The sequence below is a fragment of the Meriones unguiculatus genome, chromosome 3 (assembly GCF_030254825.1).
Source record: "Meriones unguiculatus strain TT.TT164.6M chromosome 3, Bangor_MerUng_6.1, whole genome shotgun sequence".
NCBI classification, from domain to species: Eukaryota; Metazoa; Chordata; class Mammalia; order Rodentia; family Muridae; genus Meriones; species Meriones unguiculatus.
The window spans coordinates 7,969,078-8,030,025 of record NC_083351.1 but is presented as its reverse complement, the minus strand read 5'-3'; the positions used below and the strand labels follow the sequence as shown (position 1 = coordinate 8,030,025).

At 50.8% G+C, this 60,948-nt stretch overlaps 2 protein-coding genes across 8 annotated transcripts; both read right to left on the bottom strand.

Annotated features, from left to right (window-relative positions):
- Window positions 1-967: 967 nt before the first annotated feature.
- On the bottom strand, window positions 968-31,160 carry Mfn2 (mitofusin 2). Of its 7 annotated transcripts, none has more exons than XM_060379105.1 (20): window positions 31,007-31,160; window positions 29,712-29,858; window positions 29,277-29,361; window positions 25,146-25,324; window positions 21,379-21,514; window positions 17,373-17,535; window positions 16,257-16,381; window positions 14,925-15,033; window positions 14,732-14,839; window positions 13,317-13,470; window positions 12,725-12,792; window positions 12,477-12,598; window positions 10,600-10,726; window positions 9,457-9,561; window positions 9,171-9,273; window positions 8,404-8,624; window positions 6,996-7,151; window positions 5,683-5,879; window positions 4,311-4,445; window positions 968-3,041 (listed from the first exon to the last, which is right to left on the bottom strand). In XM_060379105.1, exons 3-20 carry the CDS (start codon window positions 29,330-29,332, stop codon window positions 2,972-2,974), a joined length of 2,334 nt encoding a protein of 777 aa, XP_060235088.1. In that variant the 5' UTR covers window positions 29,333-29,361; window positions 29,712-29,858; window positions 31,007-31,160; the 3' UTR covers window positions 968-2,971. The 7 variants fall into 7 exon arrangements, with proteins under 7 accessions (XP_060235088.1, XP_060235089.1, XP_060235090.1 ...); XM_060379106.1 differs by having other exon boundaries at window positions 29,712-29,855; window positions 31,007-31,151; XM_060379107.1 differs by lacking the exon at window positions 31,007-31,160 and adding an exon at window positions 30,859-30,988.
- A 4,369-nt stretch (window positions 31,161-35,529) lies between these two features.
- Plod1 (procollagen-lysine,2-oxoglutarate 5-dioxygenase 1) lies at window positions 35,530-59,991 on the bottom strand. The gene is made up of 19 exons (XM_060379104.1): window positions 59,817-59,991; window positions 55,873-55,964; window positions 54,870-55,003; window positions 54,327-54,490; window positions 52,758-52,870; window positions 51,623-51,686; window positions 50,360-50,457; window positions 49,301-49,402; window positions 48,619-48,750; window positions 46,348-46,469; window positions 44,622-44,726; window positions 44,221-44,346; window positions 43,383-43,524; window positions 42,013-42,126; window positions 41,354-41,419; window positions 40,670-40,774; window positions 39,386-39,532; window positions 37,376-37,501; window positions 35,530-36,361 (listed from the first exon to the last, which is right to left on the bottom strand). The coding sequence occupies exons 1-19, from the start codon at window positions 59,890-59,892 to the stop codon at window positions 36,206-36,208; spliced, it is 2,184 nt and encodes a 727-aa protein (XP_060235087.1). The 5' UTR covers window positions 59,893-59,991; the 3' UTR covers window positions 35,530-36,205.
- Window positions 59,992-60,948: the final 957 nt, after the last annotated feature.

Sequence of the window (60,948 nt, the reverse complement as noted above, 5' to 3'; positions counted from 1 at the left end):
CAAATAACAACTCCCTGCACTTGCTAAACTTTCTGTTTTACGTACACATACTAGATCGTGTTTCTACTGGATGGGAGAGTAAAGGGCACATCTGAGAGCTGATAGGCTTGGGAAATAAAGATTTCAGTGCATAGGCAGCCTCTCCCCTCCGCTATCAGCCCAAGATGCTAGGACACCGGCTAGTCTTATTTCTCTGAACTTCAGTTTCCACAAAGGGGCTGAACGAGCCGAATTCTCCGCACACACACTTGAATGTCCTAGAACTGGGTCCACCCACAGGCTTCCAGGAACATTTGGGTTCCCCTGGTGATAATGCGTGAACTGAATTGCTCTTCTCAAAGAGACCAGAACAGCCCTGACAGAGCTGGTGCTAGCAGGAGAAACACGCACCATCTCCTGTGAGATGAGTGTTCGTTCAGAGTGAGGGAGGGCAGAGGCACTTGTAGACAAGCAGAGGGAGCAGGGAAGGTGAGGGGCGAGGGTGGAGAGGGAACAGGTGGGAGGCAATAACCCGCTCGGCCCAGGGTAGCGGTGAATGGAGGAGTAAGAGGTCATGGTATTCAGATAGAAAGTGGCAGATCAGGTCCACTATGTGTTGACTGTGGACTTGATGAACCTGTCAAGTCTGGGGCTTGGGAATCTGAGGATGCAGTTACCGACAGCTGAGCTCAGGGTTTGTGAGAGAAATTGGTGGGTGAGGATGGAACCTCAGTCAAGAGGACATATGCAGAAGGGCAAGGAGAACCCAGCGGCCTTTTCCACTCCCAAGGGCCCTTCAAACAAGAAAGGTCGCAGGCAAGTTCTCAGAAGGCACAGGGGGGTGGCTGCTGACTCACTTGTGTTTTACACGAAGAGTGAGTGTGTGCAGTTACAGAGAACTCTGTACAGGAGTCACTCTGGATCTCCTGGCCCTGGAGGCTGGCCACGCTCTTTCTTCTCAGACCAGACGCCAGGCAGAGAGCTCACACAGGGTCACACGGGGGCTTTATTTTAGTTTCCAATATGATCAGCAGAGATACAGGTAACTTGGACAGATACATCACCTTAAATATACCAGAAGCAAAGGCACTGGGTCAGGTGCCTTTGGCGGCCCAGCAAAAGATCACACAACAGTTATCAGCAAGAAACTAAAGTGCTTTGCTAAACAGCTCGGGCACAGCTCTTCCTGGTGGTATAAATGGAATTTTTACTTATATAAGCTCAAATTTTCATTCATTACTCGGGGGCTATTCTGAAAAAGATTTCATGTTTATTCTATTTTCCCCCCAAAGAACACAACATTCATTGGGATTATGTGACACTGATTTGTCTTGACCCGCTCTGAGGTGACCCCATCTGTCCAGCATGGCAATACACTCACAACTTCTTTACATTACATGCTGACCTTGGCCAAGACCATCACTGTCCCAGCAAACAGGGTAGACTGAGGGGCAAGTGAGCAGGCAGACACGGGCAGGAGAGGACATAGTCCCTGGGCACCCAACCAGCAGGACAGTGCCCTGCAGGAAGCTCCTGGCTGTGGACTTCTGGGAAGGGCTGGAGCCCAATGCTTTGTCTCCAAGACACTCTCTACCTGTTCTACAAAGGCTTTGTCACCCTAAAACTGCTTTTCCAAGGCAATCAACCTTAGTGACTGGAATCTTCCCTACTTTGACCATTAATAGTTTCAACACTCAACAATGAGTTCAGAGTCAATACGAGGCTAAGCAAGCAGCGGGGGGCTTCAGGATCGGAGGAGGCAGGCTTGAGAGGGTCAGGGCAGTAGGGAAAGGCGGACAGGCTTCTCTTGGGAGGGTCAAGGCAGCAGGGAAAGGCAGACAGGCTTCTCTTGAGGGGGTCAGGGCAGTAGGGAAAAGGCCAGGCTTCTCTTGAGGGGTCAGGGCAGTAGGGAAAAGGCCAGGCTTCTCTTGAGGGGGTCAGGGCAGTAGGGAAAAGGCCAGGCTTCTCATGCTGTTTTGTGGCCAGCTGCAGTCACTAGCACAGGGTACAGTCCAGAGAATGGTGGCCACAGGGGGCTTGCAGCAAGGCAGGGACAAGCTGAGGTTAGCGAGCTGAGCCTCCCAGGCTTGTGAGCCCCTCAGTACTAAGACAGATAGAGGAACCGCTTCTGTACCAACCTTCTCCAGCCATCCCCAGAAGCCCCATCTTCCACCATTCCCCCTGCTACATCCTTAAACCACCTGGAGCAAACTAGCTCTCACTAATACACCAGGACTAACAGGCCAAGAGCTGAAATAAGAACAAGGGCCTCAATGGCAAGAAGGGAGGCAAGTCCCATGTCACCATGATGCCAGACACCAACAGCACTACATCGGACACCCTGATTCCTCTCCTGAGCCCTCCCCTCTGCTCTGGCTGGCAGATATCCCCAGCTTCCCACAAGAGTGCCCTGAGTCTAAAGCCCAGGGTATGTTGAGCCTGGCCACCAAGCACAACTCACTCTGCAAGTGGGAAAAAGTGCTAAGGCTAAGGGCCAAACATAAGATACAAGTCCTTCTGGGACAAACTTGGCCATTCCAGAACTATCCTGAATTCTTCTGGAGAGTCCAGTCACCCCCAACATTGTCCTTCTCAGTAGGTGTGTCGGAGAAAGTGGGAGTGTCTGCCTGATGCCTGTGTTGCTCCCATCATTCTGCAGGGTGTCACCCTTTGGAAGACCCTATCGAGCATGATGGGCAGACACAGGCATGCAGGACTCCTTGGTGCCGAGCTGCCCAATCCTTGTTGGTCTCCTTTAGGGTATGAGCCAGGGTCTTCCTGCACAGGTAGGGAGTGACTGGTGCTGAAGGGCTGAGAATGGTACAAGACAGTGGGTGCTTTCCTTCTCTCCGAAGCGGCCAAGGACGAGAGCTGGCGGCGGCGCGGCCGGCCCCTGCTCAGTGCAGGCCTGCCCTGGCTGCCGGCCCCTGCTCAGTGCAGGCCTGCCCTGGCTGCCGGCCCCTGCTCAGTGCAGGCCTGCCCTGGCTGCCCACTATCTGCTGGGCTGCAGGTACTGGTGTGTGAACATGCCGAGTTCGCTGTCCAACCAGCCAGCTTTATTCCTGCAAACATAAGATCGCTTTGTCAGGTGGTTGCCATGACGCGTCCCACTAGCCCGTCTGAATGTTCAGTTAATCCTTCAACAGCACAGTTTCCCATTTTGCAGATAAGGAAAAGGAGGTCACAAGCTGATTTGACAAGAGCCAGGCTTTAAAAAAAAAAAAAGAGGTAGGCTGAGATAAGATTCTCAGGCTGGCCATCCTCCTGCCTAGCCTCCTATGTGCTCAGATTACAGAAGTGAACCACCATAGCTGGTTTTAGGTTTTTCTAGTTTGGCTGCAGCCGGGGGCAAGTCCCAATCCCTGGAAGCCAGCTTTCTTCATTGGCAGGTAAAGGTTTGGGCACTAGCTCAGCTGTCTTTGTGGCTATAAGCAGCAGCAGACACTCTGTCCCAAGAGCCCCAGTGGGTGAGGAGTATGTCCTTGATGATGGGCAGGAGGGACACAGATGCAAAGGCCAGAAAAAGAAGGGAAAGTCCACTGACCTATCCAGACTAGAGCTAGGACCCTCTGAGCACCTCTTCTCCAGCTCTGTCCCCATGGGTCCCTGACATCAGAGGTTGGGGAGGGAAGTGCAGGTCCTATGTGCTGATGTGATCACAGCCTGAGCAGGCTGAGGACTTAGCAGGCAGAGTCCTTTGGCTTCAGCTGTGGCTGTCATAACATTAATCTCATCTCACAGATGAAAGCCACAGGACAGGGGAGAGCTGAGGGAGTGCAGGCCTGGAAGCCAGATCCTGGCTCCTCCACTGACACTCCTCCCAGCAAACTTCCCTGTTCTACAGAGACCACACTCCTGCTCCTGCGGAGAGACCTGGTGCTTTGCACCCCTGACTCTGGGCTCAGAGTGGAATTGAGTAAGACTTTTGAGACTAGCCTCATTCACATGGCAAGTCCCAGGCCAGCCAGGGCTACAAACAGATCCTGCCTCAAACAAAACAAAACAGTGAAGAGCTGATGACTCTCTCCCAGGAGTGATAAAAATTGGGTGGGCCAGAAGTGCCAAGTGCTGAAGCCCTGCCCTTCAGAGGAGGGCCACTCATTAGCTGCAACATCACACCGCTGTCTTGCTTGTTTCCTGGGTGCCATCACAGCCTAGCTAAGCACCTGGAGGACAGTGACACTGTCTGTTAAGCCTCCAGCACTATCCCGCACCCTGCAGTGCCTGGCCAACATCTCACAGGGCGCCAACTCCACAAAGAGCGCCTGGTGTCCACACTAAAGAAAACCAGATGGCAGACAAGCCCCAACTCCCCCAGCTAGGCAACTCACCTGAGTAATTTGGCTTTGCTCTGAAGTGAATCCAGAGCCTCAACTTTCTTGTTCATGGCGGCAATTTCCTGCTCCAGATTATCTCGGGTGATGTCGACTTGCTGGCACAGATGAGCAAATGTCCCAGACAATTCCCTGAGGGGACAGAGGTAAGATCAATTTGGCACATGGTGTGTAGGCAGGATTCTATTGGTGACTAAATCCACCCAGAACAGAGTAGCAGCTGAGCCCATGACACGTCCTCTGGCCTGCAATCCCACTTTTGGGGATCTTTCCCACCTCTACTGAAACCACGAACAGCTCCAATGCTCACATCAAAAACACTGGGCATCGCCACAGGAGGCACGGAAGTCCAGCGGTTAACCTGACCTGGACACAAGAGGCTAGGATTCGGACGCTGCTGCTCATCAGCTAAGTGGCAAGGAAATGGACTCATCTCACTAATCTCCAAGCCCAAGTCTCAGTATCTTCAGTGTGTGTGTGTTTGTGTGTGTGTGATGCTGGGGATTAACCCAGACTTTCATGCATGTAAGACAAGCTACCTATCAACAGAGGAATTGAGAAAGTACGCACCAACAAAACATCTAGCTCACAGCTACAAGAGTAAAGGGGACACTAGTGCAAAAAGGGTCTGCCATGCCATAGTTAGAGGGACAACCAAACAGACTAAGCATGGTATCTCATGTCTGCTATCCCTGGACTCAAGAGGCTGAAGCCAGAAGATTGACCTGAATTTGAGATTAGGCTGGACTATAGTCTGAGGCCTGGGAGACAAAGACAGAGAGAGGCAGTGCAGAGTACAACTTTCTACCTTCTCCATGCTCCAAGATGGCGTGATTATAGGTAACCCTGATCCATGAGGCACCATAACCAGGCTGATGTAGGATCCCACAGCTGCACCCATGGCTCATGCCCTTCAAGCCTACCTTCAATATTTATTTATTTACTTAGAGACAAAATGTCATGTATCCCAGCTGGCCCCAAACTCTCTTTATAGCCAAGGATGATTTTCCTGAGTCCTGGGATTATAGGTGTTAAGACATAATGCTGATCTATAAGATGCTGGGGATGAAGCCCTGGGAAAGCACTCTGCCAACTGAGCTACATTTCCAGTCCCAAAGCAACCTTTAAAATCTATGAAGCATGTCCTGGTTCCTTTGTTTCCCCAGTATCTTCCCCTCCATGGGAGGGGAGCACAGGAGGCCTACCTAACCTCAGCCGTGGACCCCTCCTGTCATCCCTGGATGCAAAGCTGGCACTACCCAGCCGAAGTCCTGACACCAGCATCATGGGGCTCTCAGATCAGGCTGAAAGGGAGGTGGGGAGAGCCCACGTAAGAGGGTGTCCTCCCTCAGATCCCGGGGCCACTCACTGCTGGACTTGGTGGCTGCAGTTAGAGCCAGTGTAACTGATAATGAGCTGCAGCTTTTCACTGGCATATTCCACAAACTGGCGCTTGAAGGCCCTCTCCTTGGCCTTGGTGGTCCAGGTCAGCCGCTCATAGACATACAGGAGGCCATACAGTCCAAAGGAGAGGGCGATGAGTCTCCAGCCCACCGCCTTCCACACCTACAAAGATGCACGGTCAGTTTAGAGCAGGGTCTCTCTCCTTGACTCCACTGAGGCTAAGAGGGCAGGGCCTATACAGGATTCCAGCCAGAAGGGAGGAAAACTGTATGTTGGCCATAGGACATAAGTTAGGGTTAGGATCACTGTCCTGATCTAGGTGAGGTTTTTTTGTTTGTTTGCTTGTTTGTTTGTTTTGTTTTTCTAAATGATGGGGATGGAACACAGGGTCTGGCACATGTTGGGCAAGCTCTTTCCTGCTGAGCTTCAGCCCCAACCTGAGAAACAGGTTTCTTAAAGAGAAACACAAATGATCCAAAGCAATAGCTTATCCTGATGGTAACAAGAGGCAGAATTCAGCATCATTCCTCACAGCTGTAGCTTAGTCACAGAATAGGGCTTGGAGCTCAACATCAAGGCTTTCATCTCATCCATCATTCTGACTGTATGAACTTGGGCTAGTTTACTTATAAGTTTCTTCGCTCACAAAGAAGGCACGAGCTATAAGCTTAATGCATAGGTTCTATAGCTAGGTAAGCAGATGCTATAAAAGGGTCTGTCAAGAGTCAGTGCTGCAGACCATGCCCTCTTATCGGCCAATACCTGTGGAAGGAGCTACAGAGTGCAACGCTCAGTCTGGGGAGAGGGGTCTCGGCTGATCCATCTTGTACTACATGCTGAAAAAGCAAGTCTTGACAGTGTTTGTGAGTCACCCTCTGCCACCACTCTTTGCCTCTCCACAGTCTACAAAACAGCATGAGAGCTTGCCATCACCACTAGGGGGCTCAGAAGTGAGGGACTATGGCTGAAAAGTATAAGCCTCACTGAAACCAGAAGACAGCCAGCTGCTCCTCAGAGCTTGGGTCAGAGCCATCCAGAGGCAGGAGACCTTTAGTTGTTCCCTGTTCCCTATTTGCTGTGGAGGAAGAGGCCTCAGGTGCCAGATGGGGAGAGTTCAAACCAGCTCTGGGCTTCTGCAAGCCATATCTAGACTTTGGGAGTATCCTATTAGTTGAGTGATGCAGCAACTGTAGGTGAAAGGGCTCTGGCCACACAGGCCCCCAGGGGAGAAAACACTCACTGAGCCACAGCACCCCTCCCCAAGCAGCTATCACTGACCACTCCTCCAACCACGAGAATGCCCATGGAGGTCCTGGATGTCAGAGAGGCCAGGCCGGTAACCATGGAGACCATGAGCTCCTCCTGGGTGAGGGATCCCTGCGGCAAGGGGGGCATGCTGGGGTTGGCAGGTGTCAGAGGGATAGGACGCTGAACCTAAAGAGGGAGACAACAAAGGGATGAGAAGAATGTTGCAAGGCTGTCCATTCAAGCACACACCCAGTGATCCTCAAGACTAGACAAGGTAGGACAGAGACTGAGCTACTCTTCCACTCCCAAAGGGCAGAAGAGGGTAAATGAGCTTTGTATGTACCACAGCTGGATGTCTGCTTCCTAAAACCTGCCAGCCCGAGGTGAGCACTGGGGCATGCCACAAGATGTAAGCCTGGCCATTGGGCTTGTGCCGGCACAGGGCCAGTACTAAAAGCAGTAATTCAAGCAGTGTGTCTGTGGGCACAAGTGTGTGCAGTGAGTGTGTGTGCCTGTAACTTATGCATCTCCGTCACACAGAAACTAGAGCAAATGTCAGGTGTCGTCCTCTCCTGCTCTCTGCTCTAAAACAGGGTCTCTGACTGCACTGGAAGCTCGCTATTTCAGCAAGACTGACAAGCCAACTTTGGAGTAAGAATAAGTGTGTGTACCCACTGGACCAGCTCCTCAGTCCCTAACACACTTTTCATTCCGAACTTTAAAGTAGTGATATGTATTTTATTTTACTTTATGATTTATTTAAGTTTATGTGTACGAATGTTTTGTCTGTGTGCCAGGTGTGCCTAGCGCGCCGGAACTAGAGGTGAGGACAGCCGTGAGCCATCAAATGGCTGCTGGGAATGCTCCAGACTGTTGAGCCATCTCTCAGCTCCTGGTGTATTTTTATTCTAAAATCCTTTAAAATCATTTGTTATTCAAATTTCCAAGTGGTGGTTTGTGGAAAAGTACTTCTCAGTTCCCTTTCCCCCCTACAGTGCTAAGGATCAAACCCAAAGCTCCTGTACACCAGGCACTGTACACTCCTCCCTGAGCTACCCTCCCAAGTGGGCTGTTCTGAAGAGCACATAAAAACAAGCACTAAGAAAACACGCAGAATTTTAATTTTCGGTTTTTCGAGATAGGGTTTCTCTGTGTAGCTTTGGCTGTCCTAGACTCACTCTGTAGAACAGGCTGGCCTCGAACTCACAGAGATCGGCCTGCCTCAGCCTCCTGAATGCTGGGATTAAAGGTGTGTGCTACCACTGTCTAGCCAACCCTCAGCATTTGTAATTAGGACAGACCATGTTGATAAAGACAACAGTGCCGACCAGTGACCTGATGGCACACTGCATGGCTCAGGGACCCCCACTGTAGACTGACTGACATATCTGGTGCAGGGTGATCTCCCATGATGCCCTAGGGAAAAGGAGCTTCTTGCCTGATCACTGTAGCCCATCAAGGCCCGGCGGCTGTTCTTGGGGCCCAGGAACCTGTTCACCAGCATAGTCCATCCAAGGGAGAAGTGGAACTCGATGTCCTCCTGAAAGTCAGCGCACAGCTTGTCACAGTTGAGGTCATAGCTGAGGGAGAAGCACTGGCGAGGGACCAGCATGTCTATCTGATTCCGCACAGACACAGGAAGAAGGGGCTTCAAGCCGTCTGTCAGGGGCACAAGCAGGGAGAGAGCGCATCACTCAAGCCTGTGCCACACCAGGGCCCAACCTCAGGCACGAAGTCCACACCAGCTGCTAGGGCTGCTGTAGCTTTGGGCAGAAACTACACCGAGGTAGTCGGCTAGTAGGACTGGTTGACAGGTCACCTTCCCAAACCTGCCAGCAGTCATGCCAAAGTCTCAGCTGTCCCACTTGCCCAAGCAGGGGTTCTCCAAGTCCATACAGAATGAATTCAGGACACACTGCTAAAGGTCACAGGTAAGGAAAAGTCAAAATAGTGGACTTATGGTTTTTGACTGTGTGTGTGTCCACGGGTGAAGGAGAACATGGAGGTTAGGAGCATAGGCTCTCCTGGATGGATCTGAAGTTTAGGCACTTGGGAGCCTTCTGACATGGGTTCTAGAAACCAAAGCAGGCCCTTTGGGAGAGCTCTTAATGCACGGAGCCATCTCTCCAGCCCTGCCTTACTTCAGATTGGCCTTAGCTTGCATTTGGCAGCCCCACAGATCCCAAGATCCCTTGAGACACTGACCTATCATGTCCTGCTGCATGCTCTGCAGGGAACTGGTGATGGCTGTGGAGCAGCGGTCAGACATGTTCCGACCTAGGCCTTCCTCTATATGTCGGTGCAGTTCCTGCCTCCAGAAAAGATAGGTTAAGAGAAGGGGCACCATCAGCAGGAGTTGCCGGGGGTGTTCAACCTGTCCTGCCCCGCCAGCTGACCAAAGAGGCAGAGTAAGCTTGGGCCTCATGCCCCTGGCTGTCACTTCTACTCGGGACCATGAGACAGAGCAGCTAAGACTTGCTGCTTCACTTACATTCTTATAAACCTTGAGGACAACTGGGGATGGGTGGAAGTCCATCTGGTACTCGTCAACCAGCACAGAGAGGCGTCTAATCTCTTCGGCCATGGCTGTGGACACCTGCAGCCGAGAGAGAGCAGTTAGCATCAGAGGACTGAGCTTTGGCAGGGGAGGCTGCAGTGAACTGCACACCTGTCCTGCACCCCGCAGTCTCCCAGCTCCTCTTGATTTGAAGTCATAGAGATGGAAGAAAATGGGCGATCAAAATGGAGCTGATGCTGGACCCACAGCCAAACATTAGGCAGAGCTAGGGGAATCCTGTGGAGGAGTGTGAGGAAGGATAGAAGGTCCCAGAAAAGAACCACTCAATGCCAAGTGCAGTGGTGAACAGCTGTGATCCCAGCACTCAGGGAGGCAGAGGCAGGTGGATCTCTGTGAGTTTGAGGCCAGCCTGGTCTACAGAGCAAGTCCAGTATAGCCAAGGCTACACAGAGAAACCCTTGTCTCGAGAAAACAAAACAAAACAAAACAAACAAAAAACTTCAAGAAGACCAATAATGTCAACTAACCTAGGCCCATAGGGGCTTACAGAGACTGAAGTACCAAACAAAGAGCATGTATGGACTGGACCTAGGCCCGTAACACGTATGTAACTGATGGGCAGCTTGGTCTTTATGTGGGTCCCCTAGCAAGAAGGCAAGTGTGTGTTGTATCTGACATGGCCTTGGTTGCCTGCTTTTGGATCCCCCTAGCTGGGCTGCCTTGTCTGGCCTCAACAGAAGAGGATATACTAAGTTCTGATGGGCTGGAACAGGTTTGTAAGTGGGGGTGGGAAGGCTCACCTTTTTTGAGAAGGGGAGGGGGAAAAGGGGTAAGAAGATGGGAGGGTAGGACCGGGAGGAGAGGAAGTAGGGGGCTGTGATCAGGATCTAAAGTGAATAAATTAATAAATTTATTTAAAAACAAAACAAAACGAAATGGCCCTGGAAGGAGCCCCAGGGGAAATGGTATCCTTGAACCTGGGCCACAGACAGCTTCCAGAAAGCTGAGGAAGTCCCTTACTTGGATGAGTGGTCTTGCTCGTGACTTTTGCTGCCACTGAACTTGACACTGCCTCTGAGTCCAAGTCTCCACACAGAGCTTTCTCTTCATTCTCACCTGCCTTTCCACCTCCTCTGTAATCTGCTTAATTCGGAGTTTATAGTCTTGAGCCAGGAGCTCCAGCTGCTTGTCAATAAACCTCAGCCGGTCTTGCCGCTCCTCCCGCATTTCTAGACAATAAACCCTGAGAGAAGAAAAACACCTCTCAGAAACCCATGTCCCACGTGACTGTGCAGAGGAGCTAAGGGAAGCTGGGAGGCTCACCCAGGCCACAGCTATCCTGCCTAGACAGGGTGTCAGAGACAGGCAGGACACAGTCATGCATCCCCTCAGGCTTCCATTAGGAGGAGGGGTGGTGCCTAAAGGAGGGTTAGATACAGTGCTGCTAACTAATATGGAAAAGAATGCTTGACAAGCCAGCAAGATGGCTCAGCAGGTCAAACGCTTGCTCTGCAAGCCCGATGACTTGAATTCAGTCCCTAGTCAGGTAAAGGTGGAAGGAGATCTGATTCCACAAAGTTGACCCCTGACCTCCACAGGTATACCCTGCCATAGACACACAATCAAAAACAACACTGTAAAACCTCTTTAAATAAAATAACAACAACAAAAGAATGCTCCCTTATCCAGCAATTGGGTAATGAAAAAGAGATACTACCAGACACCTGGGGGAAATGGCCATGTCTCAAGCGTGGCGAGAGCTAAGGAAATGGGAGATCCTCCAGGCAGGAGCAGCAGATGCTCTGGAGAGCATGAGAGACTGGGTACCTGAGTAAGGGCGCTTGTTCAGTTCCCAGCACCCATGCCAAGTGTCCCAACAAGAATTAGGGGAGAAGGAAGACCAGGCCGAGTGGCAAGAACAGCAGGTGCAGTGCCAACCCTGGTAATAGCGAGCCTGAACATGTGCGGCACGCGTCCAGAAGCCTACAGTCTTTTCACAAGTTCCTCAAGAAGCATTTTAATTTTAAACTCACCGTCACCCCTGAGGAACGGGTGGGACCACACACTCAAGGTTACTTAACAACTTCTCTGTTCTGTTGTAACTTAGGGCCAGCACTGCCGAATCTCTCCAGTAGAACTGAATTGTTATATATGATTCCCTATGGTTTTCTATATTTTAAATTTCTCAATTTTTTTTCTTTTCTTTCTTTCCTTTTTTTTTTTTTTTTGACCCAGGATCCCATGTATCCTAGGCTGGCCTCAAATTGACTATATAACCAAGAATGACACTGAACTTCTGATCCTCCTGCCTTCACCTACAGAGTGCTGGATTACAGGTTGTCACTGCCATACTACCACATGCCAGGGATTGAGCTCAAGGGTTCTTACATACGAGGTAAGCACAATGGAACACATCTCTTAAACCCTACCATGTTTAAAAAGTGGCACACACCTTTATTCTCAGAAGAAAAAAAAAGGAGAAGAAAAAGAAATTAATAAATAAAAAAGTAAAAATAAAAAATTTTAAAAAGGTAGGTTCAGGCTGGATGTGATATGTTACAGGGCGGGGGAAGCCTGAGGCAGTAAGATCTTAAATTCAAGACTAATCTGGACTACACAGCAAGAATCTGTTGCGGGGCGGGGGGGGGGGGGCGCAAAACCTGGGCTAGGGCTGCAGCTCAGTAGGCAAGTGCTTTTCTAGCTGACGTGAGGCCTCAGTTCTGAACCCTGTACTACTGAAGATTAAAAACAAACAAATGCAAAGGTGAAGACCTACAACACAAGAACCCTCCCTCACTGTCCAGGCTGGCGGGGTGGTCAGACAGCAAGTGGCCCTGCTGAACAGGTCACCGAGTGGTCACAGGTCACAGCTGTGAGCCCGTGGACTCACTCAGCACTAAGGATCTGATCACAGATGTGCCTCAGCTGCCCAAGGCAAAATTCATAGACCCATAATTTCCCAGCAATCTCTCTGCTCTAGACTGGGCTCTCACCGCTGTTCCTGAGCTGCAATGTGCAGGGAATCCATGATGAGACGAACGGCCTCTGCAATCTGCTTGGCCCGTACTGTGTGCTGCTCAAATTTGGTCTTTACTGCAGATTGGGAAATGCACTCCTGCAACAGACAGAGGTACTGAGGGGGGTGCGGACCCTCATCTCCAAGGGCGAGGCAGTGGCCAGGGACAGGGCTAGAGAGAACTTGGAGGGAAAGAATCACCACATACCAGAATCAAAGACTTACCTCAAATCGCCGCTCAAAATTCTGAAACTCAAACATCCTCACTTGAAATCCTTCTGCAAGAGCGCCCCCTAGGAGAAGGCAGGGTTAGTGAGGAGACAGATGCATAGTGGGGAAATGGGGAGTCTGCTCTGGTTTACTTTTCTAGCACTGTGACCAAAAACACTTGGTAAGAAGCAACTTAAGGGAAGAAGGAAGGCTTCTTCTGGCTCTCAGTCTGAGGGGATACAGAAGGTCATGGAAGGCAAGGAATGGCAGCAAGAACTTGAGGTTGCTTGCCCACACCGCACTGGGCAAAGAAACAGAAGGAACGCTGGTGCTTAGCCGGCTTTCTCCTTTTCACTCAGTCTGGGACCCAGCCCAGGGGATGCTACAGCTCACACTCAGGAGGAATCATCCCTCCTAGGCAATCTTCTCTGGAAAGGCCCCCAAAGACATGCCCAGAGGCACCTCCTAGGTGATTCTAAGAAGCAAGGACCTCCCCTCCAGGCTCTGCTCTCCATCTCACTGCCAGACCTATTTTCACCAACAGACCCAGTAAGAGACTCAACATTTCCAACACCCAGAAAAAGAAGGCTGTCAGTCTCATAGTTACCTCCTTCTGGCATGCCCTGGGCTTTCTGGACCCTGGCACTGAGCACCTCCTTGGCAGACACGAAGAAGATCCGGTCCCCAGCCTGAGCTCGATCCACCACACCCAACTCATCTACCAGAAAGCTGGTGCAGCGTTCCATGTGCTGCCGCCGCACCTGGGCCCAAACACACAGGTGTCCACAAGGAAGCAAGGTGAGGAAACCCGATCCCCATGGCTCAGCAAGCAATAGGAATAAACATTTACAGTGAAAGGTCACCCATCATCTCTGCTCTGGAGACACAAGCCTCCCCAGCTCCTCTCTGGGGTCTTCTGAGACACAGAACAGGCCCCAGGTTTTGAACTGCTTCAGGTTTTGAAAATTGGCTTAAAAGTGTTCTTTGGTGTCCCAGAAGGAAAGAAGTCTAAAATGGCTCTACCCTGACAAACGAAGTCTCCCAGAACCTTGGTTTATGAAATGAGTGGGCATCCATGGACAGTCCTAGCTCCAAACACCAGGCTGGACTGGCAGAACCTAAAAGGGTTAAGAGCCTCTATGACAGGCTGGAGAGATGGCTCAGCAGTGAAGAGCACTGTCTGCTTTTCCAGAGGTCCTGGGTTCAAGTCTCAGCTGCCACATGGTGGCTCACTGCCATCTATACTGGGATCTGATGCCCTCTTCTGGCGTGCAGGCATACATGCAGATAGAGCACTCATCTACAGAAAGTAAATAAATAAACTTTTAAAAGTCTCCATAGACAAGGTGGGCAGTGATAGCGCACGCTTTTAAACCCAGCACTCAGGTGCAGAGGCAGGCAGATCTCTCTGAGTTCAAGGTCAGCCTGGTCTACAAAGTGAGTTCTAGTACATCAGGGCTATACAGAGAAACCCTGTCTTGAAAAAACAACAGCAAGAAGAGCCTCCACTGACCCCTACCAAGTGCCAGGCACTGTGAGCGGATCCTCCTCAGGTGGGGACACAGGCTCACAACCAAAGCTCCACTGCCAAGCTCAGCTGCATCTGGACTCACAAATCCCTTTTCTTTCATTCCACACAAAATTAGAGTTGGGAGTTGTGCTAAGAACCACCTACCCTTCATTCCCAAATGTCTTTCTAAAGCCTGCTTTTTAATTTATTGAGCTTTTGTGAACCAGAGTTATTGGCTCAAGCAGAAAGAAACACAAAAGACAAAACTAAACATGGCAGGGATGCTCTTTTGACCTATGTAAGAAATCAAGGAAAAGAAAGGAAAGTGAGTGCATACATGGGCAATCTTTCACTTTAACTCAGAAAGGACAGAAGCGGATATGAGTGGTTAGTGTTCATGGCTCATGACAGTCTCCAAAGTGCCAGAGAGACACCTACCTCCTCCATGTACTCAGGTTCTGAGAGACACACCCACCTCCTCCATGTATTCAGGTTCTGAGAGACACACCCACCTCCTCCATGTATTCAGGCTCTGAGGCAGAGGCGTCCCAGCGGTTGTTGAGGATGAAGATGTTGGGCCGGGACAGACGCTCACTCACTTTGTGGAAGAACTGCTTCTCCTAAACAAGGGCAGGACCTTGCTGAAGGAGGGGGCCTGCTAGCTGCCCGCCCAGCAGGCCAGGGACAGAGCAGAGGCAGACTTACCGTCTGCATCAGCGTGGACTCTGAGTTGGCCACCAGCACAAACACATCAGCATCCAGGCAAAACTTATCAATCCAGCTGTCCAGCTCCGTGGTGACATCAATTCCAGGGCTGAAGGGGACAGGCGTAAACCAGTACAGTCGGGCACAGGACATGGGCCCCAGGGTGAACAGCCCTGGGACTTGCACAGTGGCCAGGCAAAGGAGAGGAAGGGAGCCAAGCCACCGTCACTGGGAATCTTTACTTCCCATTCCCTGTCCTTCCAGCTCACTGAGGAATTCCACCTTTGTTTTTAGCACCTATCACTTTTTTGTTATTGTTTTTCAAGACAGGGTTTCTCTGTGTAGCCCTGGCTGTCCTGGAATTCACTGTGTAGAGCAGGCTGGCCTTGAACTCAGAGATCCCACTGCCTCTACTTCCTGAGTGCTGGGATTAAAAGTGTGTTCTACCACCATCCAGCAGCACTTACCACTTTAATGAAAACATAGTAATTTTCAGTTAGAGATATACAATTGAAGTAAAGTTTTTAATTTCTTCCTTTTTTCAGAGAGATCTCACACAGCAAAGACTGACCTTAAACTCCTGATCTTCCTCCCTTCACCTCTCTTAGAGACATAATTACAAGCATGTACTACTATGCCCAACTTTCAAATTTGTATTTGAGTCCAGGTCAAGGTCATAGTACTGTATCTTTTGGTATAGGTGTAATGTGTACAAAAAGCAGGGGCAAAGCATTCCTTCAAGAGGAGCAAATGAGCACATGTGCTACCAACACACACTAACTATTCTGGAGCCACCAGCCTTCCAGAGCCTGCGTCCTAAGGTCTGCTAAGGCCAGTCTGCCGAGGACATTTCAGGCACGGACAAACAGAATGAATAAACAGGTCCTAAACTGTCTCTGGGTGCAGTCTTTACAGTGTCCCAGAAGGAAAGGAATTAAGGGAGCATGGCGCCTAAATCTGCTTGCTCAAGTCTCCCGAGGCGATATTTTATAGAACAAGTGGGTGCCTTTGAACCCCCACACTAGCCTGGAGTGGCAGAACCCAAACATACTGGCTGCCATGTAGGGCCTGCCCCACTTCTCAGTGCCCCTCCTATCTCTCAAACAGCCCACTCCCGGGACATCTGCAGTGCACTGATGCCAATGGGCACGATAACCAACCAGCCCCTGGAAGAAATCCAAGAGGCACAAGGATTTGGCTGAGCTGTCTGAAAAGTACCAGTACTTAAACTGAGCAAAGAGAGGACACCATGGGGACCCTGAACCAGAATCACTCAGAAATGCAGATTTGGTACCCTCTGACTGGGCTTCTGGAAGGTCTCTCCCCTCTCACCTGTCCATCAGCACGAGGTCATCCTTGAGAAGCGGACACTTGGAGTTGGGCCACATCACACTCACCAAGCTGCCTGCATGCAGCTGCTCATCCTGATGGAGGGCGTGGGCCAGCTGGTTGACGGTCTGATGATGGGGGAAGAAAATAAGTATCAGGGCAAGAGTGTCATCAGCTTCTGTGCCATCTGCTACAACACAGTAGCCGGGGATGGCTGACCAACTGACTACCCCCTTTCCTTAAACAAAAAGAATTCAAGGGCTTGAGAAATGGTTCAATCATTAAGTGTACTGTTCTTCTAGAGGACTTGGATTCATTTCCAAGCACCTACATGGAGCTTACAACTGTAACCTGAGTTCCAGGTGATCCTACACCCTCCTATGTGCAACAGGCACCTATGTGGTACACAGACATACAAGTAGGCACATGAAGTAACACGTTTGTCTAAAGATGCATTGATTGTTTTTTTCTATGTACATGAGTGTGTAGAGGTGTCCACAGAGGCTAGAAAAGGAAATTGGATCTCCTGGAGTTACAGGAGGCTGTGGACACCTGCCAGTGCTGGGAACTGAACTCGTGTCCTCAGAAAGAGCAGCAAGCACTCTTAACAGAGGAGCATCTCCCCAGCACCCTTTCTTGCACTTCATGTGTAAGAACCAGCTTTCCGCACTCCCCCTTTTAGCCTTTTTCTCAAACATCACCCTGAAGCTCTTTCCACTCTGCAATGATTAACTCCCTAAGAATCAAAATGTGTACCTGGCTCTAAGTAGCGCACAGCTGCCTCTCAGGAAATGAGAGTGCTCCAGAGGCCAGCGGCTGCATGCCAATCCCAGAGCACACCCAGAGCACACTGTTCCCCGCTGGCAAGCCCAGGAAGAACATGTGTGCTCCCTCCCTGCCTAGTGCACAGGCCAGCCAGCTCACTCTGCCTCTCCCCCTCAAGCTGGGCCCTCGTTCTTGGCGCTCCCCTTTTCTGACCCTCCCAGACATTCTCACAATGAACCCTGAGCTCATGAGCACGGAGGCTGGGTGAGCTCTGTGATATGACGTACTAACTGTTTCAAGTCAAGACTACATTCCCTGGCACCCAAGGCCAAGCGCTAGCCGGCCAGCACCCACCTTCACACTCTTCTTCTCTTCTGAGCCCTCGGTGAGGAGGAAAGCCTCATGGCCATCTGTGCCCCCCACTCGCAGGAAGCAATTGGTGGTGTGGCCAATCCCAGATGGCAGAACTTTGTCCCAGAGCATGGCGTTGATCACGGTGCTCTTCCCATTGCTCGTCCTGGGAGGACACAATAGTAAGGCATAAGCAACACTGTCTGGGCTGTCACACGGTAGTGGCCAGCCCAAGGCTCGAGTGTCTTGTTCTCTGCCATGTCAATGGTGCCCAGGCAACACTGAAAGGAAGGCTCTGGTCAGGCAAATGTCTCTCAGCTGGAACCTGTTGTCTCACCACTTCAGACCAACCTGCAGGCGGCTGGCACTGCAGGGCACTGCATACATGTGACCTGTTTCCCAGTCCAACACCAGCAGTAAGCATCAATGTGGAGCCTGCCTGCCCCAAAGAAAATCATGCTCCTCCCTAGACCAGGGGTCCTGCCCCCAGGCTTGTCTTCCTGTCCAAATGGTTCTATGTCCTTGCTCCTCCACACTGGGCCTGCTATGAAGCTATTTTCCCATCATGCTCCTCCTCACACATGAAGACCCACTTCTCAGGCCCACCAATGCCAGACAAAAGAGAAGATTCCTTTAGCGTTTTATCTAGCATACCCCTTTCTAGACTCTGCTTCTTGCAAACAGCTGTACTTGCAGACTTCTGCTCTCCAAGCTTCAATGCTAAACACTTATTCTCACTAGGCACGGCAGTCCCCAGCAGCATACAGCTTTAGAGCTGCCAATTTCCATGTGCCCAGTGACACGGGTAGGCACTAGCACCCAGCTGAGGGCCAGGCCACACCTTTTGGGGAAGGATGAAGAAACAACAGGCCAAAAGCTGAAGGCACACTTGAGATCACAAGTCGTCAGGGATAGGACTTGAGACCCAGTGCCCGCTCTGCGCTGCCACTGTGTGCCAGGCATCCACCTTATTTAGAGACTGGCTGTCTATATAGAATTTTAATTTTGTTTTTGACACAGGCTGGCTTCAAACTGCATAAGGAGGATAACCTTAAACTCCTGATCTCCCTCCTACCACCTCCAAAGTGCTGAGATTGTAGGAGTGTGTGTGTGTGCTATCATGCTGGGCCCCAGGGCTTTGTGCATGAGGCCAGCAAGCACTTAGCAACTGAGACTCATCCCAGCCTTGGGTATTAATTAGTACCTGATTCTCCCTATCACACCTGAAACTCTTAAAACAAATGGGAAGCTTCAGCAGTTACTGCTTAGATATGATATCACACAGACAGGGAAAAAGTCCAAGTAGATGATTAGACTACATTAAATAAAAGACTGGACACTGGCAGGGTGAAAAGGTAACCTACAGAATGACTAAGATTTACAAATACACGCAATGTATTTAAAGGGCTGGAGAGATAAAGCTCAGTGCAGTGGTTCTCAACCTTTTTGATGCTGTGACTCTAATACAGCCCTCATGTTGACCTTCAACCATAAAACTATTTTCATAACTGTAATTTTGCTATTGTTATGAATCACAATGTAAATATCTGTGTTTTCCGATGGTCTTAGAAAACCCCTGTGAAAGGATCATTTTACCCCCAAAGAGGTCACCACCCCACTGGCTCAGGTGTCAAGAGCATGCACTGCTCTTGCAAAGGACCCAGGGTCAGTTCTCAACACCCTTGTTGGGCTACTCACAGCTGCCTGTAACTCCCATGCCAGTGAGATCTAATGCCCCTGGCCTATACTTATGTGCACATACCCATAAAAATAGTAAAAAATAAATAAATCTTAAAGAAAACCCACCAATATATTTTAAAGCTCCTACAATGCAACCATAACCAAAAGAAATAGACATTTCTCCTAGATATATAAAAGGCCAATCACACATGAAAAGCAGCTCAATCTCACTAGCATCAAGGAAATGCAAATCAAACCACACTGGAAGCCCAGCATGGAAGTTCTAGCACTTAGGCTGTTTTTGCAGGACTGCCTGAGCCCAAGAGTTGAAGCACAGTTTGGGCAGCAGAGTAAGGCCTTTATCTCCAAAAACAAACAAACAAACAAACAAACAAAAAACAAACACAAGAATAAATAAAAACCAAGAATTTGCAGGACAGTAGTGGCCCATACCTTTAATCCCAGCACTCAGGAGGCAGGTGGATCTCTGTGAGTTCTTCAAGGTCAGCCTGGTCTACAAAGTGAGTTCCAGGACAGCCAGAACTACATAGAGAAACCCTGTCTCAAAAACAAACAAAAAACTAAGAACCCAACTCAGAGGCATGGCCGCTAACATAACAGAGAACTGTGCAGAAATGAACCCACGTGCACTGCTGGGGAAATAGGCCACAATGCAACTGCTGAAGAAAATAGTAGTGGGACCTAGGAAGCTTCAGAACAGAGTGAGATTCTCCACAATCCCACTTCCACATACAAACTGAAAAGAACCAGAAGCATGGACCAGAAAGGACATCTACACATGTGCGCACACAGTGACAGTACCTGTTACAGTCAAAAGCCGGAGTAACCCAAATGTTCGTGGTAATGGACAAATCAAACGTCCTATGCACATGCAAGGAAGTACTCATCCTTACAGGGGAGGAGCTGGGCTGAGCACATCCCAGAACCCGTGTAGGTAGGTGTGTCAGCCGCCTGCAGTCCCAGCTCTCCAATCCCTGGGACAACCTGGCTACCTAGGTACACTGGAGTTGGCCAGCTCCAGTTTGGGTGAGAACCTGCCTCAGTTAAGTAACAGCAACCGAAGGGGACACACCACATCAACAACCAACAGACCATACATCCACACAACACAGAGAGAGAGAGCACTGACACACGGCTCCCCAACTGTGTGGACATCGTGCTGAGACAAGTCACTAACTGAAAGAGAGACACTGCTGGACAAGGCGTCAAATGTCTTTTAGTCTTAACAGTGCGGAAACAGAGGTAGGAGGATCTCGGTGAGTGAGACCAGCCTGGTTTATATAGCAGGGCTACACAGACATAGCCTGTCTCAAACAACAACCTCTAAAAAAACACTAATATGATTCCATGTATGTGGTATCTAGAAGTAAATTCTTAGTGAATTCTAGGCTTCCTGGTTAGGATTAAGTATAATCAAATCCCAATACTCAGGAGACTGAGGCAAGAGGACCACAGCAGCAGGTATGAGGCCAGAATAATGGCTGCCAAGGGTTGGGGTGAGTGTGGGTCAGAAGGCCACTATGTACTAGCAACAACTTCAGTTCCTCAAGGTGAAAGGCTCTGAGGAGCAGCTGCACAGCAGGCATCAGCAGCATCTCACCAGGGACACATACTTTCAATGGCTCATCCAGGAGATGGACACAGCTCAGTGACAGACACAGAACTCGGCGTGTGTAAGGCCCTGGGCTCCATCTCTGTCAGCTTCCATGAATACTTTTATGTTAAGTATCACAATTTAAAAATTAAATATGCTGAGTTTGAAGCTAGCCTGGTCTACAGAGCGAGTTCCAGAACAGCCATGGAAAAAACCCTGTCTCGAGAAACCAAAATAAAATAAAATAAAACAAAATTAAAAAAAAGGCTGGCGAGATGGCTCAGTGGGTAAAGACACTTGAGTCTGAGCCTCAGGGCTCCTAAGTTAGGAGAGAACCGACTCTCGTAAACTGTCTTCACCTTTACACATTCCCAACAAATAAATAACAAATAACTTCAAAAAAGCTCTAGCTAGATGGTGGTGGCATCTGCCTTTAACCCAATACTCGGAAGACAGAGGCAGGCAGATCTCTGTAAGTTTGAGGCCAGCCTGGGGACAGCTAGGGTTATACAGAAAAACCCCTGTCTCGAACCCCTCCCCCCCAAATAAAAAGAGTGTTTCCTTTAAAAAAATAATAAATCAGTCAAAAGGAGCATATGAACTCAGGCATGCCACTGCTACCCAGCAGAGAGGGCCTCTCTCCTCACCCAAATCTACCCCACCCCCAGCTCCTGGCCAGGAAAAGAGAAGCAGGGAGGGCTTCAAAGTACTCACCGGCCAAAAAAAGCCACCTTCATGTGCCGCCTGGCCAGCACCTCGCTGATACCCCTGACCTTGGACAGGTACCCTTTGACATCCAGGACCTGCTCTTCTGTGGTAACTGGGTCCAGTTCTGTATTCCTGTGGGTATCTAGAGAGAGGATGACAGCAGGTTAGCGCATGGCCAGAGGAGAGCCAACACAAGGCCTGTTGACTCCCTGCTCTGCTGTCAGAGGGAAGGCCCAGACTCCCCTCTCTCCTAAGAATAGCAGCATCCCAAGGTGTCTAAAAATGAAATGAGTTCAAATAAAAGTGCTGGGTGAACCTCAACACTGACTCTACTTCAGTACTTTTTCTTTAATTAAAAAAAAAAAAATTACTGTGTATGCACATGTACATGATGAAGGGGCTTGATGTGCTGCAATACACATGAGGTCAGAGGACAGCTTTTGGCATCAGGTCTCTCCTCCTGCCTCCATCTGGGTTCCATGAGTTTAACTCGGGTCACTGGGTTTGCTCTTGCCTTCACCTGCTGAGCATCTCAACAGCCCCGTTTTCTTTCTCTCTTTCTTTCTCTCTTTCTTTCTTTTCTTTTCTTTCTACATTTTATTTATTTTTATGTTTATCAGTGTTTTTGTCTTCATGTATATATGCGCACCACACTTGTGCCTGGTGCCCTTGGAGGTTAGATGACGGCATCAGATTGCCTGATGGTTCCCAGCACCCAACAACTTGAGTCCAATACAGCCAGTGTTCTTAACTGCTGAGCCATCTCTCCAGCCCCATCCCATTCAGCCTGATCCCAGACATTGTTACAGACACTTTTTAAAAATTACATTTATTTATTTACTTACTTACTTAAGTACTTGTTTAATTACTCATTCATTGTGTAGCATGCATGTTCTTACCAGCTTAGTCATTTATTGCGTAGCACGCATGTACCACAATGTTCATGTGGAAGTCAGAGGGCAACTTGAAGGAATCTGTTTTCTTCTTCTACCATGTAGGTCCCAGGGATTGAAGTTGGGTTGCCAGGCATGGAGGAGGCAAGTGTCTTTGCTCACTGAACCATCCTGCCAGCCTTCTAGTCAGTTTTTCAAACATGGTCTCATTTGATCTTTGTCATGTACACGATACACAATTTGAACCAGGCAGCATGGGTTTGGAGTATAGGCTTTCCTCACTCCATGTTACATGAGAGGTCCTTCCTGACCTGGCGGGGGCCTGGCTGGCCCTCCCTGGCATATAGCCTCTTTCTAGCCCACTTTTAACTCCACCAAACCATCTCCCCGAACTCACCAGCCTCGTCTGCCTCTAGGCTGTGCTTGCTGCTACCCACCCCGATTCACCTGATGTTCGAAAGAACAGGCACACTGCTGTGCAGTAATGCGGCTCATTTCCACAGTGGAGTTAGGTCTGGTTTGGAAGCCTCCCTGGCCACACCACACCTGAGCAGGTCCCTGTCTGTGTACTCCCAGCTAGCTGATGGAACTGGCTAGCTCACCTGTCTGCACTATCTACCCCGTGGTTGCTGGACCGGCAGGTGCACCATCCCTGGATGCTTAGATGACTCTGTTGCTTTTCCCAGTGTCCTTGACAGGCAGACAGGTTTAAAAAAAAAAAAATTCACCATAGAAGATGGGACTGAGCAAGATCCTGCCTTACCCTTCCACCAGCCAAATGCTTCAGCTATCTGGCAAGCAGATGGGTGTTTGGGCCTGCAGCAGATTCTTGCAAATAACCAAGCTGGCAGGTCCCAGTCCCAAGAATACTCCCCTAAAGCATCTGGAGTATGACAAGAGGCATGTCAGAGACTACATAATGAGTTTTCCCTGTAGTTAGTGCCATGAAAGGAAGTGACCAGCTAGCATGCCTCCCCCATCCCCCAGTCACCTCATCCCAGATGCAACAACATTCCTCCCTTATATGGGCACATGGGCATGACCTTTGCAATGCCCCATAGGAGGAAGCTGGCTCTCAGGCACATAGCTCCACTGAACAAGTGCCTGCGGGCTGACTAGCTCTCATTATTTGCCTGGGTGGGAAGCATCTTCTCCCATGACCAGAACAATCCCAAACACAGCTCCAAACACTCAGCCTCTTTCCTTCCATGTGGTCTATAAGCAAGGGCCTCATACTTTCATAAAACATACATCAAAGGACATGACAGGACACCTTCCTGAAACACCTGCCAGTCTACAACATCATGTGAGTGAATGACTCAGGGCAGAGGAAGGCCAGGCTCTGGGGAGGCAGCAGCCTGGTCAGTCTGTGTATCCCTATGCTCAGCTCAAGGAAGGCAGAGCAGAGCTACTGCTCAATAAGCAGGCTGTAATCTGTGATCAGTCCAACCTCAATCATACTGTAAGATACAGTCCAAACCTGTCTACAGAGGGGACATTATTTTTCCTTACACCCCATGTATAGGGCAGGGTAGGCTAACAAAACTGGACACGGTCCTTTTCTTTAACGGGGCCTCATGAACTAGTTTTTCCATAGGAGACAATGAGCAGGCTGGAGAGACGGTCCACCTGAGCTAAGGGTCAACCCCTGCGGCACCACTGCTGGGTCTGTCAGGCTCTGCAGGTAAATCTGAAAATTCTTAAAGTTTCATACACACACACACACACACACACACACACACAGGGAAACAACCAAGGACAAAGAAGACTCAGCATGAGTCTCCACAGACAAGCTCCAGACCTACATGTAGCCAGGGCACCCTTATAGAGGGTACCGGAGAGAGCTACTGGCTAAAGCTGCTCTCAGACACGACAGGGGCACTGCTGACAGAGGCTGTGCTCAAATTAGTAACTGGAGAAAAGGCACACTGACAAGAGTTTCCTACTGGCACTTCTATTGCCAATCTAAAAATACCAACCAGTACACCCTGTCCGGAATAATCAACACTCAACAGTGTTTGATGCTATAGCAGCCAGAACTGGGCCAAATAAAACTCATGGGTTGTGGCATTAAAGACACTGGGGCAATGCTAGCTCAGTCACTGACATTCAGGTGTCAGGTAACTCTCAAACCTTAGTCTAATTTGTTTGGAGAAAGTTTTCTGTTTGCTTTGGAGAAAGTTTTCACAAAGCTCAAACTGACCTCAAACTCACTGGCAGCCAAGACCTTGTACTCTTGCTGTTCCCACTGCAATCGCCCAAGAGCTGGGAATAAAGGCATGCGCCACCACACCTATGCATGTGCTGGAGAGCGAACACGGGCTTTGTGCTGTCAGCCAGGCTTTACCAACTGAGACAATCACCCACCACACCTCCGGGCTGGCCCTTTTGTTGGGATAAGAGTCACCTACCCTTAGTGGGGCACACCTTTAGTCCCAGCACTTGGGAGGTGGAGACTGGAGGATTTCTGAGTTTGAGGCCACTGTAGTCTACAAAGTGAGTTCCAAGGCAACCAGAATTGCAAAGAAACCTATTTCTGTGCACACCTCTAATCCCAGCACTCACCGGAGGCAGAGCAAGGTGGATCTCTCTGAGCTCAAAGCCAGCCTGGTATACAAGTTCCAGGACAGCCAGGACTGTTACACAAAGAAACCCTGTCTTAAGGGGGGGGGAATGTTCAAATGAAACACCAGGCATTCTTAACCTAATAGTTCAGAGCCTATCTTCCTGTTCCTCAGAATGCACAGGGGTCCAAGCAGAGCACAGGTAAGGGCAATCACACACTTAGGCTTGAGTTCCCCTAGAGTAGGGCTTTTGGGACCCCCAAATCCTATTACTCAAGCTTCTCACAGGGCCTGCATGAGCAGGTACCCGGCTCACCTTCCAGGAAGCTGGCACTCTCTTGGATGTAGGCCCCCAGCTGCTCAAAGATGCCATTGATCTTTTTCTTGGCAGTGACAAAGTGCTTGAGTGGGGAAGCATTCACCTCAGCCATGTGTCGCTTATCCTTCTTGACAGTGACGATGGAGGTGCATCGAGAAAAGAGCAGGGACATCTCGCTGCAAGGGAACAGACACTCTATGAGTACAGGCATATTTAACATTTAGTGTTCGGCCATGCTGCTGGGGGAGGGGTAGGAAGAGAATTGAGACCACCAAAATATGGGGAGCTCTGGACTCACTAAAGGGAAACAGGTCCCAACATCTTAAATAGGAAGGGAGTTCTCAGCACACTTGGGCCCATCCCCATGCCACCCTGTGTGACATGCCTGACTGTGGAGCCCTGAGACAGGCTTGGTGCTGGCAATCCCTGCCTTGCCTGTTCAACACTGACTAGTACCTCAGAGAGAGAAGAAAAATGCTTAGATCACAGTCACACACACAGGACCCCGCAGGTGAAAAAGGAATAGAAATCAGACCTATTTCCTCAACAGCATCAAGCTAAGAGAGCAACAGACAGTGAAAGCAGAGCACATTCGAGGCCCTTCCATGGCCATATTGTGGTCCAGGAACACAATGGTCCTCGTTCCTAATAGTGTGTGTTAGTTTGCTTGCTTAAGGAATAGGACAAGCGATCCTCAAGCAAGAGAGATCTACTTCTAAAACTTAAAAAAAAAAAAAAGGAAAGAAATGTCCTCAGGCATGCGGCCTGCGTGGAAGCACGTGCCTGAGATTCCAGCACTTGGGAGCTGAAGACAGAAGATCAGGAGTTTGAGGCCATAGTGAGGTTAAGGTTAGTCTGGGCTACACGAGACCCTGTCTCAAATGAACAAATAAAGGACAACAAAAGACTATCAGTTTCTCCTATGATAGTGCAGGACAGAAGCCTATTTGGAAACAGGGAAAAAAACCTATAGCACTTTGTAATAACACTGGACATTTTACTTTCTGCTAGTCTATCTTGTGTGTCTTTTTCTCAATCTCAAACATCTTCCTAGAAGCCATGAAACTTGACTCCTAAGTCCTAGAGATCTTTGGTCAAAAGTCAAAACATATACCACAGCGTTTCTTCAATGTGGTTTGCCCCCAAGTGGAGCCCTAAAAGATCCTACTCAGAGTTCCAACCATGGAGACTATTCCCCAGCAGATTCTGGGACATGAAAAGAAAAGGCCATCCCAGGAGGAGGAGAACACGTGCAGGTCTGGGCCTGTCACTCAGTGCACAGCCACCCTATCCACATCCCCATCAAGCCTCTACCCCAGTGGCACTTGTTCATGAGTGAGCACACAAGATAACCCAGCAGTGGTGTCAAAAGCTGCAGCACGGGGTCCTGAGTGAAAGCACAAGAAGTCTGAGAGCTAAAACTGGGTCTTTGAGAAAGGCTGCCTTCAAGGTAGGCACAGAGATGGGGACCAACCTGCACTGCTCAAATCAACAAACCTTTCTGTAGTGTTACCGATCCCGCAGGAGCCAAGGGAAAGAAATGATGAGCACACTGCTGTTCCCACCTTCCTGTGTGTGTGTCTGTTTGGGTGGTGGTGGTGGTGGTGGTGGTCTCATGGAGGCCTTGAACTTCTGCTCCTCCCACTCTGTCTCCCAAATGCTACAATCATGGGCTTTGCCACCACACCCAGCTTCTGAGATGTGTTTTCTCAACTAGGAAAGGCAATAGAGCTCTGAGAAATAACTAGAGCTCTGAGAAATAAATGGCACTGGAAATCAAATAACTGAACAAAGCAGAGGAAGAGTCAGCGGGGGGGGGGGGAAGGGAGGGGGCCCAGCAGATGAGAGCAGGGAAGGGAATGGGAGGGAAGAGTGTAGGACGTGGTGAGGTTGCACTTGACAAAGATTCTGAAATCAGCAGCATGAAGTGAGAGCCCCGTGTTCTTCCTGCCACTCGTCTCACCATGGAGCTTGGTTTCTTCATGGTCAACAAATAAGATATGGTGTAAGCTGTAAGATCACTAGAGAGGATGGCACAAGCACCACGCTCAGCACAGTCAGGGCTCAAAGGTCCCAAACAGTAATAAACAAGAGCCAGATCACAAGACTCTCCCCATGACCACCCAGCAACCCAGCCTAGGAATCAATGTTGGCCAGTAACCCTACCAACACATTCTATACTCCCCAGCCTGCTACCATGGAAACGTAGTAAACAGGTCAGCTGGAAAAGATAAGTCGTGCCCAGCCTACAAGTGACTTGCTTGAAGGAAGAAAGTTCCTTGACAACAGCTAGGCTTTTAGAAGCTGGTGTGCCCAGGGTGCTGGTCATTGTCTTCAGGGTGTTAGTGTTTGATAAATGCAGGACTCAAGGACATGCACACTAGTAAAAGCCAAGGGGCCATAGGTTAAGGGCTGGCTGGGTGTTCGGCTGGCCAGAAGCTGCCCTGAATTCACACCAGCAACTACAAGTCCTGGAGAAACCTACCACAGCTGGCTCCAAGCTCAAATGTCTCTGGCTCTGCTAATTCCCAGGTGGAGTATCTGCATTCGGCCTTGCTTTCTATGTAGCAGCTACTCTCCTTTCCTATCTGTTTTACATACTCTTACTTTGCTCTTAGAAGTAACTCAAAAGTCACCCGCACACAGAGCACAGACACATACACAGAGGACGGACTCACAATCTTACCAGATTTTTACTTTGGATTGTTTTTAAAATCACACTGGTGCTGAGCTTCTAGCAAGCCAGTCCTTGAGAGCATAGCACCCTCCCCATTACCACCTTCCTGGTCCACAACTGTGAGAGATACAGGCTGCATTAGTGAATAGCCTCCCAGGGAAACAATCTAAAACCTTCCATCCCTAAATACCCAAATCCACTTTTTCCTGAAAAGCAATATCCAGCTAAGTATTTGGAGCTCAGCCAGTCAACAGAGATGAGCAAATGTTTCAGATTCTGAAGTTTAATCCTTCCAAAGAGCAAACTGCATTTATCCATGTACAAAAAAGTACCAAATTTCCAAAATACATGCACAAACCCCCTCAAAGAGCCTTTACTATGTGGGGCTTTGCTGTCACTTCTCTACCCTCCCAGGCTGGTGGGAGGAGCCTGACTTCCTGCCCCTCTTCTGGAAAGCCCTGATAGGCCTCACTTTACCACAGGGCTTGCTGCAGACATGTGGAACCTGCCCGTAAGTACAGCTGGACCAGAGGGTCCAGTTCCAATATCGGTTACACTAAATGGCACATTCTGAGTTTTTGTGACACCCTCAAAGTGCTCCCAATTTTGGAGCATTTAACAGCACCATTTCTCAAAGAGTGACCACCAGGACTCTAGTTGTAACCAATGGTCCACTGCAAAATATGTTCTATGTGGACATCACTGTGTAAAACACCATACAGCCGAATCATTTCTGTACACATGAATGTGGCAGAGACCTGGGAAAACAGGTTGACTTAAACACAGGATCACTGCAATTTGATTAGCATCAAGCAATTTATTCAAGGAAGATGCTTCTTAGCTGAGCCTGGTGGTACAGCAACTGTATTCCTAGCACTTGGGAGGTGGAGGCAGGAGAATCACCAGTTCAAGGCTGGGACTGACTGAGAGATGGTGTAGGCAGCCATCATCTTGCTGCCACACCTAACAATTTAAATCCAATTCTCTGAACCCACTTGAACAAATTCCTACAAGTTGTCTGACCTCCACATGTGTACTGTGATACACATGCACACAAAATAAATACACCTGGGAAAAAAGAACAAGAAAAAGGAGCTTAAGATCACTTTCACTCAACAGGGAGTTCAAGGCCAGCCTGGGTTTCATGTGACTCTGCCTGTCTCAAGAGCAAGGGAAGGGAGACTGAGAAGAAACTTCTGAGGATCACACTTTAAGGAAAGGCTCGTTCATCTGGCAGTCTTCTCCAGCCCCCAGGGGTTGCAGGAGCACAGTAATAGCATACTGACTTAAGATCAGAACAAACCCAATTCGGAACATACAGGCCATCAGAAGCTTAGCCTGGACCCAGGTCGTTAGTGCAGGAGTATTAGGTGTTTGCAGAGCAGTAGCATATCTTGGTGCAAGGTGTTTGGATCCCAGGTGTGGTCCCTGAATCCATATCACCTCCTTACCCAGTTTTATGTACAGCAACTCCTAGCAGAGAAAACAAAATGGGTCCAGAGAGCATCTGCTGGCACAACTGGAACAGAGGAGAAGCTGAGAAATTGAAACAAAAGAATATACAGGGTAAAGGACACAGCACTCTTACAGGCATGAGAAGGGGCCAACCTCTGCCAAGCAGAGACAGAAAAGAGCCAGCACAGGGATGAACAAATAAAAGAAAGAGACTAATTCTTCAGGGACTGCAGGAGACAGATCCTGGCCATGTTTTGAACTGTCAAGTAGTGAAATCCCCATGGAATTAGGAAAGAGAAACAGGAGTTGGAAGCCACCAGCTCTGTGCATCAGGATCCGTTCCAAGAGACTTGCCACCTGGGAGCTAGCACAACACACTCTTTTGCTCTCAATCCAGATCCATGGTGCCCAAAACCACATCTTCCACTTACTTTTTAGCTGGTTAAGAGACCTTCACAGGGTGGGCATTGTGGCCATGGCCGGAGTCAAATGGTGAAAAGAACTTGAGGCCTCCTCTATGCTGATTAAGGTCCAGGTTGGCTATTGATGGTGTTGACTCCCTCCACCTGTCCCAACTTCTGGAAAGGAAAAGGGAGAGGTCAGCAGGCAACCAGGAAGAAAAAAACCCACCTGATATACAAAACATGTCTAATTAGGTGTTAAAACCAAACCAACTCATTCCTGGGGGAAGCTTACTCATTGAGGTACTTCAGGAGCAGGTGAGGAAGCATGAAGGGGGAGGGGGAAGACAATAACAAGAACACAGTACAGGCAGGCACAGACACATTCTTAGCCATGTGCTAGTGCAAGACACCTAAGAGGTCCCTGCAAAGGCACAGCCAGACGAGAGAGGAGGGAGCTAAAATCAGGACGAGGCTTGGCCCTTTGGACTGGGAATCTTGCCAACTAGAAGTGGAAGGGGTGTGGAAAGGAAGAGAAGTGGACCTGAGGGAAGCCAGTATATCCCAGCTGCTGTAAAGTATCTCCTTCCATTCTCAAAGCTATGGAGTAAACTTGGGCCTAGAGTACAAGGGAAGATGTACAGAGTCAGGGTGCCAAGCTAGAGGCCAAAATACACTAGCTGTGGCTCCAAAGTTCAACAAAAGACAAGATGGGGACAACCAAGAGTCCTTTTCTGGAAGGAGGGAGAGATGATTGGGAAAGTAGGCAAATAGGATAGAAACTATTACAAGAGATGGAGGCCGGCAGCTTTGCCTTTCTGCATCCAAACAGCTATCTTTTTCAGTATTTTCTGTGGCCTTTCAATGTGTTTGGTCCTAGGGTCAGGGACGGATAATAGCTCTAACCCTCGAGGGTCTTAACGGTGCAATGAGAAGTCATACAAGTAAAAAGACCTCCATAAGTGGGGTAGACAGTGAAGTGGGTCCTGAAAAAAATGCTGGCATAAAAAAAGAAAAAAAAAAAAAAAAAAAGAAAGAAAGAAAAGAAAAGAAAATGGGGCCGGGGTCATCGATGTGACCACAGGGCTAGAAAGACGAGGGTGCCAGGAGCTTCAAGGAGCCCACCTCCCCAGCCCTGAGTCCTGCGGCCCGCCCCCTCCTCAAAGTCGAGGAGGACCTGGCGACGAGGCCGGGGCAGGGAAACGCCCGTGTGACCGGAGCCTGAGCCAGAGCCCCAGGGGCCCCAGCGTCCTAAGCCGGGTGGCTCAGGACTCTCCCTGCGGAGGCCTGCCGGTTCCACCACCCCGGCGCGCTCGCCCTCTCACCTTCACCTTCCCGGCCTCGCGGCGGCCATCACGCCCACGACGTCACTAGATGTCGCCACACCGAGATAAGCGGGAGGGGAGGGGCCTGTTCCTCGTCACTCGTCCTGCCGTAGCCCAGATGAGCCGATGGCCTAGGATCGCAGTCACTTCAACCCTACCACTCCTACGTGACAGCGTCCAAGGACTCCGCGCTCCAAAATGAGCCTCCGCGTGCTTGGTAACCGTCCCGCGTCCTGTGTAGATGATGTAATCTTTGGGGTGGGGTTCCCAATGCACCATGGGGGTTGTAGTTTGGATCAGCGCCCGATAGGGCGGGGCAGGGCGGAGCCCCGAGCTGTCAAACGGGGGGAGGGGCAGGGAAGAGTAGAAGCCAGGGGAACTGAACAGGGGAGACTTGACAAGGGTGTGGATTAGAGGTTTGCGTGCGGTTACGTTTGTTGTTCCAGAACTTGACCCTGTAACACCTGTCAGCTTTGAAATCCAGGCTTGCATTTCATAATCTGAGAGAGGCGTCTTCAAGGGGAAAAGACCGAGACCGTTAGAGTGAAGTAATTGTCCCTCAGTTGCCTTTGAGGCAGTCAAAAGAGCAGCCACAACACATTGGGCACCTCCTAAGTGCCAGTCAGTGATTGAGTATCTAACATGCAATTTCTTAATTTTCACCGTAGCCCCCAGGACACTCAGGTTATGAGTATCCAACCTCACATGTCACTCAGTGACCCCTCATTTTGTTCCAGGAACTAGGATACAGCAGACGACCCCAAGCTGGGAGACCTCCACGCCTGGACTCTGTAATATCACACACCATCCATTTGAAGCTACTGAGGCCCTGAAATGCAGCTACTGCCAACTGAAAATAAAAAGAAATACAAAGTACCTCATTAATATTTGGACTCCCACTATGGAGTCCAAACTCCCTTGAATTGATGATCTTCTTACTGTACCTTCCAAAGGCTAAGATTGAAGTCATTCACCACCACACCTAGCGCTCATGTTTTCTACCCACGGGCACTGCCCTAGAGCTAGGGTAGAGCCACGCCACAAACAACCTCCGTGGTAAATCGGCACTCCAGTTATGAGTCTCTGGGGAGGTGAGTCAGGCAGCCTTCTATCTGCAATGTCTGACTCTGAGCTGGAGGGCCACACCCGGCCCTCGCCTTGAGGCATGGTGTGCACTGCTGTCTTAGCTGCGCAGAGTGTCTCCTCCCCCATCATCTCCAGCCTCCCCAGGGAACTCTCTGAGCACCAAACTGTGACCTCCATTTCCTTTCCCTTTGGTAGAATCTTACTGAAGTCAGAGGGCTAGAGGACATCACCTAAAATCTCTCCTGTCCGTTCTTCCTCTTTGGTAGCTTCCTTGCAAGCTTTGGCCTAGGCTCTCACCCCACCTTAGCCAGCAGAAGGAACTTTTGAGCTCTTTCCCAGGCTTCTAATCTTACCCTCCGTCTGGGCTTCTCTGAACCAGAACTCCAAACTGTGAGGCCCTTCCCTTAGCTCCTCAATGACAAAGTTCCTCCAGTACTGCTGGCTACCACCAGAAAAGGGCCCAGGCAGTGCTGGGGCCCAACTGCAGGAGGCCTTTCTTGTGTCTTTTATTTCTATTTTGATTGACTTTTCCATGGTGTATGTAAATTACATTTGTAACCAGAAAATAGTCACTATTAGTTAGAAACAACCTTAGACAGCACGTGGTAGTTATCCCAACACACAGGAGGCTGAAGTAGGAGGATCACAAATGAGAGGCCAAGCCTGGGTTACACAGGAATCTTTTAAAAGGTGTACTCATTGTTCTTTTTAAATTTTTCTTATTATTGTGTGAGGTGTGTGTGTGTGTGTGTGCTCATGCATGATGTATGTAGGGGGTTATTTCTTTCCTTCTACCCTTTATGTGGTAGGTTCTGGGAATCAAACTCATGTCATCAGGTTTGTTCCCATGACAACACCAGCTCCAATATACACAATTCCTGCATGATTCCGCTTGCTTCCAAGTGGAGTTCCAACTCCTTTTCACCTACTTCTATGGTTTGAATGTGTTCTCTATCTGTGCTGGTCAGTTTTGTTGTTGTTGGTTGGTTGATCGGTTGGTTTGGTTTTTGCCAACGTGACACAAGCTAGAATCATCTGAACAAAGGAAATCTCTGTTGAGAAAATTCCTTCATAAGACTGGTCTGTAGCCAAGCTTGTACCTCTTGGTTGGTAATTGATGTAGAAGGGCCCAGCTCAATGTAGGCATTGCTCTCGCCAGGCAGGTGGCCCTAGATTGTATAAGAAAGCATGATGATAAGCCAGGCCTTTAATTCCAGCACTCAGGAGGCAGAGGCAGAGGCAGGTGGATCTCTTGTGATTTTCAAGGCCATCTGGTCTACAAAGTGAGTTCCAGGAAGCCGGGGCTGTCACACAGAGAAAACCTGTCTCAGAAAGAAAAAGAATGAGAGAGTGAGAAAGAGAAAGAAAAAAGAAAAGAAGCAAAGCAGGCTGAGCAAGCCATGCACAGCAAGCCAATTAACAGTGTTCCTCCATGGCCTCTACCTTAATTCCTGTCTTCAGGTTCCTGCCCTGACTTCCCTCAGAGGTGGACTGTGACTTGAAAATTGTAACCTCAAATAAACTCTTCCTTCTCCACATTGCTTTTGGTGAGCGTTTTCTTTAAACCCTCAGAAACCTAAGACACCATCATGTTCACTAGTTGAAAATTCTGAGAAAGTCCCAGTAATGGCACTTGGAGGTATGGCTTCTAGGGAGTAATCGGGATTAGATAAGGTCATGAGAGTGGACCCCATGATGTCCTTAGTGGAAGAGAAATCAATGGAGCATGCATTCTCTGCCTGTCCATATGATGTTCTCCATCATGACACACAGCTTCCAGAGGCACAGAACTCAGAAATGTCTGTTTTGGTCTCTGTGTAGCCCAAGCTAGCTTGAAACTTTCCATTCTCCCACCTCAGCTTCCCAGTGCTGGGATTACAGATGCGCACCCCCATACCCAATGATATAAACTGATATAAACGTCTAATCTAGGTGGACCCAACCTGTGGCCTGAGTGCCATGTGTCCCCAGGTAGCTAGGAAATCAGTTCAACACATCTGTAGATGAGCACATCATGCACAATGTTGAAAGTTTGGAGACCCCTGTGTCTTTACAAATTACCCAGACTGCAGTGTTCTTTTACAGTATAGCAATAGAAAACAGGCTGAGAATCAAGCCTGGAACCTTAGCACTTGAAGCTAAGGCAGGAGGACTGCCTGAGGTCAAGGCCAGTCTAGGTTACATGAGGTTCAAATCAGCCTGGGCTACGCGGAGACACCATCTCAAAAACCACAATAGCCTCCCCCTTCTCGGTAACAAAAGAGACTAAGGGGACAGCTGGGGAAGTAGTCCTTTATAGTTTGGCCCGCACCCCACCTCCTCCAGCCATCTGCATCCTCCAGGCCTCAGGGGTCTTTGCCTACAGGAACCTGACACTGTGTCCCTTTCTCCCCCACACACTAAGGTCCCATGTCACATAAGGTCACACATCTTCAGTGGCACCTACTGACAAGCCTTCTCCAGCACTCCGGACATTTTAGGATAAATCCTTTCTTCCCCCCCCCCCCATGGTGGTTAGGGGTTACCCTGTGTACCTCTGGTCTCTGTCTATTAGAAGCCAGTAGCACCTCCTTCCCCAGTTGTAACAACCAAAAAGTGATTCACACATGGGGAAAAGTCTCCTGGGAGGCAAAAATCATATAAATCAGAGAGACAGCTTAGCTGGTTATTCCCTCCTGCTCCTACACTGCTGTTCTTATGGCCATTGTGAGGTTTGACGTTTATCTACAGTGAAGCACATTTTTTTTCCTGCCTTACAACCACAGGTGGCAATCCCTCAGGACAAGGATTTGATCACTCCAATCACAGAAAGCATATTCAAATCCCTGTCCCTACCACTTACTTGCTATGTCCCTAAGCCAACAATTATTTCTCCACCTGCGAAGAAGAAATAGCCCTGACCCAGGAGGGCTATGTGCCGAGGGCCTGACTTGCACCATGGCCAGCTTACTGTAAGATATGGACAGATATCCATATCTTAGGGAGTGGTGATAGCATGCCTGCAATGCCAGTTTGGGGGTTCAAATACGAGGATCCTGAGTTGGAGTCCTACCTGAGCTACATATTGCTAGATCTTAATAACAAATGCCCTGAAGCACATTCAACCCAGTGTGCCCAGGGTGTGGTGGGGGCCACTCCAAGTTCTGCTCTTTATTTCATGTTCATGGCTGTGAGAAGGGCTCGCAAAGGCTCCAGAAGTAGTGACAGATAACGCAGGTCTCGGCAATGGAAACAATATGACCCAATGAGTGCCCAGTCAATAGTAGAGTTTTAGACTACAGGAATGAACCCTAGAGGCCACAAGATACTTGTTTTGAGAGAGCTAAGTCCTAGAGTCCACTGGCAGCCTGTCCTTCCAGCCATGGGCTCTCACAGCCTCCCTGCAGGTGTCTGCCTGTCATGGGTATACCGGCCCACCCCAGACATCTCTCATGTGGTGGTTTGAACAACATTTAATAGAACTCTCGTCTCTGTCCCTGTCTCCAAAGGCATTGGGACAGGGTGACCCAGTACAGTGTGGACATATCAAGCCCCTCCCCCAAAGCAGGGTCAGTAGAGAACCAAGCTACAGCACAGAAGTCTTTCCTGACCCTCTTGGAGGATTTCTAAGTTACAGTCTCAACAGAGACAACTGTTTGCTCTGACGATAAACACCTGGGAGAGCGTCAACAGTCCTAGGTTCAGGGGTAGAGTTGGGGTGAGGGGGAATGCAGGTTGGCCCAGATCTTGGTGGCACTGAAACTTGAAAGAGAATCCTGGGGACTAGTTCTTCCAGAGGCATTCCAGGCATAGCATCTGACTCTGCAGTATCCCAGGCAGCTCCAGCAGAAGTCTGGCCCCAGGGAAAGCCAGCGGAAGAAGGGGGCTGTGAACTCCAGGATGACGATCATTACCAACATCTCCTGAGACTGATAGCACCATGGGCAGCCCCAGTCTTGGAGGGGCGCCCCATCTCTGGCCTGCGCCCGATCCTTCCAACTGGTAGCTTCAAGAGCAACAGGAATTCAGGAATCAGAGGTTGGACTGGGTTCCTCGGGGCCCAGAGGCCCCAGGGGCTGCTGGGCAGTGGTTGTCAGTGAAGAGATAGGTCTAACAGAAGCAGGCACTGGCCAGTTAGGGATCGACGAAGGACACAGCAATGTAGCGGGTGCCCTTGGTGGTAGGAAGCCCCTCGTGGTAGTGTGTGAGCCTCCCGGGGTGCATGAGGGCCCAGCCCTTCCTTGGGGCTCTCACGGAGCAGTTGTAGCGCAGAAATCGGCAACCTCCACCCTGGGAGAGAGGAGGTAATCATGAGTTCTCCCCATTCTCATCTATCCACCACAGCTCCTGACCTTGACTTGGCTATGTAGCTGAAGGTGACCTTGAACTTCTGATCTTTTTGCCTCCATTTTCTAAGTGCTGTGCACCACCACGCCTGGTTTTATGTAGTGCCATGGTGAACCCAGAGATTTGTACTCCATAGGCAATCATTCTATCCACAGAGCCATCTCTCCAGTCCCAACACTAGAGCTAAGTCCAGAAGAACTAGAAAAAAAAAAAAACAACCACACCGAAATAGTTGTAGCCAGGCTTGGTGGCATGCACCTTGAATCCCGGCACTCAGGAGGCAGAGTCAGGCAGATCTCTATGGGTTTGAGGCCATCCAAAGCTACATGGTGACACCATCTCTCAACACAAGTTTTTTAAAAATTGCATAAGGAGTGGATGGAGGCCCAAGCCAGCTCACTAACTGGCCTTATGTGTAGGCCTAGGTGAGATCCTCAGAATGGTTTTCCTCTACTTCAGCGCCTTCTTGGTTTCCCTAGCTGTCTCCTCCAACCACAAATTGGTGCTCCCCACCAAGGCTCACAGTCTCCACACTCCCAAAGAAGCCTTCTTCCTTCTCATGAGGAGGGCCCAAGCTCCCTCACCAGTGGCTGTCACTCAGTTGAGTGTTTATTGGGGTTTCTGAGAAGCCATGACCTGGCTCCCCTCACTTGGTCTTACAGCTCACATGAAGACAGAAGGAAACAGGGAGGCCAAGAACCTGTTACAGGACACAGGGCTACTGAGGAGGAAGCCAAGATGCAGAACCTCTGGCGTTTGTACTCTGGTACTCTGGCTCCTGTGGACCCTTCCTCCTGCCAAGCTGTGCCTTGACCCCACTCGAACAGGGAGCTCTCCACACACTCCTGACACCAAGTTTCCCCTGAGCCCTGGGACACTGTCATAATCACTGGGTTTTGCTCACCAGAGCCTGGCTCCTCCCGAGGCCTGCCTCCGGGGCCTGAGGCCCTGACTCACCTCATAATCTTCCCCGACCTTATTCAGGGCTATGTTGACAGTGAAGGTAGAGGCATCATGGTGTGGCATCAACGAAGGCTGCTCATCAGGCTTATAGCGGACAACGAAGGCTAGATCAAACTGGGCCTGTGACAGGGCAGGGGACAAGAAGGCCTGCATCAGTCAAGAGAGGCTATGGAGGTCCAAGAGTGTATAGTGAGGCTTTATCTAATCTGCTGTGATGCTCCCTCTCAAGGGTGGGACTGCTTCAGTCCTCCAGGGTCCGGAACAGCAGCTGGCACAGACAGTCTCAGGAAGAATGTAAGGGAAGAGGGAGAGGGCCAGGGGAGTTAGAGGGTGGGAAGAGAGAGGAAGGAAAGGAAGGCAGAGTGAGAAGAGGAATGAATCCAACTCTGTTTTCCCTTTCTGGCTACTATATAGATTGCTGATTCCCTGAGGTCCTTAGAGAAGGACCTATTCCAGAGGACCATAGTCCTATTCCCAGGGCCCACAATGGTAACTCACAGCCATCAGCAACTCCAGTCCAGTCCCAGAGAACCCGACAACCTCTCTATCCTCTGCAGGCAGCACATCCATGATGAATAGACATACATGCAGGCAAAGCACTCATACACGTAAAGTTAAAATAAAAAGAAAAGGGAAGGCATGCCTGTGAGTCGGGAGAATTATTTCAAGTTTGAGGCTTGCTTGGCCTACATAGCAAGTTCTAGCCAGGCTTGGGCTATACAGAAAGACCCTACCTCATAAGGCCAAAAAAAGGGGGCGGGGATGGAATGGGGGAATGTAGCTCAGTTGGGATGCATGAAGATAGATTTGTAAATGATGCCATTAAATAGACAGGGGTGGGGGGTGGGCACCCTTAATCCCAGCACTCCAGGAGGTGGGGGCAGGTAGATCACTGTGAGTTCGAGGCCAGCCTGGGCTACAGAGAGAGTTCCAGGGCAGCCAAAGAGAAATCACATCTTGAAAAACCAAAACCAAACAGACGGACAGACAGTAGGGATGGAATGGCCTCGCAGGCAGCTGAATGGCTTCTTTGGTGGACTAGTGGGATAGTGAAGGCAAGGTTTAAAGATACAGGGAGCAGGCCTGGAGAGATGTCTCAGTGGTTAAGAGCACTTGCTGCTCTTTCAGAGGACCCAGGATCAGTTCCCAGCACCCACATGGCAGTTCACAGCTATCTGTTACTCTATGCCAGAAGATCCAACAGCTTCTTTTGGACCCCTCAAACGCTCCTATGCAAGTACACACAGCTACATTTAATTGAAAATAAATTTTTAAAAGCAAAAATATGAATACATTTATAAATAAATAAATAAGCAAAGGTATAGAAAACTTAACTAGGTGGTGCACACCTATAATCCATTATCTGGGAAGCCGAGGCAGGAGGGTCTAAAATCCTAGGCTGCAAAGTGAGTTCAAGGTCAGCTTGAATAAGTTCGTGAGACCATGTCTCAAAAGGAAAAGGAAAAGGGGGAACCAGGATTTAGGCTTGGTGGTTCTCACTGTAATCCCAGCTCTTGGGAAGCCAAGCAAGACAGAACATCTCAAGTTCAAGACCGACCTACTCTGCCTAGAAGAGACCCTATCCCGAAAAGACCCATTTCCATTTTAAAAACATCAACAAAACTCGAGAGCTGGGAATGTGTCTCTGGTAAAATGACTGTCTAGACAAGCAAGGCCCTATGTTCAATCCCTAGTACCAATAAATAAATAACAAGAGATTCACAAGAGGCACACTCTGAGCCTACAGCAGAACGGTAGACCCACGGGTGCCTCGGGCCCACACCCAGAGGTCTGTGTCTAAACACACACACACACATACACACACACACACACACACACACACACACACACACACACACACACGCACGCACTCACACTCCCCCACTCCATACCTCCCTTAATGAGGTGGTGGAGATATTACTCTTCCTTAGAGACCAGAATGTCTGGCCTCTCCCTAAAGCTGTGCCCACCATGCCCCGCCCTGTGGCTTCCAGGCAGACCCACCCTGGTGTAGTAGCCAGGGTACAGCTTCTCAGTCATGGGGGCGATGTACTCCACCAGGAACTTGTGCCACTCCCGCTCGAAGGTAATCTGGTTCATGTGGATGTCAATGGTGGGCACGTTTTCATAGCCACCCTGGATGCGGTTGTCCTGGAAGTGAGCGTGGGGAGAGAATCTAAGATGGCACCCAGACTCCCATGCCCTGATACCCGGGCTCTGGACTCATCCCTTCCCCTTGACCTTGGTACAGGTTGCGACATTATGAGGGGGTGGGCTGGGGGAGTTGTAGATGTCCTTAAAGTCCTAATCCACTGACTTCAGGTTAATCAACTGAGAGTGCATCCTGGGTGCTCAGATCAGGTGAACCTTTTAACAGAGAATCTTGGGCAGACAGGTCCTGGCTCATGCCGGCGGTGGAGAGCCTGGCTGTCCCTGTGTTCTCCAGCTTCAGGGAACTGACTTGCTGTAACAGCCTCATGAGCCCAATCCATCGACGAAGAACAGCTCCAGCAGACCCCCAAAGTGTAGCTTTATGAGATCCTGAGCTTAGGACCCAGATAAGGCAACCCTAGAGCCTGACCCTCAGAGACTAGGAGACAATGGGTGCTTTGGGGGCTCTGTCTTGGTGCTGAGAAACGAACTCAGAATCTTGAAACACTGAGCTACCTGGTGTTTAAAGCCCCTTAGAAACAGCATAGAAACAGGGACTGCTATTCACTGAGGCTCAGGGGGTCCATGGGCTATCCCTGTCACTAAAGCATACAGTTCTGCACATCTTCCCAGACACCAAAATACCTACGTCAGGGAGGTAACCAGAAGAACACTTAGTCCAGCCGTAGGGTCAGAGATCAGCCATTTGGAGGCACACAGACCTGGGAACTCGCATATTTTTAAAGGCAATGCTGAAAGTTCCCAAGCCATGTGTGGGCAAGGGACTCCTGAGAACAAATGTTCATTATGCCACTTGCATCACATGGCCAAGGAACGTGGACCTGGTACCCAATGCCCTTCGTCCCCTGCTGGCTCATCCCTCCCCTCTTCACACGCTTGTCCCGGGCAGGAGGCTGAGGCATTCAAATAGCATGCCAGGGACGAAAACTCTGAACCCCACTTTAAGGCATCTCAAAGCCACATAGCTGGCAATGTCTGTTTGGCTAAACCTTGTGCTCTTGCCCGCCTGCACCCTGAAAGTAGAGTCCTGGGCAGACTGCTTAGGTGGGCAGAAGAGTCCAGCAGGGGAGGCTGGGTGAAGGCGCTCTCCCTCAGCCCCCCAGGCGTCTGTGGTACCTTGTTATCACCCAGAGACCACTGGCCAAAGTGCTCCATCTCCTCCACCAGCTCGTCACAGGCCGCCTCTGTGAAGATGGGGAACCAGTAGACATCTGGGCAAGGCTGGGAGGAACGAAGACTCTGTCACGGGAGTCCAGACTCACAGTACCATGATCTCCTCAAACTGTGGGATCCCCTGCGGGCTCCTCCCCACCCCATTCCCTCATCCTCAGGGAAATGATCTGAGTGTCCCCAAGCAGTGAGGGCTCAGTGAGCTGGTTACGCTGAGTGAGGGGCTGAAGATGAACAGAGACCAGACGGACTTTCCAGCCAATGTTACAGCCACGCAGTCACTATCAGCCACGGGAGAGTGTACACCTTGGGCAGAGGCTAGAGGCATGGGCGAGAGGACAGAGCCCCCATCCCGCATTCTGGGCTCAGAGGTTGAATTTGGAGGATGGTCCTTCCTCCTTCTCTTGATCCTTCTGCCCCCAGATTACATGCTTGCACTCCCATGCCCACAGTTCCATCCTTCTTGTCAAAGGATCTACAGACCTCAGCTGGAAAACGCTGCTGGGGGAGAGGCCGAGCTACACCAAGCAGGGCCAGAGCAGACAGACAGAAAGGTGCCTCTCCCCACCCCCTAGCCCCACCCCATTCAAGCTCCACCCCCATGCACTTCCACAGATACGAAGCCCGTACCGTCTCCACCAGCTTCCCCTCGAGGGCCTTGGTGTAATTCTCATGGATGTACTTCTCTTTCCAGTCCTGTAGAGAATGCAGCATGGGGTGGGGTTTCTAGGCCTGGCCTGCGTCAGCTGTGCTCACCCCAAGCTTAAAAGCATGGAGTCTCCGGCCTGCAGGTCTCCCCCGCCAAAACCTGAGTAGGTATGAACTCACCAAGGCAAATTTCGAGTGCCTGCTGGGGTGGGAGTGTTGTCTGGATACGCAAAATCTCACATTTGCACCTAAATGTTCATTTGTATCTCTGTATGTGTCTGTGACTAGGCATGGACAAATGCCCTTGGCAGCTACACACCCTATCATTTTAGGTATACTGTCACATGCTGTCACAGCCACTGCTTCCTCCGAACATCAAAACACCCTCAGGGGTAGGCCAAGCCAGGGAAGTCCCAATTCAGAACCAAAACAAGCGATGCCCAGAGGTTAACAAGGCTCAATTAAGCCATAGCTCCCTGCTCCACTAGAGGGCACTGTGTCTCAGGCTCCATCCATGCTGGAAGAGCGCTGGAGGTGAGTGGGGACACGTGGAGAACAGGTCACAAAGTCTCCCCGTTGACGAGATCAGCCAGCTGGAGTCTCTTTGACTTCCAGCCCAGATCAACCCACCCAGGTCTCACCTCAGGGTTGCTGAACACCTCCCAGAGGTCATTATGCAGGTGGGTGGTCTGGTAGTTATCCAGGGACAGCAGGTGGCCAAAGGTATGGCGGTTGGTCAGGAACATGAACACGTCCTGCGGAGAGTTGGTGGACAGAAAGGCCTCCTCACCCCACACGCCCCAGAAAGGGGCAGTGCAGTGCCCCATCACCAGGTTCAACCTTCTAAGATAAGGACCCGAGAATACAGTGTGTGTGCCCGGCACCCAGCACAGCCCCATCCCGGGGATGCAGACAGAGGCCTCCTGGAGGACTGAATATAAAAAGAAAAGGACCCTCTCTCCCTTTCGGCACTGGAGATTGAACCCAGAGCCTCAAGCCTTGTGGGGCAAGAACACTGCCAAGGGCTGTGATCCTGACCCGCTTATCACAGGGGAAATCCTAACCATGCTCTCACTTCAGAACACTCGAATCAGGCCTGGTGAGATGATTAGAGCCCAACAGCCCGAGTGCAAGCCGTGGGGCCCGTGTAAAGGCGGAAGGAGAAAATCAACTCCAGGAAGGTTCCTCATCTCCACACGCACACCATGAGATTCCTGTGCCACCCATACACAGAGACAGACATACACACACAGGGGGAAGAGATCACAATACTGACTCTAGTGTTGATCACAACACTAGAAAAAGATCACAAAGAAATGTACAGTGGGAGCCAGGTTTCACAGCACATGGTCACATGCTTATATTAACCTAGCACTCAGGAAGCAAAAGCAGAGATCACGACCCTGTTTCAAAACAATGCATACACACACTGGCACGCACAAACAAACAAAAAAAAAAACAAAGGACATGAGTTGAGACATGAAGACATATGAATGTCTCTTGGACATACTTCCCAGACTACTTTGAGGTGTGAGGTTTAGTTTTCTTTAAACTGTATCAAAATAACAAATACTCTAATTGTGGTGGCACACTTCTGTAATCTTAGAATTTGGGAGGCTGAGGCAGGAGTATTAGGAGTACCTTGCTGGATGAGGTGTTGCATGCCTGTAATCCCAGCACTCAAGGAGGCAGAGGCAGGAGGATCTCTGTGAGTTCCAGACCAGCCTGATCTACAAAGCAAGTCCAGGACAGCCAAGGCTACACAGAGAACCCGTCTCAAAAAACCAAAACCCAAAACCCAAAAACAAATGCCCTACCTTGAAGCATCAACTCAACAAACAAAAAATACAAATAAACAGTGAAACAACTGGTCCCTGCAGGCCTGAAGACCAGCCTTGTCACCCAGGGCCTCAGAAGCTCCTGGACATACAGTGACAAGATGGCCCAGTGTGCCGGTCAAGGTTGGAGGACCACACCCCTGGCACAAGGACCCGAAGGAAGCCCCACTGACCTGCTGCCGGACATTAGCGCAGAAACTCATGTCAGGATCCAGCTTGCTGTGGTGGAACAGGTCCACGTGCCGCAGCTCAGCCCTCAGGGCACTGCCCTTGATCAGGTAGATGTTGGAGATGTAAGGCACATTCCAGACGCCGCTGAGGGAGAAAGGGGAGATGATTAGGGTCACAGGCTAGCAGGAGGGCTCAGAGGCTGGCAGCCTGGAGACGGGGGAAAACGCTGTATCAAAATTATAAATAAAATGGGTGTGGTGGCACATAACTGTAATCCCAGAACTTGGGAGACTGAGGCAGGCAGATCAGGAGTTGAGCCTATTCAACTTGAGGTGACAGCTGGTATTTGGAGGGGGGAGGTATTCATTTGAGGGTGCTAATCTGTTGTTTTTTAAATGTGTTTTTTAATTTTATTTTGTATACATGCATGTACATGTATGAGCCACAGGACATGGGTGGAGATCAGAGGACAACTTTTGGGACCTGGCCTCTCCTTCCACCATGTAGGTCTTAGGGATCGAACTCACACTGTCAAGCTTGGCAGAAGATGCCCTTCCTCACGGAGCCATCTTGCCAGATCTAAGCTGACTGTTTTCTCTTGTTTTGTTTTGGTGCTGGGGACCTTGCAAACACTGTACTGCTGAGTTAAGTCCTAAACTCCACAGTGCTGATCTCTACCTCCCACCCTGGGCACTGCAGCCCAAGACAACTTTCAGGAATTCTTCTATGTGTCTTTTTGACTCTAGTCCTCTTTGCTTGAGGTTCAGTAGCAACTGGAACAGGAATGCAAGGGAGGGAGGTTCCACAAACCCAGAAGAGATGATGGTAATGGGTACTCACACACGCCGCCCCTGCACAATGTCCACGTAGTCCTCTGAGCGGGCGTAGTACCCATCAGCACTCAGTGCCCCCCAGAAGTTGGACCAGAGCCTCCCATGGCGGGTCATGAGTGGCGCAATGATATTCCTGAGTAAGGGACAGGGGCAGACCAGTCTAAGGATGGGGAGTGGAGGGGCCCAGCAACCTGTGATTTGCATGCAGGGATCTCTATGCTTGTCACTGGGGTAGGGCAGGCCTGGCTCCTCAGAAACCTGAACCCTCCTATGCTGGGGACAAACCCACAGGGTGCCATTCTGTCAGTCTTTGGAGCTGTCAGGCTGGGAAGCCCAAGAAGAAGGGGAGAAAGTCAAGGGGCTTCCACTCTGACCAGGCTTAGCTCAGGGGACCACCCACAGTCTTACTTGTTTTGTTCAATCAGGAGCCTTAGACTGTTGGGCTCAGTCAGAGCCACGTCAGCATCCACACTGAAGTAGTAGGTGCAAGTCTGGTCCCGGCGGCACAGGTCTCTGTGGGAGGAAAAAGGATGAAGGGGAGAGGAAGGGAGAAGCCATCACAACATCTCAGGCTGGTCCCAGAGCTTCCCCAGAAGATACATCTGTCCTTGTTGTTTGGCTTCATGATGTAGCAGGAAAAGGGCCTTAGAATTCATGGGAACTCAGGAGCAGGCTGGGACCTCAAAGGTCCCCCCACTCCCCACCCCTGCAACTCTAATGCCTAGACCCCAGGCTTCTGAACTCTCAGATTAAGGACCTGGCAATGGCAAAGGCCTGATCTGGGGGAAGCACAGCCCACCAGATGAGACTCAACACTACCTGTCTTGAGAGAAACTGGCAGCTAGCACCAGTGGGAGCTGGGGATGTCCATCAGTGGCAAAACTGGCTTGGCATGTATCAGGTCCTGGGTTTATCTCTAGTACCCCACAGGTAAAAATAAAAAATAAAAAGTGTGCCACTGGCTATGATGGTGCACTCCTGTAGTCACAGCATGTGACAGGAGAATCTAAAGTTCAAGGGCAGCTTTGGATACACAAGAGTTCAAGGCCAGACTGGGCTACATGAGAGCCTGCCTCAAATATGCCAGAAAACCTCCTTAAAATGTCCCTTTTGTTCAACTAGTGTGAAGCTTCCCACTGCCGGGTCTGTTCCACCCAGAAGCTAAGAATGGTTTTCTGTTCTTTTATGACTAGGAGAGGGCGGGAAAATCAAAAGAAAATTATGCCTTCCTTTGAGGAAGTCCAATTTCAGTTTCCCTAAATAAAATCTTTCTGGAACACAATCTCATTCATTATACATTGGTGGCCATCTTTATGCTACAAGGGCAGAGAGCTCAGCAAGGCAATAGGCCCTCTGACCTGACTGGCAGAGCTGATTATTATCCAGTCCTGTACATGAAGCTTGCCAGTCCCAGACTGAGACAGAGGAATTTTTTATTTTTTTGAAACAGCATGTAGCCCAAGAGGGCCTTGAGCCAGCTATGTAACTGAGGATGACTTTGAACTCCTGACCCTTCTGCCTGAGATTTCAGGTGTGCACTACCATGGCCAGTTTATGTGGCGCTGAGGATCAAACACGGAGTGTCACCAAGCAGGCGAGGCAAGCCCTCTGTTATTGAGCTGCATCCCCAGCCTTAGACCGATGGACTCGTGGGTCTTCATTGTTGTTCTTTTTTTTTTTTAGTGTGTGTGTGCACCACAGCACACAGAGGAAGGTCAGAGGACAACTTCAGGAGTCGGATCTATCCCCCGCATCCGGGTGCTCAGGCTCAGAGGTGAGCACTTTTACCCAGTTACCATATTTTTAATAATAAAACAAAAAGTCGGAGGTCGTTTCTCTGTCAGCCTTGATCTACTTCTAGCCCTCCAGCCTTTCTTTCCTCTTTCCCTAATTTGCTTCCAAAACCCACATGACACTGTCTGGGAGTGCCCGAGTTGAACTGACAGAGACTACTACCTCATTTCACAGAGGAGAGCCCTGAAACCCAGACACGGTCAGGATGATGTTGGAGACCACAGGGCCTTCTGAATTCCCAGCCTGCTGCTCCCAATGCCACGGCCCATCTGTCTGCTGCCATCAATCCACCACCGTCAATGTAGGAACCCCGTGACTGAGAACCCTGTGTCCGACTTACGCGCCCATGTTCCTGGCTTCCGCGTTGGGCATGCGCTCCTCAGGACCCACTAGCTTCACGGACTGGTACTCACTGCCGTGCTCTGTCAGGAATTGCTCTACCTGAAGCTTGTGGTGCTGTTCCTGGGGGGTGGGGAGGCAGGGCACAGGTGAGGGTACAGCCCCCGGGAGAAACGGCACCCCTGCCACTCGCCAGAGGATGCTCCATCTCTGGCCCACTCCTGCCACCTCTGTCTGGGTGCCCTTCCCTGGTGATCCTTTCATCATCTTCCCTGGCCAGGCCCTGACGCATAGGCCTCTTCATAGCTCTGTCATCAGGACAGCTCCTCCTCCCAAAGACCCCACAGCCAGGAACTCTGATGATCTCTGGGGTGTGGTGTTAACCAGTGTACCAAGGGGATCTGGATGCATCTGTGACAGTCTCCACCATGGGACCCTATTCTGGGGACATGGTGAGAACAGGATTTTTAGTCCCAAACCTAAGCATGGATGTCCAACCGATTGACATTGTAGAATCACATCAACAAATGCTCTCACAGGATGTGTGTCCCACTGTCTTTCTGTCTATAGGGGTCCCATGTCCTTGAGGTGGATGTGAGTAAGGCAGGCAAGGAGCCAACCTGAGTGGGAGACTGGGGTCCCTGGAATGAGACTCAGAGCTCAGAGAGCACAAAGGGGCCCCCAGACTGGGTAAGACTTGGCCAGTCACAGCCACAGCAAAGCAGCTGAGAGGCCAGGCTTTACCTAGCCAGGAGGGTGCTGAGCCACCAAGCCTGTTCCCTGAGCTCAGGACTTGTACCCATCTCCCCTGAAGCTGCTAACGCAATGGAAACCAACTTGACTCGTCACCCAATCAAACCCAAGCACCAAGGAGACAGGAAGCAAAAGTGACAACAGTCAAGGTGCGGTGGCTTGAATGAGAACGGACCCCATAGACTCACGCTTGAATACTTGGTCCCCAGTTGGTGGAACTGTTTGGGAAGGATTAGGAGGTGCAGCTTTGTTGGAGAAGATGTGTCACTGGGGGCAAGCTTTGAGGTTTCAAAAGCGTTCTGCCATCCCTAGTGCCCCCTCTCTCCCTCTCCCTCTCTCTCTCTCTGCCTGCTGCTTGTGACTCTACATGTGAGCGCTAAGCTGTTCCTGCCACCATGCCTTTGTTCCACCATCATGGACCCTAACCTTCTGGAACCATAAGCCCAATCAATTTACAATTTATTTTCCAAGTTGCCTTGGTCATGGTGTTTTGTCCCAGCAACAAATAGGTAACTAAGACACAAGGGTACACACTGGGATAGGCAGCCTTTTTCTTCCCTTACTGTTATGGATAGAACAGGGACTCAGGACTGTTCAGTCATTAGGAGTGCTTGCTGAGCTGAGAATGGTGACCCACACCTTTAATACCAGCACTTAGGAGGCAGAGGCAGGCAAGTCTCTAAGTTTGATGCCAGCCTGGTCTACAGAGTGAATTCCAGGACAGTCAGGGCTACAGAGAGATACCCTGTCTCAAAAAAAAAAAAAAAAAACTAAATATAAATGAATAAGTAAATAAATAAGGAAGGAAGGAAGGAGGGATGGAGGGAGGGAGCAAGCCAGGGAGCGAGTAAGTGTGTGCTCTCACGCCTGCTGCTCTTCCAGAGGACCTGAGCTTGCATCGTTCCCAGCATGTCGGACAGTTCACAACCACCTGCAACTCCAGCTTCCAGGCATCCAACACCCTCATCTGGCCTCCATGGGTACATGGACTCATGTGTACACACACACACACACACACACACACACACACATAATTTTAAAAATTAAAATATTTAGAGCCGAGGGCCCGCATACACTAGGCAAGTACACGAGAGCTAAGCTACCTACCTACTCCTTTATAAAACTTCTTCACAGGAGAGGGACAGGCTCACTGTATGGACAAGGCTGGCCTTGAACCCACAAACCTCACACCTCAGCATCCTCAGTAGCTGGACAACTCCTCCCCACCCCTTTCTCTCTTATGCACTTCACTGGTCAACTTGTTTAACCCTTGCAGCAATTCTATGTGATTATCACAATTCCGACCTCAATTTACTCAGCGAGAAAACAGCACAGAGTTGAAGGTTGATGGCCCAGGTCACTCAGTATTGCTGGAACACAGGCACAGGCCGCCTGACCTAGTCAGCCTAGAGATTTGGGGGCAAAGCCCACCTCCCCCACTTCTATTCCGTCCAGGTTCAGTGAGGTCCCCAGAGGTCTTAGGCCCTCAAGATGCACCTACACAGCAGCTTCAACTCACTTGGTTGTGGATGAAGAGCCGCATCTGTTTCTGGGGGTATCGTAGGCGCAGCAGCCGCAGGAAAAACAGGGAGAGGAATGGCGTGGGCTGCTCAATGAACACACCAACCAGGACAATGGGGAGAGCTCCATCCTGCGGAGGGAAGGACAGAACAGGAGTCAAGCAGGGTCTACTCACTGCCTGCCACCAAGCCCCTCCCACACCCCAAGAAAGCTTGACTCGGAGGCACCATGGCCTTGGGTGGCTAGATGCCTACTGGGTCGCAGAACATCAAAGCAGGTCAGGCATGGGCTGGCAGGACTCATGGTGAGGCCTGTCTAAGAAAGCTACAACCAGATCCCAGGCTCCGAACAAGGCCAGGGGAAAGCCTTGATGACACCAGATCCTGGCTGGTGTGGTGTTCAAGTTGGGCCATAAATGACTACATAGGAAGAGGCTATAGGAGCACAAAGGGATAGGGAGAAGAAAATGGATTCGGACATCAGGCAGGAAGCCAGAGCCTGTGTATTCTGGAGGAGCCTCCTGAAAGAGGCACTTGGGTGCCCCCACAGACAGAGAAATAACCTCTTTGCCTCTCACCAAAGCACCATTCTACTCAGGATCATCTCTACCCCCCACACACCCCCAGCCCATCTCATGGGATTGCATTCAACTGTCGCCCTTAGCTCAGGCCTGGCCTCACCTCAATGCCCTTGAGGCTTCGCAGGCCCTCATCACACACGGTGCAGCCCGTCTCGAAGGTCCAGAATCGAGGAATGTAGTTGCCCAGGTAGTTCAGCTGCAGCTATTGGGAGTCAAATGTGGGTTTGGAAAGGAGCCAAGCCAGCCATACCCTGCAAACTAGCAAACTCCATATTTCACAGTCTTGGAAGAAATGCTCCATCACCCAGAAGAGCATCCTGGCTGCCGAAGAGGGAGCTGGGGGCTTATAAAAGCCCAGATTCTTAGGGACTCGTCTGGGCAGGAGTTCAGGCAGCACAGCTGGCTGGAACCAAGATCTGCACTTTCCTTTGTCTTCTGTTTTTTTTTTTTTTTTTTTTTTTTTTTGGGGGGGGAGTGGAGTGGAGTGGAGAGGGGGAGGGATGGGGGAGGAGCACAGTCTCAAGTAGTCCAGGCTAACCTTGAACTCAACCACGTAGCCAAGGATGACTTTGAATTCCTGAGTTGAGAGATTATAGGTGTGCACCACCATGTCTGGTTTACGTGGTCTCTGGGGCTCAAACCCAGGGCCTTAAGCATCCTAGGCGAGGACTCTACCCTTGAGTTATACCCCCAGCCACAGATCTGCATTTTCCCCCCTGGCTCTCTTTCCTTTCCTGACCATGGGACTCTAAGGCTGATGATAAACAAATATGCTATGAGCCACAAACCAGTCCTCTGGGACCATGGGTCTGCTGTCCCCAGGCACCACCTGCCCTCAGCCCCTCCCACCACACCGTGAGTGCAACAACTCTCCTATCTGTGACAGACTGGTCCCTGAACAGGCATCCACGACATGTTCACTCGGGGAATAAATGACAATGATGGCCATATCCAAACAGCTGGGGACAGTGGCCTCTTACAGGTCTGTGGTCCAGCAGAGATGGACAAGGCATGATTGCCCACCACAGTGGAGAAACCTAATACCAAGCGTGTATCAGAGGACCCCGAACAGTGGCACTAGCCCCAGGCTGCAGGCGCAGTAGGAGAACTGGGACTCTGGCTTCCACCCACACTCCCCCAAGGCTGAGCACCTCCCTACCTTAGTGGGCCCGTTGCCATGGATGACCACCGGGAGAGTGTCATAGGCCAGATTCCGGGCTCTCACATGACCCATTTCAAACTTGAGTACCACTTCATCTGGGGGTCAGAGAGCACAGTGGCAGAAGGACCAAGGCTGGAGCTCGTAGGCTGCAGCTCTGCGACAGCCATTTCACCCCTCTAAGTTTCCCTACCTGTAAATTCCTTCCTTTTGCTTTTAAAGATTTACTTTTATTCTTGTGTGTGTGTCCGTGTGTCTGTGTGTCCGTGTGTCTGTGCACTTGGAGTGCAGGTGCCCAAGAAGGCCAGAGGTATCAGCTCCTCTGGAGATGGAGTTAAGGGTACCAAACTTCCATCTTCTAGGATATTTCCTAACTACTGAGCTATCTCTGCAGCCATGCTCTTTAAAAATTACATTTAGCCAGCCATGCCATGGCCCATGCCTTTAGGCCTAATGGACAGAGGCAGGCAAATCTCTGAGTTCAAGGCCTGTTTGGCCTACAGGGAAAGTTCCAAGACAAAGGCTACACAGAGAAACCCTGCCACAAAAATAAAAACTAAATAAAAAATAAAAATAAAATCACATTTATTTATTTAGTGTTGGGGGTATGTTCTGGGACTCAAACTCAGGTCTTCAGGCTCGGCAGCAAGCACCTTTGCCCACTGAGCCATCTTGCCAGCCCTGAAATTCCTTCTTTATGGGGTAAATGTGTGCCTGAGAAGCACTTGGCAAAACAGCACCGAAAGAGCACAGAAGCCACACTGACCCCTGTCCTTAGTGAGTGACTCACTGGAGTTGGAAGTGGGATGGGGGAGGAGCAGCCCCAGACACAGAGGCAGCTCTGGGTGGGGTATGTATGACGATCAGGAAGACCTACAGTGGCAAAGTCATCACCGGCCAGGGGCCCAAGGCAAGGGGCCCTTGTGCTGACATGACAGTGCAGGGCAGAGTCAAGTGGCAGGTGCCTCACTGCCTCCTCCTAAAAGAAACAGCTGCCCCTCTCCCCGCTTCCAACAGACATCTGGAGGGTCTCTGGGGACGGAGGCAGGAGGCTTACAACAGCCCAGCACAATGAGGAGCCAAGGAGGAGTCATTTGGTTTTCCTGCTTTGGTTCCAGCCCTGGCAGGAACCTTCAACTCCTTTCCACCCACTCCTCAGGCATCCCACCTCAGCTCCCCTTCCTCCTCAGGCTCCACTTCTCCTCCCCTCTAAGATCCTACCTCCTTTTCTCCTCTCAGGCTCCACCCCCTCCCACTGCTCACCCAAGGCTCCATCCAGGTTCTGGAAGATTCGGCAGCGATGGTCCAGGCTGATGTTGATTTGCTCCTGCAGGAAGGAGGGTATGGGCTGCAGCAAGGACAAGCCCCAGCCATGACCAGGTCCCCAGCACACCCGGCATGGGGAGCCTGTCCCCACACTGGCTCAGCCAGAGACATCCTGGCTCTATAACAGAGAGCCAGGAAGTCTCAAGACTGGAAAGAACCTAAGGAAGCAGCTGTTTCTATCATAAGGATGTTAGCCATGTCACAGAACGCTCTGAGGCATAGTGTCGCTATGTGTCACTCTCCAGTGCAGGTTCCTATGTACATATATGGACCTGATCTTCACAACAACTCCTGTGAGAAATGCTAATTGCACTACTTTTCACACCTTAACAACTTTTGGGTTCAGAGGCAGGATCTTAGAATGTGAAGGTTGGTTTGAGCTACATAGCCCAGGCCGGTCTCAAGTTCATGATCCTCCAGCCTCAGTCTCCCACATGCTGGGATTACAGACACACTATAAGGCCTGGCTTTCTTTTACATTTATTTATTTGTAGATGGATGAGTGTTTTGCCTGCAACAAACATAAGGACACCATGTGCATATACCCAGAAATCAAAAAAGGGCATCAGATCCCCCGGAACTAGAATTACAGACAACTCTGAGCCATCATGTGGGTGTTGGGAATAGAACCTGTGTCCTCTGCAACAGCAGCAAGTGCTTTTAGCCACTAAGATATCTCTCCAGTCCCGTACATTTATTTACTTTGTATGTGCTTATGTTTGTGTGCATGTAGGTGCCACAGTCCATGAAAGGAGGTCAGAGGACAACCTCCAGAAGCTTGTTCTCTGATTCTGCCATGTGGGTCCTGGAGACTGAACTGAGTCATCACGCTTGGCGGCAAACACCTTTCCCCACTGAGCCACGTTGCGGACTTTGCTTTCACCCAACCTCGGTGCACTGAGCAATGACCGTGTTATTTAACAGCCTTTCCCCCGGCCCCCAGTCTGTGGCAGCTTGTCACGGCAGCCCAAACTGACCGAGACACCAACCCAGAGGCTCAGGTCCCAGAGGACTGTCCCCAGTATAACCTGGCCAGTGGGACTCAGTCCCTAGCCCACCCACCACCTCTTACCCTCTTCTCTGGGTCCAAGAAGATCTTGGTGTAAAAGAGCTGATCGCTGTCACCGTCCTGCCCCTCCCACTCGGCCACCAGTTTGCTGAGGTTGGGGGCATAACCAATGAAGCCTGTAGTGGTAGCGGGGATGGAGACAGGACACTTAGCTTACAGCCTCTGGGCCGGCTTCCTCCATTCCCTGCTGCCTCCCACTGACTTACTCACAAACCTCGCTTCTTCTCTTCTGACTGAGGGGAGGTGGGATGCGAGCTAGCTAATGCTGCCAGCTGAGCACTCCCAAGACCAACGGAGCCCACTGAACTGCACCCACTTAGAGCTAGGCCCCTGGAGAGCATATTTGAAAGGGTCCAAGCTTGGATTCCCGTTTATATAGTCATGTGAGCAACGCGGATCAGAGAACAGGAGAGGCTGAAAAAATGTCACACAGCACTCCAGGGTCTGAGCCCCCGAAAGCAGGGAAAGCCCAGAGGAGCCCCTGGGAAAAGTGAGGGCCACACAAGCAAGAAACAGGACATGCGACTCCTGCCTAGAGCCTCCCCCACCCCACCAGGGCACAGCAACTGGTTTAGCTCTCTGGGCCAGTGAGACTTGCTCTCCCCACTGAGTCAGGGTGGGCCTGTGGGTTCTACCCTCTGAAAGGACTAGAAAAGTCTGAGGAGCTAAAGTGTCAGAACGGTTACAAGCCAATGACAGGGGGCTCAGTACCAGGAAAGGATGAGGCCCAGGTGGTAGCAGGTTTAGGCCTGAAAAGGCAGATACGGAGATTTCTAATTGTTTCTGAGAAAGGGTCTCATGTAGCTCTGGCTGGCTTTCCCTCATCAGTTAGCCAAGAATGACCTTATGAACTTCCTGCCACCATGTCTCCAATTCTGGGGCTGCAGGTGTGTGGCACCATGCCGCCTACGAAGTGATGGCCATGAAAGCCAGGGCTTTGTGTGTGCCAGGCAAGCATTCTACCAACTGAGCTACAACCTTGCCCTGTTTTGTGGTTTTAATTTTTTATGCATTTGTTTGTGTATGCATGTATGGGGGGGCAATGAGTGGGTGTGGGTGTGTTGTGAGTGTGGGGCAGGTGGGCATGTATATGAGGGTGTGTGAGGTAAGTGTATGAGTGGGGGGTAAGCGTGTGCGTGTGAGGGTCAGGGTGTGTGAGATATGTGTGTTAGTGTGTCTGGGTGAACGTGTGTGTCTGTGTGTGTACACATGTGTGAGGTCAGAGTTCCTCTCTCCTTCCATTATGAGGATTCTGAGAACCAAACAAAGATCGTCAGGCTAGATGGCCACAATTTCATTAGTCCTGCCTTTTTTAAATTTATTCCTTGACACAAGGTCTCCCATAGCTCAGGCTGGCTACTGGGCTCTAGAGATCGTTGGGAAGCAGAAGTGATGTGGAAGGTGAGAGTATCAGAGGGTATCAGGTTTCCCCAGCACAGCCGGACGGCTCTTCAATAAGGTGAGGAAGACACCCCTCCGAGGCAATGCACACAGTGAGACAGTGTGCCTTGGGAGCCCATGACCCACAGCGATGCCAGGCACTGGAGCCCACACCCGCACACAGCCTCTTACCTCCAGAGCCCAGGAACCTCTTGCCATCAGAGACCATCGGATACTTGGCCTCCAATCTCCGGTCCGGGTAGAGGAGTGCCTCGGCTGAGAAGACCACCCGGCTCTTGGCCTGCTGGAACTTCTTCAAGAGTTCCCGAGGCCCTGAGGCGAACACCACATCATAACTGTGGCAAAAGGGAAGAAGCTGAGACGGATTCAGAGAGGGTACCCACGGGAAACGGGGATCAGGAGCCCCTCTGCACATCCCCACCTGCTGCAGTCTACTACATTTCTGTGCCCACACTGGGCACAGGTGCCCATAACCCACACCCTTGTCGTGTTAGAACATGGCAAATCCATCACCTTCGGCAGCTTGCACCTCCCACCTTTTCACCAAGAGGAGTCTTGACCTACATATCCTGGGGCCTCCTGACCTTAGATACACTTAGCTGGAGGGAGTCTCCCTTGTATATAATGTCCAGGAAATGTCTTATTTTGGGGTTCCCGCCCCCCAAAAGCACCCTGAACTCCCAGGATCCAAGCAGGAATTCCCAACACACCCACCTGTCAATGAAAAGAATAACCAGGTCTTCCTTGTCCGCATGCTTTTCCAGAGCCTTCTTCAGCAGCCGAACTTTCTGCCCTCCGCCTGCTGCTGGTCCCCCAGCCACACTCCAGTCCTCCCCCAGGCCCAGTGACTGCAGAGAGAAGTCCCCAGCTTTGGTAGAGAGATATTCTTCCACCCAGTTGGGGCAGAGGACATCTCTGCCTCCTTTCAACCCAGTGTAGGAAAACCATACCAGATGATGCCAGTGACAGTCATGTGACCATGCATAACCACTCACTGCATTCCATTCCTTTTGACACTCTTTGAGCATGAATCCCAAAGATGACCTATCAGAGGCTTCCTGAGACTACCCTGTTAAAGTTAGGACAAGTCTGTCATGATCAGCTAAGGTTGAAAAGTAGGGGTGCAGGAGTCTGGGACTAGAGTCACCTCAACATAATACAGAGAGCCTGTCTCTGGAGATGAAAAAAGAAAGTCCTTTGCTGCTTGGGACCCTGGATCCAGCCATGCCTGAAACAACACCCTGCTGCATCAGGATCCACAGCAGCCAATACATTTTCTTCCTGGTTTCATACTTAGCTCTCTGTAGGCCATGATGAGGCCAGTGTTGAGTACATCTCTGTCCCCAGTGCCCAACACTGTGCCTGATGGAGAAGTACTCAGAATGGTCCACTGAGGGAGGGGTGGGCCCCATGAACTGCCCAGAGAGGGTCTCCAAGATGCCCCAGGGGATTGTAGGAATGCTGGTTCCCAGGTCCTGCCTACACTAGCCTTCCATACAAGGCCTCTAGATGCTACCATCTGGGTACTACCCTGAACCTCTCCAGCCTCCTAGAATCTGCTCACATGCCGCCCTTCATCCTAAGGCATACTCACTCTTCAGCATCCAGGAAGCCTCCTCTTGGTCTGTCCCAAGAGCCCTAGCTGTGGGAAGGAGAGGCCCTAGCCCCTGGGCCCCCACACCACACACAGTCTCTGCCTCACCCAGGAAGCGCTCACCTGGATCTTGTAGTTGAAGAACTGGGCTGATCGCTTGAAGCGGCGGAAGCCCTCAGTCTCTTTTGTGGCCACAGTGAGGACCAAGAGGTTGTCTGTGGACAGAGAAGAGCTGAAATGAGGACATGAGTCCTGGACAGGGGCCTTCTTCATCACACTAGTCAATGGCTCAGGCTGTGCCAAGGGCTGTCCAGCAGGTTATGGACAAAACTAGGAAATAATCCTTGTCTCCCTATATTCTCCCAGGGATCCCTGTATATGGGAACTGACAAATGTGGGGGGTGGGTACACCCTGCCTTGTAAAACCAAGTCTCTGGCTTTAGAGGGTGCAGACACCACGTGGGGGTGGACGGGAGGATGTCCTGGGCGCTGACCATGGGAGGATCTTTCTGGCCACTGCTGGGCATTAGTCTAGGGGTGGCAAGTGAAGGGTTCAGAGGCCACATGCTCTCTTTGCATGCATCGAGGTGGACTACTCATCCTCCCCAAGCCTGCATGGCTGATGCTCCCAATGCCATGCTTCCGGTTCAGGCTGCCTGGGCTGGGTACCAACTCGACATCCCCCTCAATCTGTCCATGTCACAGCTGGTACCACCTTTTCTCTCTCTCCCTTCCTCTCATTTCGAAAAGGGTTCTCACGTGAACCAGGCTCAAGAAGTAACAAAGCTGCCCTTGAACTTGTCTCTTCATCTTCCTACCTCTACTCCTGAACGCTGAGATTCCAGGCATTTGCCACCACATTCAACATACCTGGCTTTGCTAATACCTTCTCAAAAGGGACTTCACCTCTGCAAAAGAATGTGCTAGAAGCTGTTCTCAACACAGCGTCTGTGGGAGCCCCTCAGCAGCTCCTCTCAGGCCCACGGTGAGGCTGTGATGTTTGTTTAGATCCTTAAGGTAACTCTGTGACCCAGGGTAAGTCCCTGGCCTCTCTGAGGCTCAGTCTATGGTTTGTGTATGCTCTTCTTCAGCCTGAGTCTTGTGGCTGGCTTCTGTCCTGCTTGCCAAGAATGTCAGAGCCAGGCCTAATAGGACCTCTCCCCTTCCTCACTGTCAACCCCTGTGATTCCCACTCAGACTTCTGCCCACAGAGGGAGGCCGGGGGACAAGCCTGTACTGTTCAGGGGTTGTTATGGCTCCTCTGCATGTGAACAGAACACCCACACACACATACACACTCGAAAACAACAACTAAAACCAGCCAGGCCACCGGCAGGCAGGTAGGACCCTCCCCCCACTTCCCCTCTCTCTGGGCATCAGGAGTGTGAGCTGAGAGAACAAAGGGGGCCAGCTCTCCCAAGCTGGCTGAGGCTGTGTAGGCAGGAGGCTGTCCCGTAGACGGGATCAGAGCCAGAGGGCCGACCAAGCGATCAAGAAGGGATTGGCAAGACCCAGCAGGGTGGGCTCAGGGGCCTGGGCAGGAGCAGATGATGCCATAAAGAGCTGTGAAGGAGTAACCTCCCCCACTTGTCCCTTGGGGTTCAGAGAAGAAAGCTGCAGTTCACTTGAGGGGAAGGGCTGCCTCCAACTCTTGCCTGAAAAGTTAAGTCTCCCTGAAGATGAGGACAGCCAGTCACCAGCTCTGAGGCCCTCTTACCAAAAGGGGGGCAAGAAGAGTATCCTAGGCCAGTATATGCTTCGGCTGTCCAGAAACTCACTCTGTAGATCAGGCTGGCATCAGACTCACAGAGATCCACCTGCCTCTGCCTCCCGAGCGCTGGGATCAAAGGCCTGCGCCATCAGGCCCAGCCACGTCCACACTCCTAACCTGCCACAGCACCCAGCATAGTAGAACACTGGACCAAAGATAGAATCTAGAATTACTGGGCCTTCTCTAGGCTCCCCCAGGTATCCAGCCCACTCTCAGGCCCATCAGAGCTCTGGGCTACCCACACAGTTTCAACACCAGGCTTGGGTGGGGATATCACCCCCATTCCATCCCCACCCCCGCTGCCTGTTCTGTCTGCTCAACAGCCACCAGGGCCAGGGCCACTTGAGCCTGGCACCCTGAAAGCTCAGCCCTCCCACCTGCTGCCCAAAGTCCAGCAATGCTTTCCCTAGATGGAAAAAACCGTGACCCACGTCTGCAGAGATGAAAGAGAGGCGCTAGGACAAAGCGGTGAGGACAGATGGCTCAGCAAGCAACTTAGCCTCCCCACGCCTCAGTTTCTTCAACTGCACAGTGGGAACTGCAGGATAAAGGAGCCGTCTTTCAGAGATCACTGTGAGGACTCAAGGAGTCTCTGGTGTCAGTGTGGGTCAGGTGATGCCTCAATGCCTGGCCCAGAGGGGTACCCTTCCAAGAGAGGGAGCTGCGCACCCCCTGGCACTGCCCTTCCCCTGGCACTGCTGGGTCAGCAGGGTCCATCTCTGACTCCCAACTCTGGGCTTCCCAGAGGGCAGCTGAGGCTGTTCTAAGTGGGATGCTGAGGAATAGGGCATGCAGAAGCAGGAGAAAGGGAGATGGAGAAGGGGTGGCTTACCACAGGGCTGCAGGCTCCTCCGGCCAATGGGAGGACCCCAGGCCCTTTGCACACATTACCAACCCTGTGATCTGTCTCCCTGCCTTGCTGGATTAGACCCTCCAGAAAAAGTCGCTGCTCTGAGCCCGGAGAGAAAATGGCAAGTGCCTGGAATTTAAGGGGAGGACTCGGGGACTGACCTCATCTGAGGCATCTCTCATGATCTCTAGGAATGAGGTATCACTACCCTGCATTGAGGTCTAGAATACTGAGCTTCTCAAAGACTGTGCATCATCAAGGTTACCAGTGGGAGGCGTGTGGCCTTGTCTATGACTTAGCACAGATGTGGCAGGCAAGCAAAAATTTGTGGTTCCCAGCACGTGGCTCCCAAAGCCAGGTTCCTTTATTCTTTTTTTTCTTTTTGGTCAGGGTCTCACGTAGCCTAGACTGACCTCAACTCTTTATGTAGCTGAGGATGACCTTGAACTTCTGATGACCCTGCCCCAATCTCTACTGAGAATGGGATAATAATACGTGGTGTTGGGGTATCGAACCCTGAGCTGCAAGCAAGCTGGGCAAACGCTCTCACCAACAGGGCTGCTTCTCCCACCCACCAGATCCCAGCACACTCCTACCACCCACCATGTCCAGGTCAGGTCCCATGTCCTCTAGCAGGATGGGCGGAGGGGAACAGGATGCCCTGGAGGGGAACAGGATGCCCTGGACAGTGTGGCCCGTTTGGTTTTAATTGTCTGTGTGGTCCACGGTCTGTCCTCCTGGGGGAGGAGGTTGTCTCAGGGACTCAGACAGCAGTACTGGGGGCGGTCCAGTCCAGCAAGGGCTGGGAGGACAGGAGTAGCCACCCACTCAGGCGAGTGGGACACCGTTAGGAAACCCGGGGAATGAGCACTAGGCTGGGAGTCCAGGGGACCCGGGACCCAAGCACTTTCAGCTGCTCCTTCACTCTAATCTCATCCTAAAGATAACAGGAGCTCAGACCTGGGCTCCGGAACCAGACACACCCAGGACGGGGGGCGATGAAGTCATTTCCAATGCCCACAAGCTGTGTGCCCTTGGGGAAATCAATCAACTCCGGAGCTTCAGTTTGTGAAGCTGGAAAATGGGGAAAACAAGATAACACTTCCAGAGTCGCAAATGTGCTTAACTGGTGAGGCCAGGCTGCAGCAGGTCGTGTTACGCTATACGGGAGCCTGGCTACTTAAGGGACTTGTTATCAGGAGCTCCTCTGGGCGCTGAATAGGGTGGTGGTATGGGGGTGTACTTCGGCTGTCTCTTCTCCTGCCCGCAGCACACCCGTAGGAATCACGGCCCCATGAGAGGAAGTGATCTGTCGGAGTCACCCGCGGGCAAGTGGACGAATGAACGCAACCCAGCTCCCCCGCCCTCCCAGTCCAGGTCGCCTGGACACCCGGCACCCGGTCCTCCGCGAGGCGGCCCGGCACCGCTCCCCAACCGCGCCCTCACCCTCCAGCTTGGTGTCGTCCTTCGCCTGGGCCAGAAGGAGCCAGGCCAGCGGGGCCAGGAGCAGCAGGGGCCGCATAGCCGGGTCTGGGGACGATCCGCCGGCACCGAGACACAAGCCGAACTGGAAACTTCGCGACTGGGCTGGCGGGGGCTGCCACGCACTGGGCCCGCCCCGGGGGCGGTGCCGCGCGCTCCTCCGCCAGCCCCGGGGAAGGGTTTTCCTGCCTAAACCTGAGGATCCTCCACTGGGGCAGGTCACTGTGGTTCCTGGGTCCTGTTGCCGGCCCGCCCATGCTCTCCTCCTCTTTGTCAAGTGCTGCAACGTTACCAAGCGGAAGAAGTGGGCTAGAAAGGCAGGCGAAGCCACGGTGTCTAGAAGAACGGGCCTTATATTACTGGAATCTGCACAGAAATGGTGGGATCTGTAGGGCACCTCAGATTAGCTCTTAGAGATTTTTTTTTAATGTTCTTCGAGACAGGGTTTCTCTGTGTAGACCAGGCTGGCCTTGAACTCACAGCTATCCTCCTGTGTCTGCTTCCTGAGTTCTGGGATTACAGGCGTGCGCCTCCGCGCCCGGCAAGATTTCATTTTTTTTTTTTTTTTTTTTAATGCTTTCTCCATATACTAGAGGTGAGCGGTTGAGCCTGCTTTGGACAAAGGGATTGACCCCTGCGGAGGTTGGAACTATAGAAAATCTAGGGGGACTGGGAGATGGCTCAGAGGTTAAGAGCACTGACTGTTCTTCCAAAGGTCCTGAGTTCAATTCACAGAAACCACATGGTGGCTCATAACCGTCTATAATAAGATACGATGCTTTCTTCTGGCGTGCAGGCACACATGCAGGCAGAATACTGTGTAAATAAATAAATAAGTCTTTGAAAAGAAAAGGAAGTCTAGCCTTGGCTCCCAGAAGGGAGTCACTTAATTTCTGGCCCTGGGAGGACAGTGTGAAGAGTCAAGGAAAGTCTTGCTTCACTGGTTAATTGTGGGATGGGGGTGGGGGCAGGAGTAGATAGATGGATCAGTGAGTGGATAGGGGGAAATGGGTAATTGTATGGATGGGTAGGTGGGTGGGTGGGCAGGTGGTTGGGAGGGTAGGTGGGTAGAGGGATGGATGGGTAAGTGGGTGGG

Bases quoted from the DNA above. Each gene is read 5' to 3' on its own strand.
- Mfn2 (XM_060379105.1), bottom strand. From the start codon at position 29,332: ATGCTCTCTGGACCCATTTTGTTTTCTCTGCTAGGAGTTGCTGTACAT. The intron at 16,382-17,372 runs GTGGGTGCTGGC...CCCCATCATCAG, and splicing joins AAGAGAAGAAGAGTGTGAAG to ACCGTCAACCAGCTGGCCCA. The intron at 9,274-9,456 runs GTAAGTGAAGCA...TTCTGGAGGCAG, and splicing joins TCCTCAAGGTTTATAAGAAT to GAACTGCACCGACATATAGA.
- Plod1 (XM_060379104.1), bottom strand. From the start codon at position 59,892: ATGCGGCCCCTGCTGCTCCTGGCCCCGCTGGCCTGGCTCCTTCTGGCC. The intron at 54,491-54,869 runs GTGGGTGTGTTG...CTTTTGCCACAG, and splicing joins GTTATTCTTTTCATTGACAG to TTATGATGTGGTGTTCGCCT. The intron at 36,362-37,375 runs GTGAGTCAGGGC...CCTCTCTCCCAG, and splicing joins AGGTCGGGGAAGATTATGAG to GGTGGAGGTTGCCGATTTCT.